At 41.5% G+C, this 60,948-nt stretch overlaps 1 protein-coding gene across 1 annotated transcript; it reads right to left on the bottom strand.

The window, feature by feature from the left end:
• Positions 1 to 3,168: 3,168 nt before the first annotated feature.
• LOC118775267 (LHFPL tetraspan subfamily member 6 protein-like) lies at positions 3,169 to 45,192 on the bottom strand. The gene is made up of 4 exons (XM_036525093.1): positions 44,822 to 45,192; positions 43,545 to 44,065; positions 6,180 to 6,278; positions 3,169 to 3,770 (listed from the first exon to the last, which is right to left on the bottom strand). Exons 2-4 carry the CDS (start codon positions 43,927 to 43,929, stop codon positions 3,652 to 3,654), a joined length of 603 nt encoding a protein of 200 aa, XP_036380986.1. The 5' UTR covers positions 43,930 to 44,065; positions 44,822 to 45,192; the 3' UTR covers positions 3,169 to 3,651.
• Between the last annotated feature and the right edge of the window lie 15,756 nt (positions 45,193 to 60,948).

Genomic DNA, 60,948 nt, shown 5'->3' with positions numbered 1-60,948 from the left:
ACCTCCAAACCTCCAACACTGTGCAATACAGAGGCCCTCAATTAGCTTTCACTGCAATAGAAAATGGAAAGGAGTGGAGTGTGTTGGAGAGCAACTGAGCATTGACAGTAATTGAACATCATGTAATGCCACATACAGTATTTAGAATGACCATAGAAAGATTATTTTTAAAGATTACATTTATCCTTACAATTAATAACACAGGCATTAAACCCACTTCCTGATGGAATTTTAGTGTCCCCCATTATCATTTGACAGCATTCTTGAAAACCAAAAAATAATTCAGAATGTAGTTGCAAGGCCTCCAGTCTCCAGTCATAGTGAAGAGAATTGTCAAAACATTCTCATGTTCACTAGGAACTAAAGTCAAACTCATCCCCACAGATCTGCACTCTGAGCCTTTTAGCTGTGATGGAGGCAAAATAGAGCTACCCCTTCCAAAGCCCAGTCAAAATGCAAGGGGGAAATTTATCCTTTTGCCTGTGAGAGGCTTCTCTGATCCTATATTCTTCTCAATCTAGTGATCCTCCAGATATAAACACAGTGACAATGATTCATGGACAAGAATCCCACAAGAAATCTGTCTAGCAAGTGCAGTTCCAGAATTGGGCATATTACCATTATTTTTTTCTCTTGTTCTCTCTGGGTGGTAAAGAAGAGGAGGAGTTAGCATAGTGTTTGCAGGATGCTATGGATGGTTCCATTGAAAAGTCATCAACAGGGGTTGTCAGTCACAGGTTCCTGGTGCTCTATGAAGAACATGACAACACACACGTTTGCACAGGTCCGGCTCACATGTAGTGGCCTGGGACAACCAGGCACACCTGCTCTTTTTTTATTTGACAGTTCATGACTAAATCACATTAGCAACAGGACATAAAACAATTACTGGCCATCTCAATTATATTTTACTGATTTAAAAGACTCATAAGAAATTATACACTTTATTTCAAAAACCTGAGGGAAACACTTTATAAAAATATTGTAAAATGCATTTTTCAACATATGTATAATATTGCATTTATAAAACCGATAATACTTTATTAATTTTGCAATACTTAAGTAATGGAAACAATGCTGCACGCTTCCTCACAAATTACCATATTGACATATTGTAGATTACATTCAAAATGACAGGAAAGTGTGGCAGTTAACCAGTACAGGTCAAATTCCCCCACAAAGGGAGCTTACCAGCATGTTTTCAAAATGACAGCATATGGAAGCACTGCAGCAGCGCTCATTGCTGCAGAATATTAGACCTTTATGGAAGCTGGTTGAGTGCCACGCCTGCCTGTCATTTTGATTATTTGCTGAGGCGTGGCATTTCCCCCTTCTTTACTGTATATTATTTGTCCTTTGGAGAACGATGGTCGTCTCACTTAAAAAAAAAATTCACAGGACAACTAGCATAACTGCCAGAGCCTGTTATCAGTGGGACTTCTCGGTGTGTGGTATTGATTTTCTGTTCACTTCAATCCAGTTTGAGCACAGCACTTGTTGTCAGCTGTCTTCCTTAATGAAAAGTTCTGCCTTCTCAGTCTCTAGGGCTAAATTAGAACTCTCTGCCTGTCTGGTCAGCACCTCAGAAGAGAAAGTAGGTTAGAAAATAAGAAGTTGTTTACTCACCCCATAATCATTGTGCCCCAAAATATCCCAACGAGTCTGAAACACTGCCATCATGGCTGACAAGCATTTCACAGACTGACATAAGGCACTTTGATTGATGAACAGTAGTTGTGCTTGAAATTGTCTCTGTATGATTAACCATTTACCCATACTCTCAACAACAACTCCACAGACGGTGCAAGGGCACTGATGATCCTGCACACTGCATCAACCCGCAATCTTAATGCCTTGCAAGGAGTTGATTTCACATGACCCGAATGTGTCAGACAGAATGAGATATCTGTTTGATGCTCTGTAACAATCACAAGTGCTATCAATCGTCAGAAAAGATCAGAGGGTGAGAGACTGACTTATTAAACTATGAGTGCGCAGAGAGGAGAGGGGAAGTGAGAGCCATCACCCGGGAAAAAGGAGAGAGTCAGATGGAAGCCGATTTTCACTGGTGAGCTCTGGATGTCTCCCGGGGCTCTTGTTCAAATACATTCCCGCATTTATTTTTTTACACTGTCATGCCGGCAGCCTGTGATCTTAAACACATTCACATATCCTGAAAAAAAATGTACTAACAGTACAGACTTTATTCTAGAAAATGCAAGCAATGTTTCTAACATACTGACAGTATGGATAAACCCTAACATTTTTTCTGTTTCTGGGGAAACTCCTGTTCTTCCACCTAATTTGTTCGCAGTTTCTTTTACCCCAGTGCACAGCAGATTTTCAGGTGCGTGACTGCATCCATTAAAGAAGCAGTGAATCGGACATGTCAGAATGCCCTCACAGAGAAATATATCAATACGCCCGTTCCAGCATCTTGTAATGACTTGCATCCCTGCTGTAAATCATTAGACTCAATGGGAGTTCGGATATGAAGCCTTCAGCATTGTAATTTACAGTATTGTGTCCAATTACAAGAACTGGAGTAGGGTTTAGCCTGTCAGTCATCAATAAAATGCACTGCACGATTAAGAGTAAAAATAAATCAACAATTAAGTAGATATGAAGATATGGTGTAGATGAGACTTTCTGTCCATTCTGTGATTTCATAGGAGACAAGGTGGTAAGTCTGAGGTAAGACATCAATTATTAAACAAACATAACCATGGCAACCAACCACAGAGGACCTACAGATATCCTTACAGATGACATGGTTCAAAATTGAAGGCTATGTGGTACTAGTACTTACCAGTGTGTCAATATTTCTTTGCATTTATAACAGACAGCTTGTTTTTCTACACAAATATTTAGGTTCTTACCTGTCACAATAGCACACATAATGTACAGTTTGAATAAACAGTATTTATTTACAAACATGATCAAATAAAACATTCATTATATTTTTTAATACAAAAAGTATATACTAATAATATACAATGCACTTTATAACACACAAAATGCGTACCTAAAACATACAATACAGTATACTGACAGACCTACATGATTAGAATTCTTAACTCTCAAAAGGCCTGATACATAACAATTACTGAGTCATGAAAATTATTAAGATTATTGCATTTTCAGAGTAAAAGATGATGTATTTAAGGCGGAAACAAGTCAAACAGAAGGAAAATATAAATAAAAACACGACAGCGAAGAATCACCATACTATTCCTTTATATTTTCTCACCTTAGCTGGGTGCGCTGCTACAAGAGTGCAAATGACCAGGACACTAGAAGAGCAGAACATGTTTGTAAAGGAAAGCTAGTGGAGTTGAAAGGAGAGGAAAGCTTGGTCCTTTGAAAAGCATTTTAAGAAGAGTAAGTCAAATGAAATGTCCGGTTCTTGTGATGCCAATGCAGTCTATCAGTGTCTCAGGATGGACAGCACACTGAAGTCAGTCTAAGTCTTGGGCCTGAGGACATGTCTCATAGGTTCACACTGAGGCATTTTGTGAAATACTGACACTCCGCCTACGCTGCCCACTCCCTTCTACTGGAGGCCAGTCCCTTGAAGGTCATTATGGCCATCCTCATGGTTCATCCCTGGTGGTCATCGTGGCCTTGCTGGTGGTGATTGTGACTCCTCGTTTAGTAGGGGTATTGCTTCTGCTTCTTCCCGGCAAAACAAGCGAGCCAGGTGCACACTAACATGGCTGCCAGGGCACCTGCTCCAGTGCAGTAATAGGCCCATCCTATCTCACAGGAGCCTGCAGAGAGACACACAGACGAAGGCATGTTTACACTGCAGGGCCACTTCAGCAACACCTGCAAGGTGGGCCTCTCATCCCAACACACAATTAACTGAAAATGTACTCATTTATATGCGCATGCGCATGTTAGCATATGTGCTTTATGGTTTTGTGTAGTCATGTGTTCATTACTAGTAACTTGCAAAAAGCCTCAAATTGTTTGGGAAAGTTTAAACTATTTGTAATTTTAGGTAAAGCTTCTCAATACCTCTTACAGAAACCTACAAAAAAGCTGTCAAGACTGATTTCCCACAAGCTATTAGTGTTCAAGGCAGTTTCCCCCTCATCTGCTTACTATAATTCTCCTTGGAAATGGGCTGTGCTGGTTCTCATGTCCTGACAAACCAGATCGCTCACTCAGAACCTTTACCATGCTTCCCACTTTTCTCACCACCGGAAAAAGACAAAAACACACCAATATTCCCAACAATATGTGCAGAACTAGCATAAGAATGAAAGTTTGCCATAATGGCCTGTCTAAAGAAGAGTAAGAGGAAGTTGTTCAAATCAATTCAGTTCAGAATTTATTTAAACATCTTCCAAATGAGGACACTGTCAACTTCAAGATAACTCCACGACAAAGAGACTCAATGAAGAATTTAATCATAGCTATCAGCTAAGTACAAGTGCGAAAATGTGTTTTTCATAAACAGAAGAAATAGACACTGACCAAAAGGAAACCCTTGTTAAGTATGTAATTTGCATTTGAGATTAGTCACAACATTGCTTTGGTGAAGACCTGAACTGAAGCCCATAGATTGGCTTCTGTGTGATCTGTCTTGGAAAAAGGATATTTTCCCAAAATGAATCTATTTTGCAAGACGTAAGTAAGTTTCTGCTGCAGCATAGATAAGAGGATCCTCACCATTGCTGCAGCCATTGCTTAAAATTTATGAGGGAACATCATGCCACTCTGAGGGGTCAACCGAACTTGCTTGTGACTAGCCTGGTTGGTTGATTTATGCATTAGAAAATTCCGGGAATTAACGGATTCACCGTGGCTATTGGAACCAACTGGCTTAATACAATATTTTAGTGTCTGACATATTTTACACAGCCATCCCAGGATTTACTGTCCCTGACACTGAAATTAACAAAGTCTTGTGGAGGCACTTTCTTTTTCAACAGGCACTTTGTCAAGCAAATGTTGTTTACTCCATGCCCAATTCCCTCTGGTCATAGTTTCTCCGTCCATGTATCAGGGGGAGAAATAATGTCAATGCACTGGCTTCAGACACAGTTGTGGCTCGACAACAGATTTGTTTTCAGCTATGCATCCCGAATGCGAATGAGAACAAACACAAACAGAGGAGGAAAACGTACAGCTAAAGATGGACCGTTTTTGTTCTCTGTCCAGAAATTCTGGTTGTTGCAGTAGCCAAAATGGTTTTGAGGCCATACCATTGCTGGCTTTACACTTTCTGTTTTAAATTTGATTTTCACTTACTGTGCTAGAAAGGGAACTGTAAGAAAGCAAGACATTAGAAGATAGACAAAGTGGATTTGACAGCACAAACTAAATCAGAGTAATGTCCACTGATCAGAGAAATATAAATTGCAATATCTCCTGCTTGTTACAACTCATATTCAGACTGAATAGCATATCAACATACAGCTATGCAAAGTAATTGAAAAAAACTGAAAAACAGATCTAGATTTTCCCCATGATTAGACTGTGGGTGGGAAGTGGAATTGAGTGAGTACATTATATTGAGTGCCTCAAAGGTTGGATTTATAAAAGTCACACAAAAGAAAACACATTAGTGTCAAGACATTCCAATGATGTCATTTGCCTAGTATCCTGTTCACTTGAACATATCTGCCATTCCTCTTACTTGTTTGACTCAATGATAGAGAACACAAATCTAACCAGTAACAAAGTAACGGTGACTCTCAGATTACTGTGCTTTGCACTGGAATCTCACAGTGCAGACTTAAACTGGGTTACTGTTTGCTTTCAATGTAAGCTCATATTTTCAGCTCCAACAGACATTGGTGTGGGACTTCAACCATGGCTCCTTGAGCTCTACTGGGCCAATGACTCAAGGAAAGGTTAAAGAACTTAATCTGCACTCTTTAAAAAGAGAGACAACTGCTCAGCACTCTTTAAGCCAGTTCGTTCCCAACTTCAGAATCCTTCTCAGTCAGAGGCCCTGAAAAATCACCCCTGGTGTGAAATATGCTTGGTGGTAGTGTCTGCTTTGTTCGTGTTGAGCACAGAGGTGCTTTTCTCGTGCTGAGGTGTACTTCTCTCAGTTGTGTTGACGTGTGAGATATCCTCAAGCCTGTTTTGTCCATGTATCTCCTGTAAAGGTGTTTCTCTCATGCAGATGTGACTGTGCTCAGGTGTGCGTCTTTGAACCTTACCCAGTTCAAACTGGTTGGAACTGTTGCTGCAGGTTTGTCGGACCTCCTCGCTGTCCCAGCCCAGTGGATACAGGGCACATCCCGAACCAATCAGCAAGGCTGCATGGAGCAAAAAAGAGGGAGAGGGACTTAATCAAACCATTACAGGGCTTTATGTTTAGACAGCACATTGATTACTTTAATCATTTATATGAATCAGCTTAATTAGACAGCGATAATGAGAGATCGGGTCAGAAAAGTGTGAGTACATTACGTGTTTAGAGCACGTAGCATACAGAAACTGCATACAGAAACAGATCAGCTTGACTGTTGCAGTGCTTTATATTTAGCAATCATTTAGGAGCCCCCCAAAGAGGAATGATGATAGTGGTATATTGTGCCATATAACTGTCAGCGCTTAATTCACAAGCGACTTGGACTGAATCAGGAAAACACTCAAAATTGCAACAGTGATTCAGCATCATAAGACTCCCTCTAAATATAGAAGGGTTGGATGTACAATTTTCCACCAAATAAGGCTGTCAGCATAGAAGTCTGTCTAATTTGCATACCCTACCATTTAGAAAAGACAGCAAGGAGCAGCGGCTCGGAGCACTAGACTCGAGTGTGGATAAAACCGTTGTGAGTTGAATCCTTGTTGACAGCTCCTTAACCAGTTATGGTGTGTTTGCGCTGGCATGGATTTAGCAGTCCATTTAGCTGCACCCAAACATGTCAGTGGTTTTAGTTGCATTTAAATCACCACCAGGTACACCTCAGCCCAAGCCTTACACTGTTCTCTGCTTCGTGACTATCAAAATACAACACTCAATATGGCCCAAGGCTAACCAAACAGAGATAGGCTTTTTGTGACCTTTTTGTGGAAGCATTTTGATATGCAATCGGCATCCATAAGTGTACAGTGCAGAAATGACAATGAAAGTACTTAATCATGTTTTTTATTCTATTACCACAAAAAATCAATAGACTTATGAAAAGTATGTAAGAGATGTGTATCCAAATAATATATTGATAGGTTAAATTTATTCTCCTTCATTTTTCATTTTATAGTCATCTTCAGGCCACATCTTTAATACAAAAATTGAACAATTAGATATATATATAATTGAAACAGTGGTAGAGTGAAGGGCACTTGAGCCTTGATGCTCATGGATGGGAACCAGGATCAGGTCTATTAGCTCCTGAGGACACCTAAAGGTTTCCAATGAGAACATAGTTTGGGGCAAAGAAATGTGTGCAGGTGACTAGAGATAGTTAACCTTCTGAAAGACCAGCCCTGTTTCAGGGTATTTCTGTCCAGTCAAGTTTCCTTATTAATTACTTAAAAGTGACATTTGTTGGATCCTTTTCAATCTGCCTCCCATCCTACTATCAGTTATTGCCCATAAGACAGGGAGACAGGGGTGGAGAGGGGCCGCAGCAAACAGGGGAAAATACTTAACAAATTAATCCATTCTAACGCACGGTATGGCTGACAGCATGCGCCTACAGTGGAAGACAGAGGGAGGAAGCAGCATGACCCCACCTCTACAGCCTATAGCACACTATCTCCAGCAAATTGCCAAAGCTCTTGGGAAATCTGCTCACATCATGAGATCATGCCTGGAGCCTGTGGGCTCCATTTGGAATTGAAATGGTACTCACCGAGAGAAAATCTTGGCCACTTTGGAATGTCCTACATACAACCTTTCTCAACACATGTGAAGTGTTGAAGTTATTCTCAGATTTGTTTAAGAGAATAACATATCTGAGCACTCTGCTCTTCTGCATGTAGGAATAGTTTGCAGCTTGGTGGATGTTTCTTTAGCATTCAGTCACCCGATGAGCCTCACCCTCCATATCTGAGCCTTGTCTCAAAATGTCCCTGGCAGTAAAAACGAGACAGGCCATTTACACAACAACTCAAAGGCTGCCTCATTTATAAGGAAGAGAGGGCGTAAGAGAGGTCACTGGCGCTGGCTTCAACACCTCAGCACCGCTCCACACTACATGTGCATTCCTGTGAAATAAGGCAGGGCTGAACCTAATGGAACCTGGCCCAGCAGAAGCTACCGGATCCATAAAACAAATGCATCTGATCAGATAGCTGCATGCGTGTTCACGACAGGTATGAGGAAGTGACTGTAAATTTTCTCACGCCTATCCCTAACTGTTTAGTTTACTCACCCCACCCATACCCACCTTCTCGTTCTGAGATATTCCAAGAGAACAGAGACTGGTGTCCCAGAGAAATTTCCTTCAGCATTCCGGCTCTGCTTTATTCAGGTCCCCACAACAGACAAATCCTTTCATTACTAAGCCTAATTAGTGCTGCCCAAATTACATTGTGGAGCAAAGCATTTAACCTGTGTTTTCCTGCAGATAAGGAGCCATTCACCCTCTGCCATTCAATGCCTTCTGTCAGTAGGGATTCCCCTCTCTTTGTGGGTCCTAATTCAGGTCGATCATGCAGTTCACACTGAGGCTAGCAGTGTGGCATCTTTTGGCACATGTTTTTTAACATTGTTGATTTTGTCAGTTCTTTCCAACATGTTCTTCTTTTGCCTGACCATTTTCCAATGCTAAGGCATTTTGATAAGTTACTGGGCTGTTCTTACTGTTCATATACGGCAAGAGCAGCAAAACAGGACGATGTACATGCAGTAGATCTGCTATCTTTATTCAGTCACTTGTTTTAGCTAAATTTTACTTTTTGTATGAAGGGCTGCACAATACGTCTAGCCAGTAAGCTCCCACTTCTCTCGGTGTATGAAGGATTAAAACAGGCAGGGTTACATAATCAGATTGCATGTGCCCCATCAAGAATTAGCAGCTAGCTGTTAGGAACTGCAGAGCTTGGGATGAGCCGGAATGTATCCACTGTGAATATTAAACACAACCTCAATTTCTTTTTCAAGTCCCCAAAAATGTTGGGTGATAAAGAGGTACGTAATTGGCTTTCATTTTTACATGGAGCACTGAGATAAAACACAGGCTGTTCCTCTCTGACATGGCTCCACACCCAGTACAACCACCCCCCCCCCCCCCCCACCCCCCCCACCCCCAAACCAACTTGTGTGTTCTCCAACACACAAGTGGGGTGATTTTAAAACCTATCTCCAAGAAAAAACACCTAAAACATGCCAAACTCCATATGATTCAACCCAAACTGGGGTAATTTATCTCCCATGTGTTCAAAAGAATGATGTAATTTTCACTGTAATGTGTGAGTGATACAACATCCAATTACCAGCTCAGACTAGCCAAGACGCACAGTACTTACGAACATATGAGAAATGAAACATGTTTTGCATAACATAACCATCTCAGAGGTGACCAAACTTGAAATCAACCACTCTTCCAAAATCCAGGAGAGGAAATATGACCCACACACTAAGGATACTGCAATGAAGTAAACAACAAAACCGGTTTTCAGAGATTTAGAGACTAAATTTATGGTTTTATACAGTTAATAATAAACCAGCACTTACAACAAACAACACTTACACCCACATTGCTGTTGCATTATTTTCATAAAATGTGAGTCTATACACATTTTCATTAAATACATCTGCATTTGAGGTTAAGTCAGTCAAATCCCATCCTCCTCAGTCTCCCCCTCCCCTTCCATCTGTTTGTGGCACCGTGAGAACGGGGATGGGGGTGGCAGGAAAGTGGGAGCAGATTACCAAGAATGGAGCATAACCTTGGTAGACTCCATGTGAAATGTTTACACTAGAGATGCCTGTGGGTTGTAATCTGTGCTCCATTACCACAAGTTCCGTTTCAGTTAAGGCCCAGCTATTTTAGCCCTATTTTGGCCCTCCTGGTTATTTATCTTCTGTGCCACTTACATCTGCGTGTTGTACACTATGTCAAAGCAGAACTAGCTCAACTCGCCAATTCAGTGTCATGTTGTAATCAAAGCTATTTGTGGGAATTTAAACTGAAATGAAATTGTTCCTGTCTTTGCTATATGATCTTACCATTGGGTTGTCTAATCTTGCCTTTTTCTGTGCTTCTCATTCTACTGCATTTATATTACAATTTCAGTATATATATATTTTTTTTAATTTTCCACTCTGCAGAGTGCTGCAGGACTGACTAGACTTTCATCTCTTTCAACAGTAAGAAACCCACAGGAAGATGGTAGAATTTTTATGGACATTGCACCATACAGTCCCCTCTTGCACTGTTAAAATGAAAAATAGGCATAATCTCCAAAAAAAAATCTCCATTTCAGAGATTCATAAATAAAGATGTTTCACATCTGCAGCATTGCAGAAACCATCATTTCGGTTTCAACTGTCAGGGTCACAGTAAAATATTTTAAATGTGGCTGTCAGATAATTAGCTGTAATCTACACTGTGCACTCAAGGCTGTCCTCTAGTACAGCTCCTCTATGTCTTCATCAGTGCAATATTGTGCACCATAAAGATAATGTCCGTAAATACTAAAGTTAACTAAAAGTTATCTTACGCAAGCATTAACCAAGCCATTTCCAGTTTAAACAACTCAAATTCATTATGATGTATTTGTATTCATGGCTTGTACAATGCTGCTGAAATTCAAGGGTGATTGGGTAAATTATTATAGCACCAGAGAAATCTCACTCCACTGCAAAGGTAAGAAGTAGAAGAAAATGAAATTCCTGCTGTCTTCCTCTAACCTACACACATGCGCACCTTCGCACACACAAGGCTGTGCGCACATCTTTGCATAGAAACCACAAAAGAACTTTGGTTGTGAAGAAGGTTGTGTAAGGTTGTGAGCGCAAATCAAAATGTACTCCTGACATAATGGAGTGACTCCATTCCGCATGGTGCTTTGGGACAGCAGCAGCAGCAGCAGGCCTGGCCTGGCAGATTTGCAGCTTATAAATGCTAGGGACAGACTGTGTGAGAGGAATGATAAGAGAAAGAGGGTTCTCATGTTTATTTATTTTTCCTTTTTTTTTTTTGCTCTGTCAAAGGGCCCGATCTTTCGAAATCACGGATGTCCTCTTGTCCCACACTGGAGACAGTTGCTATAACAACCAGCTGAAAGAAACAGTTGACATCTGCCTGCCTGGATGGATGTGGGTGAGACGATGCCAGCGGAGAGCAATCACATACTGGCACAGGTCTGAAACTATGGCCCATGTCAGATGCAGTGGTCAGGGGTGGGCGGGTGAGCAGTTGAGGTTTTCCTCTTGGTTCCAAATATAGACTTGTGGAACATAACGACACTGGTTATGATGCTGGACACAAGACTTGTCTGACAACCGCCCTGCTTCATTCGGAAAGATGTCAGTTTTTAGAATACTAAAGTTACAATTACACAAATGGTGTCAGTGCCAAATTGTGTTTGTCTGGGGATGTGCATAGCTTATTATTGCTACTCTGTTAAACTGAATATTGCACTGAGCAAGCCAGATGAAACCTAAGGTGCAAAACACACAAAAACATCAACTATACAGATCATTAAGACTTTAGCGTGAGCTGCTGGATGCTGTGGGAATTCTCGGGATTGCATTCGTAATGGAATATGCACTCTTACCAAATTAGATCAATCCTGTTGGCCTTTTTTTTGTAAAGTCCTCTGTAGCTGAGTTTGCACCTGCTGTTCTGTGCAGTTACAAGGACCTCATGTCCTCAATCACTTGATTTAATATTTTAATATATCTGCTTGCACAGTGTAATAACAAACAAGCTGGTCAATCCAAAGGCTGCAAGTACAGTGCAGGAATTCCATTTAATAAGTACTGGTTGCCTGTCACTTTGAGTTCAAATTGAATGTAAAATTGCAATTCCAGATTGGTATGGTCACACAAACAATGATTTTTACCACCGAATAGAAAGATGTCTATCATGTAGTCAGAGACTGAAATGAAGCATAGATTCAGAGAGCACAAGGCCACTCCCTCTCTCTTTGGCCCACTTGGACATCTTACCCCATCACTACCCTCTCCATCTGCACGCTGAAATTCTTTTTCCTATCTCTGCCATTCCCAGGGTGCCTGTGTCTTTTCACCCCCTCTTTTTATGTGAACGGGAGCCACACAATCCCCTACATAGCGTTCCATGCCCTTTACAATGACATTCAGGTCTATTATTCAAAAGGGAGAAAGGGGAGAGGAAGAGAGGGAGAATAAGCTGGCCAAGTCTTTGTGATCAGAGAAAAGGCAACGTGAATGGGTCATCCGTGCATGGGTCAGTTCGGTGTGGGCCCTTTTGTGGAGTGGCATTCCACAGCAGAGTGCAGAGCTGTCCAAACGGGGATAGCAGAGCTGCAAAGGGAATGGCAGAGACCGCTGTCTGGGCCGGACTGACCCTCCAGATGTGGACTGTGCAGCTCACACCCATGTTCCCACAACTCAGGCTTGACGGTACAAGGGAGGAACTGAGTGGCAAAAGCTGACCGAAAAAAAATTGACAGGGAAATTTTTTCTGAGTAAAATCTGTCTCCTGCAAAAAGCAGTCAAACTGGGTCAAGTAAAGCACAGTGCAAACGAAAAGAAGGAGACTTTAGATCTTGCTCCCACCACAAAGGGTGTTTGCGTTTGTCTTGTGTGTGCTGTGTGAGGAAACTAATAGGTTTAACAAGCAAAGAAATTCTGATTCCAGTTTGCTTTGGCAAATACTTATCAACACCTCCTTCTAATCAGTTTTGGGAATGACGTTTAAATTAGGCCTCAAAAATAAATATGGACTTTGGCCACAGTGCTGCAGGAGACAGGCAAGGACATTTCAGCCACTTCCAGGAAATGTAAATGTTGGTCACAGGAACGGACAAAACCTTCATCCAAAACCGCAAGCCTTGTTAAAACTCATCTGAATGTATACTTGGCCTCAAGCACTTCAGCTTATAGGTTTTTTTTTTCTTTTAGCAGTGCAACAGCTTTCCTAAGCTCACCAGACTCACTCAAGTTTATCACCAGTTTTCATTCACTTGTGTTAGTCAGATTATATGGGTCAGTCTTCCTCCTATCACTATGCTGGCTGGGAGGACAAAACCTTCAGCTTTATAATCATAGATTTTCAGCACTGTACCCTACAGATTTGTCTGGCTCAATTTAATTAACAGTTCAATTCATATCTATGGATTATGTCTATGTCTATGTCTGTGTTCTCTCAGCCCACTACACACAGTTCCATCTGACCTGCATCCCTAGTAGCACGGTATATTACATTGGTTATATAATATTCAATCTCATTTTCAATTTGTTAACGAAACAGGAACTTCTTTGAGGAGATTAATATTCAACAGACAGTGCACTGACTGTGAATTCCCTAAGACTTTGCAGGGGATTTCAGACACCAAGCAAGAGGACAGGGTTCAGGCTGGAAGAAGTAATTGGGGGGGGGGGGGGGGTGGCAGAGGGGACTAGATTAGGAGGGACTGCCGTTGTGAAACAAACACCACAGAGTCAGAGTAGTGTAATCACCTCTCCTAAACCCCTTCCTTCTGGCACACAGTTCCACAAACCAGATTTCAGGCAAACTTAATAATGTTTATATTCCAAATACAGCCGTCTGTAGCAGTCTGGAGAATGTGGTGTCAGCTGCCAGGGAAGGGGGAGAGACTTAACCAGGGTTACACGGTAGCAGACTACAACTGGGCCATTATTTCTGCTAATAACACTGCTGTTCATATTAATATTCCCACCATTATCAGCCTCTGTATTAATAGCATTACATAATAATCCCTGGACTTTGAACACCACAGTCTACAATTCACTCAAGGACTTGGCAAGAGAAAACTAAAATCAGACCAGAATGTGAAAGTGGATTGATCCAAATAAACTCACCCTAATCATTATAAAATCCTCAGCATTATTTTACATGTTATGCACAAACATGTCCAGATGACAGGAAGAATATTTTATTGGATAAACAGTGCTACAACAGCTGACCCTGAGCAGAAAGGGTTAATATAAGGTTAATATAGGTTTGAGAAGCAACCAGATATCTCTCCTGGGATATTTACTAGCAGTCTCTTCAGAAATGAAACTACACACTGTTAGGGAACGGTCATCTCCGCAATAAAAAAATCTAAATTCGTTGACAGTAGTTGGTTGCACTGCACAGGTGGCCCACAGTGGATTCCTCTCTCCTTTCATCCCATTTCCCACCCCTGACCGAGCGACACGGTTAGAGCTCAGTGCCCCATAGCAGCTGTGCCACCGTGGATCCACATCACCTGCCGCCCTCAAACGAACGAGCAGCCACAACCTGTTCCCAAGGGAGAGGTAATAACAAACCAACGGCAGCCCTTTGATGTTTCAGGAGTCAAAACAGAGGTCTCCGGAGGAGACGGGAGACTTCTCTGATGTCTCGATTCCCTTTCGGTTTCCTCCTACTTCTTACCCAAAAAGTAAACTCCTTGTCTTGACAGCTCTGGATTGGCCAGTATTCACCATCTGAGATACCCCATCTCATGTCCCTCCTCCACTGAGAGAAGTTTGAGGGACTTGAGGAAATTTGATAGACTGCCAGTTGGGACCAATAAGCCTTTAACTACTATTCAGGACAGACACATTACATCTACCTGACAGTTCCATCGTACTTACTCAACACACTGGGAACTGTGGGATTTATTTGCAAAATTAGTTCAAGGTAGCTTCCTTTCAGTCTCTTCAATCCCCTTACCACCTATTCAAAGCTTGTATTTTTTCACAAAGGAACAGTGAAATGAATTCCTTTTGACTGTGCTGTTGTCTGTTCTGCTCCTATTATGCCCTGTAAAAGTTCGAATGTTACTCCCCACCCCTCATATGCATATCACTGACACCCTATGTGAACTTTGAACTGTGCAGAACCAACTGGTTCAGGGATTTTAAAATCGTATAAGACTACATAGGATCTACTCAGTAACATTGTCAGATTCCTGTATGTAAAACCACTAAGTGGCCCATGGGGAAGACTGAGACTGAAAAGAAATTGGTAAAAGACAGCAGGACTGTCGATGCACCTGAGCAGCAGGGAGGCCCACATCTTGTCCGCCATTCTCTGCAGTCAGGGCTGAAATGGTTCTGTTCAGGAGCAGTACCAGATGAGCTGTTCCTTACTTGATGTAGGTTGAGTTATGTTTTGCTTGTGCTGTGTGAGGGCGAATAACACCAATTAAATGACCCAGATAAACAAACCCATGAGATGCCACTGGGAACGTGATTAACAATGAAGGACTTAATGAGAGACTCCAAGATTGACTGATACTCCCTCAACTGCCACGAGCCATGTTTCAGTCACACAAAATGAACCACGTTTAAAAAAAGTGGGGCCATCCTCTCCACAAAAGAAATTCTTGCAGATAACCATTCCCCTGTTCTCTCAGGGTTAAACGCAAATGCAGGCAACATACAAAAAAAATCTTCAAAGGAATATCTGCATGTTTTGTAGATGGATTTAAGTACATGGAGAACTGTGCAGTTCCCATGACCTTGCATTCTCAATGGGAGCTGAGAGAAATTATTTTTAAGAAGGCACTTGTAGGGTAGGGGCACGCTACATGTATCTAAAAAAAAGAGAAAGGAATGCTTCTAATGTGAAATTCCCACTATAGATTGCAGCTCTGGGTCTGTCTCCGTGTCCATGAATACTGTTTCTGTTACACTTATCTGGGGTTATTGACATCTTAATACTGAGTCTCATTACTTCTGCCACCTCTGTGTTAGGCAATCAGCTTTCACCAGATGAAACTGTAAACAGACCACATAATCAGGCATCAACACTAGACCATAAAAACAAAGCAAAATGGTCACAAATCACTTTTAAGTCTCAGCAGAGATATCCTTCTGTAATAAAGAACATATATCTATTCATTTCCAGTTATTTTCAGAAGTAAATGCTTCTACTGGGGGTGTTTACATCTGTTTTTCATTCTGTCATAACAGACCACAACTCCCAGTGTTATAGTCTGGATTTGATCTGTGACATCATCATATATTACAAAGGGAGAAATAAATACAGCTCCAGCTGTTATTAAATGGCTCTGGAGTCATCCGTCAAACGCTGATCCCTTTCATGACTAACTTTGTCCAAATGCCTGTCTGTTCTCTCTCTAGTCAGGATCCGAGGGAGCTCACGTTGTGAGCGCAACCACAAAGAGGTGAATGAGGAAACAGGCTGCAGCCGACACATGGTGCCCCAGCAGGGGCACAGCAGCAAGGAATACTCTCAAATCCAGCTGCTGGGTGAAAAAAATATATATTACGCAATACCCACACACACATGTCCTTTGCCTATATACCTCTTTAATGATAACAATGAAGGTTTTGCCTCACTTGAGCACTGATAATGAGTTTCCATAAAGAAACACTGAAAAGAACGGTGCATGTACTGTACAACCATGACAGTTTATTCATCAGAGAAAACAATTCAAAACAAATACATCACTTTATTGTTTTTTAAAGACCGTGGGGAGGGACAACACAGAGCTCCAGACATGTCTTTAAGTAAAAATCTCTCTTTGCATTAAACCAATTACCACCTGCAACATAACCTGTCCACACCCAGCCAATACTCAACGAAGGAGCCTAAAATTGAGAAACAATTTCCAGTCGTTAAGCTCAGAAACTGCAGACAAACAAAGCATCTAGGTGCTGTTAAAGCAAAGGGGTCATCCTTTTCACCGTGAGCTGTAGCTTGACATTTCATTTTTCACTTGTGGCTTTTGTGATTGAACGAGCAGTACAACCTGACTGCCGGGTATAGAGTTGCACCAACACTTGTACACTCTTACCCGAGTAGAGATGTCAGTATGCATTCGGCTAACAGAAGGCATGCGCAAATGCAATCCACCCTACGATAATCGGAGGCTCCAGCCCTGTTACCTGACCTTTTGTGGAACAATTACAAGAGATCCCATTCCTTCTTCTGATTGTATGAAAACAAAGTGACAGTATCCATGCTGATTCAGATAGAAGGATATAAGATCTGTGCCCCGCTAGAATATCCTGGCATTAATCATGACATTTCGAGCACGTCTTCTCTGTCATCTTTCTCCAAACACCACTTTCCCAACCTAGCTACAATTACACCCCCACACCTGCTCTAAAAGTTCTCCACAGGGCAGCTCAATGTGTCCTTTCTAATTTCCTGTCTATACTGTCTCCCCATGAGAATTTTACTTTCATTCTACTATTTTGCTTGTTTTTATGGCTTGTTCCATCTAGTGACAGCAGACACCATAATTACTTCTTTTGTCCAGAGTCTACTGAGAATCCAGTGTTATATGATCTTTGTACCCCTATTTTTTCCAATAATTTACTCTTACAGATACATTGGGGCATAAGTACAACTTAACGGACAGTTAACTTTCCTGTGGGAAACAGGGAATCTCTGGCTACCCCACCAGTTCTACTTCTCATACCTCGAAATCTTTATTTGCTCGCTACACCCCTGCTCACGCTCTGTTCTAATGTTTGTCTGTCTGTCCACCTATTGCTTAAACAATCAGCAACAGCACACTTATTCTCATCTCTGGACCCATAGGAGTAGAATGCAACCCACAACCATTAAGACAGCAAAGTCATTCCCCACCTTCTATTGCACTCTAAATACTTTATTTTTAGACAGCACATTAGATTTTGGACTTGTAGGTCTGTACCCAGATTGTGCACCCGAATCAATGCTTTCCTGTAAACTAGCCTGTGTTTGGGTTGGGCTGCACCATTTATCTTTAAGGAATTACAGTTATTAAAACTGTTTTCTTGATTGTAAATCACAAAGTAACCTGCTACACTTGCACTGTGTTAAAACTTGGATTGTGATTCTTACTCTGTTATTAAGCCAGCCTCGACAAGGGCATCTGCCAATTAAATGCAGGAAAAACTACAGAGAAAGACCTAAGACAGCACATGATTTGGAGCCTGCTCTGCCCCCTGTCTGTTTGGGGGAATATTAACTCAGATCTCCTGTAAAGGCCTGATGGATCTGAAGCATGTAAAGTAGGTTTATAGTAATAAAGGGCTTTCTGAGTCAGGAGATAGACATCAGCAGCTGCAAAAACAGGGAAATACACTTCAGTCATTGGATGGAGAGAAAGGGGTCATGTGGGCAAGCCAAAGATCAGGAGCCAAAGTATGTACACCCTCTCTCTATTTGCAGGCATCATTCTTATGATTTAGCATCTTCTGAAATAGCAAACAGTTAACCTACAATGGCTCACTCACTTAACCTCATCAGGTTCAACAGTGATCATTAATCACCACACAAAAGAATGAATTTACTTGACTATATGAAAAAGGGTCAGTTCTCAGAAAACTGGCAATGTTGTCAGTTTCCCTTGCCATTTCATTTGACTGCTATTTCTCCCTTTCCCTTTTAAATAAAGTGTAGATGCTTTTGAAAACCACTCAACCGTTGCAAAACAGGTTTAGTTAGTTCTCAGTAAGAGGCTGTCCTTGCTTGAGTTGAATTCCATTGTGAACTCTTTTATGCTCCTGGCGGTGTGTAGAAGTGAGAAATGTAAAATCCATTTCACAAACCTACATCAATTGCCTCTTCTCTAAGACCTGGATAAAAGTTGTCAGGCAGTGGCCCGTGGAATTATATTGGCCAAGTTTCCTAAGTGTTTTTTTTTTTTTTTCATTTTTCATTAACTAGAGCTTGTCAAATCCGATGCCAAAAATTGTTCTCACAGTGTCATTTAAGTCTGTGTAACTGCTATTCAATGAAATTCTTGTTTCCAGTCCTCTAAAGGCCCTGAAACATCCACATCAGCCCCCCAAAGCAGTGCTGTTATACATTTGATTGACCACAATTTGTGGCAGTGTTTTATATTGTCACTTGAACATGCATCCTCATATTACCAGAATATTTGTGACAAAAGAAGAAAAATACTTGTGATTATTTTCCAAAATGACTCACATCAGTACTTTATTTTCCTTTCATGCTCTATAAAACATATTAAAAATCCAGCAGATTATAGTTTTCTAGTTTCTAGTTTTACAACTAATAGCTTAATTTCAATTGTTCTACACTTCTGTTTTATAATTAGCTAGTCAGTCGGTTTGCTTTATCACCTCAGCAGTATGAGCAGCAGGGTGTATTCTGCTTGCTACGCACAGAATATGCAGCAGCTGTTAATATTGTTGAAAAATATATTTGAGTCTACTGCAACACAAAATGACATCATACAGCTTGGTTGCAAAACTATTAAATGTGACAGGATGTCAATTTTTTGAATCCAGAACAATTTCAGTAGTGTATTGACAACTGAATGTGATGAATCTCTCTCCTCTAGCTGTCCTTAAAGCTGCCATTAACAATATTTCTGAGGAATATGACATAGCTGCATGCACTACACATTTAACTCCCTGATGCCCCCTGATGCACAAATTATGACAAATGGGCAAAAAGCACAATTATAAACTAAATATTAAACCAGCCCCAGCTAAAGACACAGCACAGAAGCTGGTCTCAGTTCTGATGTCTGAGAATGTAAATCCACCTGTGCCAAGTCTGCGTCTTTATTTTGTGTTTAGCTGGAAGGTACTCCTCCAATGAACAAGTTCAGATGGACATTAATGTGAGGTATTATATATGAGAAAGACTTATATGATAAAACTGCTCCAAGCCTGGTAGTTTTTCTCACTAATGTCATCTTAGGAAGGCAGTGAAAGTAGTGAAGGTGATAAATATATGTCAGATCTGCTTACCTCTCAGTGGCATGTGCTGCACTTTGGTCTGTACTTCATTCACAAGCACATTGTCGGACTATTATTCATATGGAAATTTGCGTTGTAGTAATACAAGCAATGAACACAAAATAAAACAATATTCAGTTCCTTACAGTATAATTAAAGGCTCAGAGCACGTATCTTGAGTGAGTATGTTATATAAAAATATACTCCTATACCTACACTTTGGGTTGAATATTTCATCACGCATTCATTTCTGCTTATATTCTTAAAACCATATTTCTGCCCAGGTTTAAAGTCCATTTCACACAAATAATTGAAATGGATCTGACTCTTTCCATTGTGTTTAACCACATGTACACTGTATTGTATGATTGCGTTCCAGATGGGAAAGAATGGGATTATGACGGCTACAAAGCAATTTTATACCAAATCAGGCTTTTATACAATCCTTCCCAGAAACCCATTGGAACAAAGTGTAAGCACCTTATGCTTGTGTATGAGTGTGAGTGTTTGTGTGTGTATGTCTGTGTGAAAAAACGCTGTGGCTAGCTTTGCCCACAATGACAACGTTTTCAAGATTGACAAAAATTGACTCGATCTTATCAAAAGGATTCAGTGCTGATTTTCTGTCAAACTGAAACCCTAACACCAGGTCAATATTCTATTTAAAATACAGTGAAAAACCCAAAAATTTATGGCTCGGATTGGTTCACCCTCTTTTAAGAAAAATTAACAAACTGTCCATGTACATTTTGTGTATGCTTAGAAAAATGTGAATATTTCAGAAAGAGAATTTTGTGTACATTTTGCCATTTCTCCCTCTCTACCAGTCTTTCACCATAACCCTTGAATTTAGTTTCAGCTGAGAAGCTTTCAGGGTTCCTGAATGCCTGAATGCTAGGTTTCAGACGGCGCCCACAGGGCACACAGAAAGTTGCGAAACAGGAAGGAGCCCCTAGCTTGAGTTTCTCTTTATTGGAAGGAAGACAATGGTTTTATTGAGAACTGTTTCAGAAATCTACATTAGAAACATCTGGATGCACTTGAGTTCTGTGCACCACACCTAGGAGCAAAGGAGGAGAGGGAAAGAAAATAAAAGAACTCCTACAATAAGTCACCAGACTGCATATTGGAGACTTCAGCAAAAACAGATGCTGAACGCAAGAACTGTTTGTATAGCTAGCTCTCTACCATGCACTTTGTGTTCCATCGGTAGCTTCAGCTTGATAAATAATCATAATAACTGTAACAATTACATTGATGGTGTTATCTACACAAATTATTGTGGTAATAATGTATTACATTTGTGAACACAATTTGCTAATTAATTGTTCATGGTTTTTCATGTTTCATGACAAAAATACGAAACAAGAAGCATGCCAAAAAGACATAGTGCCTCTCAGATGTGGTGTGAAGGTATCCTAGGTACTGAACAGTGCTTCCAGGATTATACTGTTCCTCTGTAGAGAAGACAGTGCAGGAAAAGTTCTCTTCTGGACTTACTTTTCTGAGTGCTTCCTCTGTGGAATTCCACTGTCTTTCTCAATCCTTTTGATCCATGAACAGGACTAATGAAAAATAAAAACGAACTTTGTGTTCTGTTACTTCTCCCATTCTTTAGGTAAAGGGAACAGCACATCCACAGCCATGCTGGTAGAAAGAATGTAAAAGCTTTGTTGTCAGACTGGAAATGGGTAACACCCAAAGCTGCTGGATGCATGTATGTGTGTGTGTGTGTGTGTGTGTGTGTGTGTGTGTGTGCACGCGTGTGTGTGTATAGAAAGATGATAAATACAAAAGCTTCATCAATGGTGAGCCACTTACTCTTATTACAACAATAATATTATTAGCAAATTCCATTATCCAGGGTGACTTAAAAAGCTTACATTTTACATGTTTACACCTGGCTTGATTGTATAAAGTTCAGAGCAACAGAAATACCATGCCTGAGATTTGAACCAGAAACCACTATGTTTAATCCTGTGTTCCCAAACTGCCACACAGTTAAGGAGCCACTGATAAGGAAGGGAAAAGTGAGCAGAAAAATTGATGAGCGTCTTTTACACAAGCCATTCTCCAATTTAAATTTCTTCTCCCTGAGAACTCTAGCATGTATAACACCTGCAGAATTTATCACCCATTAAAAGCCATAAAATCTAAGACATACTGTACAGTAAGAGCTTCGCGTTTGAGCTCCATCCTTCTGCTCCACCTGTTTTGCCATCAAATTTAAAGGATGCACCTGAGGCCACATAGACACCTCCCTTGAACACTCTTGACAGCCAGCATAATACTTAAAATTGTTAATAGTTACACTGAAAAACCATGACAATATTTATTATTCCTACAGATACACACTTCTGTCTTATTTAAGAGGCACAGGTGCTATGAAGCAGTGGAGAGCACTACAGTGTCACTGAGGGAGTGTACCACGTCTCTGAGTGTCTGCTTCATTACGTCTTCAGCAATAGCAATCACAGAAGCCACCTTCATTTCACTTTCATGGCTTAATGCTTTTATTCTTTTAAAATTTGATAAAAATGCTGTCTAAAAATGTTCCCAGAGAGGATTCAGTTCCTGTTGTTATTCTCCACTGCTTGTAGAAAAAGGAGCTTCAAATCACTGATTGCAAACAGCGGAGAGAAAAGTTTACACAGCAGATGAGGTCAATGAAAGTAAAACAAGAGGTGAACAGTGACTAGAAGTAGAGGAAAGAAGTAGAGGAAAACTTGCAAACTCATTATTGCGTGATTTATTTGCTGCATGGTCCAGCACCCTAATTCTTTATATTACAGTGACCTTCTGCCTGCAATTACATATATGAGTACATATTTTTAAAGTACAACTTTTTCCACAGTACTTACTGTGTGGAACATAATCAACACTTACATAATGCATACCTAGTAGCACATAAGTGCAGTAAGCAAACCGACCATCAATCTGATGTTACCAAATGGAAAAGTGCAGAAGCACCGCGTGTTCCTTCCAAGGTTACCACACTCAGGAAATCCACTGTGAGTAAAGCTATCAATTTAGACCTAGGGAGAGATTCCAGCGACTTTTCACAGGAAATGCACCGCAAGCAACAGTATCAATTTAGACTCAAGGACTGATATCATTTACAGTCACTTTCTGAGTAAATCCAAGCACTCAAAGCCAAAATGAGAACAGGTCTGCTGTGGAAGAGCATTCTTTCTGTTGGCTCTTGTATGCAATACCACAGGGCTTACAGCAGAACAGCATCAGGAATAAACAAACAAACAAGCCCAGGCAGCTTTCAGTAGGCAACACACTTTCATCTGAGTGGTGACAGGCAGTCAGGGAGTCTACTTCAAAGGCGTGCCAAAGGGTTAAAAAAGAAAATGAGAGAAAACAATGAATATTTATGAGAAACTGCAAGGGTTGTAGAAATGCAAACAATTAACAACTCTCACGGGGGTATCCTGATTAAAATGGGGAGTTTCAGGAATGAGAAGGCTGGAAAAATTACGGGACATTTGGCATAAAGGTGTAGGGAGGTGCCATCTAATGGGACCATGTCAAACAGATTTCATGCAAGTAGTAACGTGATATCATAAACTAACACATGCAGTTGCTGAAGCAGAGTGCAAGAACACACCAAAGGCAACACAGCAGAGAAAGAGATGTGTGGTGAGTGTAGAGACAAATAAAGTGAGAGTGACAGAGAGAGACAGACAGACAGACAGAAAGAGAGAGAGAGCTAACAAGACAGAAAGTGGGAGAGTAGGAGAGAGAGAGAGGCTTCCTGCCACTGGGATTACTGGGATTACCGGTCTCCACAGGCTGTGCTGTGACTTCGGCAGGGTGCCTATCTGAAAGGTCACACAGCATACCCGGAGAGACGTTTCCACCTCTGGGGGGGTCATTCCATTTCCATTCCTGATTTGGGGGTTGCTTCATTCCTGATCTCAGTGGGACTGTTTCAACGTTATCATACTTGCCCGAACATAAGGCGTTCCTCATTATAAAGTGATTCCATTTTCAATTTGCTTTTTAATTGTCATATTTGTAACTGTGTACTTGTATTTGTTCTATATTGACAAGATTTAAATTCCAAAAATGGAAACAAGACTATTTAAATGTCCTGCAAAAAGAAAAAAAAAACAAATTTATAAGTTTTGTCTTCTTCAGATACCTATGGGAAGACTTCAGTGAGAAATGTAACAAATTCTCCAAACAGCATTGTTTCTCCTGCACAGCACTTAGCAGTATGCAAAGTAGCTTCTGCCTTCAGACTAGTGCGCTGGAGAATTGCAAGTACCTCACTTCAGCACTTCCTACGCAAGTGCAGCAAAAACACTTGTGTTGGCTGAATGTACATTCTGTCCACAAGAGCTGCTTTGGTCAGTGGTGCCAACTTTTGCCACTTATCATTAGCGTTAGCCAATATGCTAGTTTGTAAATACAGAGTGAGATGGATTGTCAAAACATATAAAAACCCAGCTTTCAGCCAATATGGTATATTTTAAAAACTTTAACATTGCAACTTTTCATGAATATTTCATAATTACTTGACTTACCTCAGTTAGGATATTGAACTGAGGTAAGTAACAGAACAATTATGAATTTGAAGAGGTTTAACGGGACATTAGGATTAATGGATCTTGTCAAATGCAGCCAAACTCATTTTTACTGTCAATTGTTGCTGGTGACAGTGTAGTTGAGGAGGATATCTCTGCAGCGCAGCGAAGAAGGGAAACAGATCCTACAGACTGGGCTTTGCATTGCTGTTTCCTGAATGGACTAAAAGCACTGCACACTCCAGAAGGGATGGGTTGTTACCTAGCATACAGGCCCATTCAAATGATGCAGTACTGACAACGCTGTGCTAAAGCTGAGCCTTGACCCAGTTTCTCTCTCATGCATATATCTAGCTCCATCTTAGACCATGATAGACTCTTAAGAAATGGGGGTAATTCCTCTTCTTCGCCCTGCTTGGTCCCCAGGCTGCAGTTGAGGCTGCTGTTGTCTGACGTTTGGCTGCGAACGACTGTTTCCTGTGACCATATGGCAGGACACCCCCTCAGGGGCAGGCTCCTTCGCTGTCACCATATGGCAGGCTGTAAGAGTGCCGCTTCTCGCGGAGCGGGGAGAGAGGTTTTCCTCTGCTTGCTCCTTTAGCCCCTCGGCTCCCCCCCCCCCCTCCTCCCCAGTCATGGATGTCATGGCTGTCATGGCTGGATGGGGGAGGCTCTCTCTGTACCTCATCTACCATGCAGTGTCTATAGCAATGGCAATAATGAATTGTATTGGCAGCATTTACCAGCAATTCCAAGGACATTTTTTTACAGAATGCTGGGAAAGACAATCAACACTGGCAGGTGCATTGTGGGAGCAGAGCAGTCTAGTGTCACTAAAATACAAGAGTGGAGGCACACTATAAGAAGAGAATACAACGTATTATCAGACATAGCACATTATCTCTATCTAAAGATGATGCCTCTCTGACCACTGACTTTAGAGACTGTGAAATAAAAGTGAAAATGTAACAAGGTATTACAGGACATTACAAGGTAATACACTGCAGTTTCCCTCAGAGAGATGATAAACTGCACAAGTATTCCTAAACTACAAGTTAACATTTGAATTGGTAAGGACAAACCAAGAAGGGTTTTTTCACATTTTCACTGTATTCTAAGAGTATAGTTCTGAGCATAGTAGTTCTGCTCTTTTCTGATGGTTCTGCTCATTCATGACTCAACACAGACCAGACTGACTCAATTACTGTAGACCAATAGAGGGCCCTAGACCAGCTAATAATCTTCACCACAGCTGGTGAAGTGATGAGGAGATACCATCATCCTGGGCTTGTGACTGATTACCGCTCTTAATGTGCCAGTGATCAATGTCTTTGGGTTGGCAGGTGATGAATTCAACACATCACAGCCAGGTAGCCGGTGATTCCATTATACATCGTATTACTGCTCCGTTTGCTTAATTAATCTTCATGGTGGAGCATAACTCTGAACACTTAATAGTGCAATTAAACATAGACATCTCCAGCATGAAGAATGAGCATTTAATGACAGATGTGCCACCCGAATGAATATCTGAGCTCTTAATTTTGTACTTGCCTTCGTTTTTTTTTTTTTGTTATTTATAGTCTGGATGTTATGTTTGGCCACTCCAGTTTCTCTGTGCCTAATATTGTCCCCGTGTGTAATATGTGTTCTCTTTCTCTGTTCTCTCACACCTCCTCAGAACTGTGTGAGGGAGAGGAGTGGTGTCATATCCATCGAGACCAGATGCTCCAGCAGGTTTATCACAAGTGTGGTGGAGAGGGAGGCCTGGAGGTGCTAAACCCTTTCCTCACTCCTGACTGCAAGAACTTGCAGCCCCCCAACACCCCTTTCCCAACCCCCAAACCCGCCATCATCGCTTTCCTTGGCGGGTGGAATGGCACGAGGGGCTGAGATAAGCACATGGGGGGGGGGGGTGCGAGGTGGGGAGGATTGGGGCCGGGTGTGTGGGGGGGTGTGATTAAACTCACTGTTCCCTTCAGGCACTGCACGCCTTTGCTTCATGTCTTATTTGGCGTTAACCAGCGAGGCTGCATATCTACGTGGTTATTCTCGGCTCAGAGAAATGAGAGCAGAAATTAATGAGAGCCTCATCTGTTCTCTAAGAAAAAAAAAGCATTCCCAGCTGAAGCCTCCTCATCCAAGGTAAGTCACCAGCAGAGAGTGCTGGCCCAGTATGAATAACTTATAGTCACTGATGTGTATGAATCAGAGAACAACACGATTCCTAATGTGTGCTGAAAAAAAAGAGATCGCACATCATCGATACAATCATCGCATGTGTCCACCCTGCTCTCCAAACCGCTAAAATATATTAAATTGATGTGAAATTGACCCTAATTTCCTGAGGGTCATTAACCAATTATCTTCAAATGATTGACTGAGAGGGTGGTCTCAAATGTAGCACTCTGTATGAGACCCCCATAAGGTGATAGACATTTCATGTGAATACTAATAAACCTGTCTTCACTTTTTCTTAACGCAAAGAAGCATCAATTTAAAAAAAAAAAAAAAATTAGGGTGACCTTTCAAGGTTGTAATTCTAAATATTAAAATCAGACAAATTTTTGTGACCCAAGCTGCAGACTTGTTTTGTTTTGATTTTTGACTTTCAGCTGTTTCTGGCATGAAAACAACAACACACGGGAGTGAAGGCAGAGAGAGGATATTGCGATTCTTAGTTACAGATTTCTCAGTGCAAAAGTCTTTATATCAAAGAGTACCAATGGTTTTTAATATCCCATTCTACCATTTCAAACCCAGTTTAATACGGCTTTTGTTCTGCTTTAACTCGTTCTTTGCTCCTACTCAGCAGGAGGTGTCTGCATGAGTTTCTGGAGATCGGAATGAGAGGCTGGGCCAGCACAGAATGCTGTCTGGATCACTTCACCAACAGATAAAGTTAACTTCTGTTCAGGGGAGTCCAGCCAAGCTCCTATAGCTATCACTTCCCCATTGACTAGGTGGAGTGTTACAGACAGGTGTCCAACCACTCAATTTCAAAGACAATCTCTGAGGATGACATCACTGGAAGATCAAGCATCACTAACTCTCCAGGCAGATATGACTGGCACTCATTTCTTCTGTCACATTTACTTTGTCTTCCCATGCCTCTGTCCTCGGCCCACCCTGCGTATGAGCAGTCCATCTTATTCTCAAAGAAAAATGACAATCTCACTGCAGCTTGTCATCCGTCTTTTACACAAGACCAAACAATGCAGCCAACACTGGCCCACCAGGAGGAACATGCCATTTACTTGTCACACACACAAGAATTTCCAAGCGTACTTGCCATGGCAACCTTCCTACCATATGTTTTGCAATGGCTTCCTCTCACTCTTGAACTCTTTTTCTCTTCTTCCCCCATTCCCTTTTTATGTGCACACCTCCACTACCAAAAGGGCCACACTCAAAAAAACGAAAATAGAATGGATTGCATCCACCATTGTGCCTGCAGGTTTTATAATCACTGCATAAGGCTAAGAAAAACCAAACAACTTCTCAATTACAACTCAAAATCTGTGAAGTGGCAAACCGAGGAAGGGATTCCAACATCAACCGAGTCTGCAATGCCATTGCTACAGACCAGTTTCCATGTGAACAGGCTGAGAATAGATTTAAAAACCTGTCATCTAGTCCACTGAGTATGTGCTAAGTCTATTTCAGTGGTGATTACGATTGTTTGATTTTGCTTTTTTCTAAATTAACATCATATTGGTACATATGAGACCAGCTGCAAAACAAATTGCCAAAGCCAATGCCCAGTAGTGAGGAGAGAGCTCCAGACACAAGCTCCTGATCCTGACTCCATGGTGAACAGCACGACCCTTCAAAAGCTGGTCCAGATGGAGTAATCTGCGGACGTCCCATTCTTGTCTGGGTTCCAGGCTGTGAGTGTGTCTTTGCTCGCAGGTTCCTTCCCTGCTGTGTCCAGTCACAAGACACGTGGAAAACAGGCAGGAGATCAAACAAACAAACAGCCCAATGATTCCCAAACAGCTGGAGTGTGTTTGCCCAGCTGAACGCGTTGTATGTTCTGGAGGGCCGTGAATTCGGCAAAAAAGGACAGCTGCCATGAGGATGGCTACTGTGTGTGCACATGCTCACATAAGAGTACATTTTGGGGGGGGTCACCGCACACCTCCCTCCATCACCTGAGTGTACTCTCTCCATCAGTTTGCGACAGAGCCCAGCTTCTGCTCCAGCCTGCCAGCCTCTATCTGCCGGACAGACCCAGTCTGGAGCTTCCTGCCTGCTGCTGCTGCTGCTGTGCGTGTCTACCACTCTCACCGCACAGACAGGAATGTGTCACTTCTCCCCCCGTCTGCCTGCAGGCTGGGGTGGTGGATTAGGTTTGGATCACAGCTGACACCACAGAAGGGGGCGGGGTTCATGGATATTTGTGCCAAAAAACACGGAAAAATTACCCAGTGCAATCAAACACTTTGGCTGTGACTTGGAAATGTATATATTCAATCTGGAAAATGTGGGAACGAGTTTCCTCGCTGCAGGAGGGCACATCTTCATCACTGAAGCTCAAACATGCACAAACACAGGCAGAGAGTCTCTCACACACACACACACACACACACGCACACACACACGCACACACACACACACACACACACAGAGGTACACACAGACACACATAATTTAGAGATCTAACACCTTGATTTTTCATGGAAGACTACATTTTTCATGTATTGCACATCCATGGTCACATGGCATGGTCACTGCCACCCATTGATCTAAACTTAATTTCAGTTTCTTTGAAGTTCTAGTCAAGATGCTAATCTGGATGTAAAATTGCCTGTCATATCCAGATGAACAGCATTGTTTCCTCATGTACACTGCAGATGACAAGCAGCCTCCAGCTGCTAGTAACCCCAGCCCCCATCCTAAGAATAGATCAATCAGACCAAGGCCTGGCAATGTTCTAACTGTCCTTTGTCACCCATATAATCAGACACACATTCACAGGCCCTGAAACAAGATCCTGCCTGCAATGAGGAGTAAGCACAAGTTCAATGGGGAAGCACTGTGGTGTCGTGGGGTGCTGAAGGGACAGTCAAAAACTCCATCGACTGGAGTGTATCCAGTGGAAGAGCACAACAACCTATCCGCTCACAAAAATCCAGTAAAGTAATTCAGAACCTGTGCCTGGCATACAGACCTAGTTTCTGGGATTACTTTCAAATGTCAGTACCTCTGTGAATGCCTTTGGGGCTGCCAGACGTAGTTTACTGTTGTGTCTGCTGTGGATCCACTCCAATGCCCGTAACAGCACTGGCACCAGAGGATAGCCCTTCCAAGGAGAACAGGGTTTTTTAACTATTACTGTCCTCAGTAGGAGGCACAAACCACACCTTTCTGTACAAGCAAAACTGAACATTATTAACATTTCATTATCACCATTTATCTGTTAGCAGAGAAAGTTAATCTAAACCATGGTTAGCTGTTATTTGCATGCATTTAACCCTTTTTGAAACCCGCAGAAAACTGACTACTGCTCCACTACTGACAGAGTTATCAAAAACATGGAAAAACATCAAATTCAAATATCAAATATCAAAATACATATATTAAGGATTTAAGGAGCAGAGCTTCAAAGGACCTCTACATATCACCAATAAATCAGACAGAGAACATAAATATGACTTCTACCTACATTTGCCTAAGATGGCAATATTTCAACTGTAGACCTCTTAAAGCAGCATTGGCAGATGACCAGAATTTTCTTCACATTGTGCATCATATGTCCATTGTCTGTGTCTGCATTTTGGGTACTGATGAGAAGCTTTCTGTGGCATTGCACATTATGATATATTAAACAAATACCTCCTTTTAGCTAAAGGTTGCTCCTTTAGGAAACAAAACTGTATTAGAAGAATAGAAACCACATTATTGCTAGCAGGTGGCAGTCTCTCAATTCTACAGTCTTTTTGTATCTCTTCTTTTGTTTCTACAATCATTTTGTATCTCTCCTGCAGTTCTCCATAGAGAATGGAACAAAACCATCTTGATCATCCTTTGTGTCATTACTGACATAGTCATCAGCAGTGAAGGCTTTTGGCCTCACATGCTTGCCAGACAAGCAGCGCAGCAGTGATAAAGCTGGTCCAGACCAGCCCTGGCAATACCTCAGCATGTCTCCTGTAGGTCCTTTCATTCTGCACTGTTACTGACCTCAGAACTTTTACTATATGTTGACAAAACCTTTACATCACACGATAAATGTTCAGTGGCTGACACAGACAAACCCGTTCAATCCACAATACCAGCCAGAGTAAGAATCTGTCCTCTGTTGTAATCACATTGCACACACAGACAGAGACAGCACATCACTATTGAAAAATAAAGTTCAGAAAAAACTCTTGGAGGTGTGCAATGAAGGTGACTTATCCATGATAACATGCTGTAGTGAATTAATGACAGCACCAGAGAGCCTGAGAATGTTCTGCACCACTTGCTCCAGTTCCCAGCACACCATACCTCGCAATGCCGACGTCAGCAGGTTACTGAAGACTACCAACTGCTTTGTGTTTGCCTTTTCGGCATTACAGGGGCATCCCTGGCCTTCATCCAACCCCTGCTTATCTCTAGGTGTCAGCTGATGAAGAGCCCTGCTGTCATGAGACCCTGAAGCCTCCCGCCTGATGATGACAATGGGCACGGCTCTCCCCACAGTCACGTGGCTGTGCTGTGGGTTGAGAGTGTGAGAACTGACCCAGAGGCTGCATTCCTTTCACTCACAGTGTTATGAAGAGCCTGGTAGATACAGTGAAGCTTTCGGTGTCACTGTCACTGCCAGCATGGCTAGTTTCCACTGAATTCACTGTTTGCATGTTCAGGCAGGGATAGATGTAAGATATGACTCTGGCGTATATGTTTGTGAATACTTCTCAAAGCCAACAGTGAATTACAATGACTGGTGTCATAATCACCACAACAGAGCTTTCAATGGAATCATTTCATAGTGCTTTCTGTCTACACAATCTGTAATTTGGGAGTCGCTGAATTATTAAAATAATGAATGTTCCCCTTGCTGTCCATGACTATAAATTCTGAACTACTGTATATTAGGAATTCATGCAACAAAATGGAAACTACACAGGAACATCCAACCTTATGATTACACTTAGAAACATTTTCAGCTGGGAATTTGATACGGTCTGCCACCCAAGAAAATTGTATCCTCAACTTGCTTCTCTCACTGGCTCAATGAAAGGTCATGGGTCTCCCTAAAGAATATCATTGAATGGTTCTGAGGTGTACAATAACATATCCCAATTAACTTCTGGCTTTGTCACCAGTTAAGACACTGGTTAAAATAAGTACTGCAATTTCATTTGTAAAAAAGTTTTAATTTGAAAAGAAAAACAATTCATATGTATTTCAACGAGAGCTGTCTTAAATTCAGTCTGATCCAGGCAATGCGTGCAATTCCTATTCCGATTTCCATTTCATACCTTTATGTTGACGATGTGATCAGCAAGAGAATGGACGAGTGCTTTTGAATAGAGTCAAGTAGAAGCAGACCAGAGATGAGAAGCACAGAGAGAAGTGCAGAGAAGCAATACTAACGGGATTCCTCATAATCCCATCACTGCAACAACATCAGTACGGATCAGGTCTTTACTTGTGCGAGAGGAAATGAGTGACATCACTGAGGAAGCACAGCCACTGAGTCTGTCTGATAAGATCCTGTCTCCATCTCTAATCACACAACAGTTACAAATCACCCATCTCAGCATTTTGGGCTGTTTTTTTGTCATTTGCTTTTTTTTTTACACAGATTATGCTGGTTTCTTGAAAGTTGATCACAAAAAGCTTTTACTAAAAATACATTAAAATGCCTAGTCTACAATAAAGAGATCTTGGAGGTACACAGACAATGAGCCTGATTGTAGATGTCTGGTTCATTGCACTAAGCATTTTATCTGACAGGTTCATCAGCACGTCTGTCAGCTTTCTGTCGAGTGGCAGGTTCACAAAGACTACTCTGGTCCCTGTTGACTTTAATTGAGACAACCCAGAATATTTTATGGCACAAAATAGAATTATTAAAAATAATTAAAAGAGCTGTAAAGAATGAGTAGTTCTAGTGGTGCACAAAGATTTCCCTCACACTCACTGCAGAATTATCAAACACAGCTGGAGCGATTATCATGATTATTACTTGAACTGCTCCGTTATGCTGAGTGATTTAGACAAAGAAGTGCAGCTGGGGGTCCAACCCCTTCCCATAATCCTCTGAGGACTTATTTGCCAGCAGCATGTGGCAGAAAGACAGCTTTCAAAAAGGTCCACCCCTTGGTGAATAGTTTGTGAGCACAGTTTACAATTCTTCCATAATCTTTCAAAATTAATAACTAGACAACAAAGTGGAGAGGTTCTTAAGGCTCAGGACCTGTTTGGAGGTAGTGAAAAAAGATCAAATTCAGACATTCTGGAACATGTTTTTATGATGTGAATCCAATTGGTTGCCCTGTGCAGGCCTTAAATGGCTACAACCCTTCCTAGGTTTCTTCCTGTGAGTATTTGGGACCAAAAGTATTTGGACCAAGCCAAGTCAAGCCAGAACGGAGCACCTGAAAGCCCCTTTGCTCTGTTGTAACAAAGAGCCTTTGTTTCCTTGAACCTGGCTGAAAAGAGCTGGTCCTCACAGCAAGTGATGTCTGATAGATAACTGAGTACAGAGGGGGGACTGCACTCTGCAATGCTCTTTGAATCTCAGAATGAGTCCTCAAGACCAGCGTTTCCCAAACCTCTCCTGGAGGACCCCTTGTCCTGCATGTTTTAGATCTCTCCCTGCTCCAACACAGCTGATTTAAATGATCAGTTTGTTATTAAGCAGCTTCATGAGTTCATAGCAAGCTGATCATTTGAATCAGCTGTGTTGGAGCAGGGAGAGATCTAAAACATGCAGGACAAGGCGTCCTCCAGGAGTGGTTTGGGAAACGCTGCCCAAGACCAATTTCAAGTATATATTATATATGTGTGTGTGTATGTATTCTTGTATTAAGCGGCCTTCCCTCAGACAACAAATTATCAGTAGCACCGTGCTGGTCTTGCTAGGTGGTCAGGGCAGGGTTAAGCTGTGGAGACAGGCTGAAGACACCAAGCAACACAAACAGGATAGCTTCCTTGCACCCCCCCCCCCCCAGCAGTCAGGCTTAACAACAAATACAATACCCAGATTCAGATATGCCTCTCTGAGGTTGTCTCTCCAAATCTCAAAATGTTTTTCTTTAATCCCTGCCTGTCTCTGCCTCTTCCCTTATTGTCTTCCTTTCTCTTTCTTTCATAGCTCACAACCCTGACCTCTGCTTCCCTGGACCCCTGGGTCCCTGGGTCTGGATCTATGCGTTTTCCAGCTGTTACAAACATGCTGATTTGAGTCCACTGCTTCTGGATGCTGAAGCACTGGACTGAATTCTTCCATGCTGCTCACAGTTTATAATTAATTTGTGAGAACAGAGCAGAAATATTATCATTCCACACAATACTTCATCCATTTCATGCATTTCACATTACAGCTGCTTTCTGCTATTTTACTGGACCTTTTGTAAATATGTCATGCTGTTTTTTATTCAAAAGACTGTAGATGATTTTTAAGATCCCAACATTTCATACAAAGCTGTGGCTATTGTTTGTCATAGCATTGCAGCATCACTACCCCATGAAAATGCTTTCAATGACTCCACAGTCATCCTAGAAAAAACTCAATAACATCACCAGCTGTGAATATTTGTGTATAACATTACATTACTGTCAATTATCAGACACTCTTATCCAGAGGCACTTACAATATTACCCATTCATTCAGCTGGATATTTACGGAGGCAATTTTGGGTTAGGTATCTTGACCAAGGGTACAACAGCAGTGCCCCTGTGGAGAATTGAACCTGCTTCCTTTTAGTTTTGAGCTGTTTATATCACATCTGTAATAATTTCATTATTTGCATGCCACCTCAATACCAACCCTGGCAGTCAGATTGCCTCCTGCGAAGTGAGTGGGGGTTCCTGGAGGATAACAGAAGAGAAACAGATAGCTATGCTAAGTAGGGCCCCGCTTCCTCTTCCCCAGGTAAGAGACTAAAGGCTCATTTCCATCAGCCATGTTAAACTAAAGTTGACCAAAGTTGACACCTTACTTAATCGTATCTACCTAAATCACCTGACCTTGCCACAAGAAAATACTGGCATTTGTATTAAGAGAGAATTGGTTTGCTCATAGTTTGTTATAATCTGACCAAACTGAACTTTGTTAATCAAGATTGAGGTTTTCCCTAGTCAACTACCAGAGGTATGCTCCTGTGGGACATAGAAGCTAAACTGGATATCAATGATTTTAAGTAATGAAGTGGGCAGTAAGTACACTGTACGCCAAATGGAGACCATTGCTTCAATGACACAAAAGTCTAGGGAAGTGGGGTCTCTGAAGGCAGTGCTGAGGATGTGTAACCAGTGACCCCCCCCCCCCCCCCCCCCCACCTCCCCCAAACCAGTCAGGGACAGGGCTAAAGGCAGGCCCTGCCCACAGCCACCCAATGCTTCCATTTGGGCCCATCTTCTTCCAAAGTAATGCCAGGGACACATTCTCATCTGACACCTGCTTCCTCTTTTTGGACACCTACTGTATGTAAATTTAGCAAGTTATGCTTACAATAAATGACCAATTAATACATGTTAGATGTAGCCTTTTTAATTGTGACTTGATCTCTATAGAGCCTGACTTTCAGCTGTAGTAGATCATGATGTGAAAACAGAACAGACTTCAAGGCAGATACCATCACAAGATCCGGTTTTATTTTTCAGATGTGGCCTTATAATCTTCATCAATGGCAACATGAAGCCCAACTTCATTTTGTTCATTATCAAGGAATGACCTGATAGCATTTCACATTGGATAAAGGAAACTAGCCATGTTTGAAAGCACTGCACAGCGCAGCAGTACAGTAAAAAGACGGCATAATTTCGCACTGTACAGTGGCTGTGGTCTACACTCTGGGAAGAAAGAGATGGGGAAGGATGGGGGTGGGGTTGGGGCATTCTGTCTGACAATCGCCTTGAATTCCAGCATTCCCAGCATTCCACAGGCAATGGAAGCCCTGACACGTTCACACAAACCATGCATACATCCAATGCACACAACCACACAGCCACTGTCAAACATACTCATATACAGTGTGCACTGACATGCCATAAAAAAACATGCTATGAAAGAAAAGAAATCTTTCTTGATTAAAAAGGTTTTGAAAATGTTATACTTTAATACCCTTGCAGAGAGCAATTCAGATTGTAAACAAATAATGATTTTTAATACAGAACACATGAGGGTTACATTTACTCTTACTTTTAAGTCTATAAATAAAAAAAAAACTGATATAACAAATCTACACCAATATTCTGCTTATTGGAAGTTAAATGGAAGCTTCTGGACAACAAAAGGTGCAACTTCACCCAAATTCACAACAAATTCACCAAACTACATCATGATATTCACACTGCATCTGAATTTCATGTCTCATGATCAAACGAAAAGAAAATTGAGGTTTCTGGACTTGTTCAAGAATCCATGCCCATTGCCCACTCTGAAATATAGGGGGGGGGGCTGTTATTATGCTTTGGAGCTGTTTCGTTTCTGCAGGTCCTGGAACCCTTGTTAAAACTGAAGGAATTATGAACATACCAGAACATTTTGGCCCAAAACCCAGTTCCCTCAACTCAGACTTGGCTCAAAATGGACATTCCAGTATAACAATGATCCAAATCTACAAAGAAATGGTGAAGTGAGAAAGACATAGTTGTTCTCATTTCAATTCAACTGCTCAATTCAGGACCTAGAGCAATTCTGCCAAAGGTAATGGTCAAAAATGCTCCCTAAGGGGAGTCAGAATCTCATAGAAAACACAGGATGTGTCAGTGTAATTCATGCCAGAAGGGGATTTACAAAATACTTATTACAGGGATATGAATAAATGTGACTCCTGTGTTTTCCACATTAAGTCATTATTTGCGAATAATCTAAATTTAAATAATCTAAATCTACTTTGTGCAATGCCATTAAGATTTAAGTTTAATACAGTTTTACATTTACATTTTGTGTGTGTGTGTGTATATATATATATATATATATATATATATATATATATATATATATATATATATATGTATATATATATGAACACACATTATACATTGACATATAAAGGTATAAAGATCTTACGGGAACATTCACACAGTCATATTAAACTGCCTGCATTTCATTTTGGAGCCACAGTGTCTCCCCCTCCCTGTTGCAGCTGTCTCTATCACCCAGGCGCTGCTGAGGCCCTCATCACTCGTCCCATTCCCCATCCTCCCACCTCCCGTCCCAGCACGTCTCGGTCAGCACAGGTCAGCTAAAACGGGCCTCTCTCCAGAGCCTTCTCACGGCAGACTCCACTCTATAGCAGGGCTCCCATCGCTCTCACTCACAAAGAGCCTGCGTCTTCCCACAGTAACATCAGTAATCACCAGCAGGTCTCTCTGTCTAATTCAATCTCATACAACTTTATTAATGCCAGAGAAGCATGGCGAAGCCGTATTTTTCTGATTACTTCTTTACATACCTACATGCCTTCGTGACTAATGTCATTTAATACATCTTTATATGCTGAGCTACAGAGGAACAAAGTGGCATGACTGGGAACAGGCACAGTAATTGAACGCATTTTACAGTTCATCTTATGAGTTGCAGAGACCATATGTCAACACTCAAAATAACCTAACCCTTCATGCGTCTAGTTTGCGCTACTGAGCACTGAAAATAAACCCCTCTTTGTGGTAAGAGACTTCAGGAGTGTTTCATACACAGGGTGACATAATCCAGTGCACAGTTACTCAGATCCATCACAGCCCAGCTCATTTGTTTGGCAAGGGTAGGTAAGGGCTGAGTGACTATACAAATTCTCTTGTACATGTAGATGTGTCACTGCGGGATCCCCCTGGCCCTCTGACCTCCCAGCAGGCATTTTACTGCAACTGCTCTCCTGGTGCCAGAAACCAAGATGAAGTGGGGTGCCCCTGGTGCTATAAAACAGGAGAGGTTGGAGCTGGAAATAGGGGACCCATATGATCACTACAGCTGATTAAAGCCACCCTCCTGGTTCCCTGGGGTGGAATCCCAATTCACACCCATTAGTTCATTAATCTGACTGACGTGTACTTTAATTTAAGGCGGCCTACTGCTGCTGAGACCCATTCTCACAGCTGGGTTTATCCAAGGATAGATAGCTTAGGTGGCGCATAGCTCATGGGTACAACAGCAGTTTCTCACTCAGGATATATTTCCCCCATAGTTCTGAATGCTCACCGGCACTTCACACTGCTGCCCAGGTAGTCTGCTGCCAGGAATGCCTGGACTGTCCTGATAAGAGGTGTGACTCACTACAACTCTGTTTCCATCTCCCCTCTCTCTCTCTCTCTCACACACACACACACACACACTCTTTCTCTCTCTTGCTCACCTGACACTGGGCTTTCCCCACTTCCAGCACAAAACAAATCAGCACAACACACTGATCTAGTTTTTCTTTTCTGTTAGTGATTAAAAGAAAAGACTTCCTGTTAGGCCCCTGGCCATTTCAAAACTAGTGAAAAGACAACACACCAGAGAGTGACTTCCCCTCATGGCCAGGAATCTGACCTGAAAGAAATGGTTCCGAGTGCACCAGTCAAACCTTAGCCAGACCTTATTTCACAGTCTAAACACACAATGAGCTGATCATGCCTTCTACATACTTGTCTATGCTTCAGGGTGGAGTGACCTGGGAGATAGGCCTGTGGCCTGGGCCCCCCACCACCAGATGCCAGTCCTTTGAAGGTGGGAATAATCCAGTTTTAGTCATGAAGGAATCCGTAGTGCTTAATCATTAACCCAATACAGGTGCTGTTCCCCTGGAACTCTAAAGAGGCAGGGACAGGCTTGTTGTACAGGCAGTAAGGCTGGGATTAAACAACAATGACGGCTTGCATTGATGCTGCTGCATTTAAATCCCATCAAAGAGGTAAAAAAACTAATTTATCTTTAAATATCTGGAGCCAGACAAGTAATTTAGAAACATTCCCTGCTTTCATGTTGTTTTCTTTGCTTTGGAACGCCTGGTCCCTCCAGACACGCTTTGCTGACAAAGTCTTCATTGGAAACAAGGGAGATATCCTGACTTACAGTCCATCTGATACTGAAAACAAGACCCAACTACAAAACAGGCTGTAACTATAACTGTCGCCAGTTTTCCTGTCTGGTCAACATAAATCCACGGTGAGGCTGGACTTTCTACCTCACACTACTTGTCTGTCTGTAAACCCAGAAACTGATCTGGTCCACTCTATGCATCACTGAGCACTGCTGGAACCTATCTAACTCTTACACACTGACAGACAGACAGATGGGGGAGGTGTTGTGTGGGGTAAAGAAGAGAAACCCAAGTGCAGAAGAGTAGGCATCAGATCAAGAAAAAAAAAAAACAGATATGACTACAAGCAAAAACACATTCCACTGGATTTGCGACAGTATCAGAGATGCCCTACAGAGACAGCATGAGGGAAAAAGCAGAGAAATAGATCGCATGGTGTCACATTCAAAATGAGTTACTGCTGTTTATATTCTTAATGTTTAAAAAATACATTTAAAGGACAGAAATAGCTACAGTTCATCTGAGGTTGTCGTAAAGTACGGAAGTTTTCCTGTAAAACAACAACCAAAAAAAAACTGAAAATCTTTTCTTTAAAGGAATTGAAAATCCTTTGAAAGTCCTTCTTTTCTTTTTCTTTCTTCCAAAATTAGGACTGGAATATAACTAGCACACACGTTTGTGTTTCCTTCAATCAAGTGGAACGCAATATATTTAAAAGGAAATACTAGTCTTGCTTTCAATCAGTCTAATTAAAGTATATTTTCCAGTGCCTCATGTGGATGGAGTTAATTGGACAACTGTAACTTTGCCGGCAGCCAAACAATACTCATAAATAACTACATGAAATGTGAAACACACCTGGCTTTTCACTTTTAATAGAGCAGACCATAGATAAGGGTGGTACAAAAGAACACACCCACCAGACGTGACCCCTCTGCAGAAAACACCCTGATGACGGAATGAAATTGGAACCAGCAGAAGAAGAAGTGGTAAAATATCAGATGTGAGGTGCGAAATGATTTGAAGATGTTCCTCTCCTCATGAGAAACATGAGCCAATGGAGCCAAGGGCCAACAACAGGGAAGAGTGCTATGGAACATCAATGAGAATTTGGCATAATTCCACTTCCCATAAACCCAGAGAACAGCATGAGACAGACACATACGGAAAACAGGGACATTTCCACACAGTGCACATATAAATGCATGGGCACCCAAACACACACACACACACACACACTCACTCTCTCTCACACACAGACACACACACACACACACACACAGACACACACACACACACACACACACACACACACACACACACACACACACACAGACACACACACACACACACACACAGACACACACACACACACAGACACAGCTTGAATAATGCTGGACTTCAAAATTCTGCTTGAATAGCCCTAATCAGAAAACAAAGTCAAGGCTGAAATGTTTTAAATTCAGACAACTTGAACACAGGCTGAAAGTAGCACCTGGTTAAAGCCCCAGGTTTACCTTAAATTTACAACTGTACATGCTTTGAATCTATTCAACCTTCAGAAAACTTCCACGACAGCTGATGGGTACAGGCTGCTCCCTTTCCTTTCAAAAACAGCTCAAAAAGAAGACATTTCTGTTTGTATGAGATGAGTCACACATAAACACATCAGTCACCTTGAGATCTGACTTCCTCTCTAAGTTGCCAGTGATACCAATGATGACCTGTGTCTCTTACACAGGAAGACCTTAAAATGTTATGTGGTCTTACATATACTGTTCAATGGTTTAAAGTTTATGTGTGGTGTCAAGGAGTTTAAACTAAAAAAGGACACTTAGAGAGAAGCCCTGAATACTGAACTAGATCAGTTTTGACTGTTTAATCTTCAGTACGATTCGGAACAAAGAGGCTGATCTGGAGCCAGTGTTTATGGCCTCACTCTATATTCACCATGCATCTCAAAAGAGAAGCTGTCAAACTAAAAACCTTATGTGGCAGGTAAATGATGCCTTGGTTTTCTGGCATATGAGCTTGTTAACATACATTCTTAGTCTTTTGTATGTCATTCTGTTTCAAGCTGGCTAAATGTTTCAAGAGAGAGCTTGGAAGCACAAACATCAGGATTTCAAATAAAGGAAAAAAACACTGACAGTTCTACAGGCAGGAAGGTACAGATTACTGAGTAGTATTGCTGATTTGTACTTCCCTCTTTCAATGCCTACACACACATATATATATATATATTTCTTTTCTTTTGTATCTATATATATATTCATATTTTTATAATTTATCTATTGTGTGTTTGTGTGTGTGTACATGTGTAGAATGTTAATGTACCGTCTCAGGGGCTGCACAGCTAATTTCGTTGTACAACAATGTGCAATGACAATAAAGGCATTCTATTCTATTCTATTCTATTCTATAAAAACATACACATTTTCTTCAGAAAAATTCCTGTCCACATCTGTTCTTCATTCCTGAAAAACATACTTCACACATGATCTGAAAATGCTGGAAAAAAAAAAACAGGCTGTGGATGTTGAGCTCTCCCACTAGGCATTTTCTTTGCCTCTGTCCATGTGCACCTGTGTCATGATAACAGACCTCTTCAGAATGCAGTCCTGTTTACATGACCTTACGTTACATTCATTTAACAGACGGTCTCATCCTTCTAGCACCATAACAGGAGTGTATCCATTTAACTTGAATGACCAACAGTGTCAGACCAGGCAAACAACACTCCCAGACCAGTGAATGGGAGCATAACACTGTTTAAGCCCTACCACAAGATAACTTGTACAACCTGACCAGACAAGGGAAGCCAAGTATACTACCAAACATCACAGTCACTAGATCACAGAATTCAAAACACATCATGACACTACACATAGAATAAACAGCAAGTAATACAAATAGCAGGTGTTAGGAGGTGGGAATTGATATTTATGTGATAAGGTGGGCAGCGCTTCTCCTTGTGGGCCTATTACTTCTCTTCCAGGGATCCTTTGATGACATTATTTAGATTCAACCCCGTATTCTTTTTCTGGTCTCCATCAGTTAAATCCACTGGCATGTGAGGGCTGGCAATGCCCTTCTTCTGGTCGGGTTCCAGCTGGAATCAGAACTGAGAGATGGCACATCGACTGAGCTTCAACTCAATCCCAGCAGGAGTCTCCAGCTGGACAACAGGCACTTCCTCTCAGACTAGCCAGTGCCAGATAACCTTTGACCTCATTACTGAAGGCCACATCAGTGGGGCTATGGATGAAGCCTGCTGTAATTTATAGATTGGCACTGCATTTCCTTACTGACAAAACACAGCAGACCTTGCTGCAGTGGCAAACAGTGCCGCACTGATTCATTCATAAATGAGCAGGTAGGCATTGTGTCATCCTGAAAGAAGTTATGACTAAACTGGTCTGCACTACAAAGGACCCATAAAATCCTAAAGGCACCTTGGCAGGACCATATGAGAACTTTAACAAGGAGACTGTGTGGTGTAGTGGTTATGGAGGAGAGCCTGTTACCCAAAAGGCTGTAACTGTGGAGCACTGCTGCTGTGCTGTGGGCACCAAGCAAAGTACTAAACATAAATCACTTATATAAAACAGCTGTATCTATGGATATGTTAAAAGCCTAGACAACAGCACATGAAGGAGAAGAACTGAATGAATAGAAACTTTCATTCTAGCCAACTGCCTCCTCACCACTTTTGCCAGACACTTATTACTGTGGAACAATGGATGGGGCAAGGGCAGACCAGCAGGCGAAAATTAGGATTAAACACCCAATATGTGCTGCACAAGGCACCCTCCCCTTCATCTCCCGCCACCTCACTCTCTCCCCAGCCTCCAGCTGGCTTCATCGCACAATTGTAGATCAGCAGTTGTCTGCCTTTCCCCTTTCTCTCTGCCTCCCTCTGTCTCCAGCCTGCCTCTTGCTCCAGTACTCACTCTCTCTCCTGCAATGACTGCTTTTCAATGGACCTTTTTTGGTTTTTGCTGTCTTTCTGTCCCCCCCTTTCTTTGTCTCGCACTGCTTTCCACTCTAATGCTCCAAGAAAAAAAGAAAGAAAGGGAAACTCCACAGAGCATCGACAGCTCTGCTGTGTCACCGCCAATTACCCAATCCGGCACTGTGTGCATGTGCATGTGTGTGTACGTTTGTATCTAGTGCTGTACGTGTGGGTGTTCATCTTGTTGTTTGTGTGGAAGGGGGTGTAACTTTTTAATCCATTCCTTCAGTCCTCTCTTTCTTTGTTCTCTTTCACTGCACTCCTTTTGCCATTGATTTTCTGGGAGACTGTTGTACTGTTGTGATTTTTATTATCGTTATCAATATAATGGGCATGGTGAAGAAAGACAAGGCACTTCATTCATTTATTAACACCCTTAAGTAATTCTTTAACAAGGGCACCAAGAGATGACAGCAACATTGTGAACTGTTTGGAAGATGGCTTGCTTAATATAATCGTGATTCGACAAGCACGTAAATCTTCAAAGACAACCTCATGACAACATACTGCCACCGCACCGCTGAAGAGAAGCTGCAAAGTGTATGTTGTATGCTGCAGTCAGCTTTTGTTCCAAACAGCTAATATGTGACAGGCTAATAGCATGGCGGAGAACTCTAGTATATGTGAGTCCCTCAAGCTAATGAGAGGGCAGGAGCAGCATGGCCTCTCCTTCCATGGTCCTTCTCAACGCAAGGACTCAGCAACACCATGTCCCCTGCACTTCTCCCCCCACCGATATACATGCGGTTTGAGCGGAGAGATCCTCTCCCAGCAGGCAGCTGGGAGAGATCTCTTGGCACTCCAGGGGGAAGGAATGTGGAATCTGGAATTTCAGAATTCAGAATACTCAATGCTCGTGTTGTGTACTGTGGGGTCCCTTTGTCCCTAAAAATCGGACTGAATTCCGGGAACAGAGAAGGGATGATGGGCTAGTGAAGAGATTGGGGGGGGGGGGGGGTACTTGGGAGAGGTGGAGAGCCACTCAGGTTCAGAACTCTTACAAAGGATGATGGACTTACCCCCAACGAACTGGATCCCCCCAGCTACGCGTCCAATGGTTCGGGAGATGAGGTCGGAGATGCAGCAGCCCATGAGGGCGGTGAGGGCCACCAGCAGCAGCAGGCCGCAGCCCACGCCCGTCACCACCGTGCAGATGCGCCACTCCAGGCTGGGGATGCCCTGGAAGGAGGCGTAGCGGCCGCACTGCTCCAGCATCACGGTCGTCTGCCGCACCTCGTCCCGCACCGGGTACGAGCAGCGCCGGAAAGTCCCGAAGGACACCGGCTTGTCCATCTGCGAGCCCAGCAGCCAGTAGGGCATAAAGAAGCCCACGCAAGAGGCCACGGCACACAGGAAGGACAGCAGAGCCCACACCACACCTGCACAGGTCAAGCTGGATGCCATTGCTGGGATTTACGCACTTTTTTTCAGAATTCCCCGTACTTCACACCCTGATTTTGTTTTCCCTTTAACTGCTCCACACGTTTATCCGCACAGCTAACACCACGGCTCTCCCCATCTCCTCACTGTCTGGTGACCCCTGCGGGGACAGAATGAGAGGTAACCGTAAACCACAGACTGCGAAAAAGATTCATGGTAGGGGTAAGTACATAGTGGACTACAGGCAAATTGTGTAAAACAGCAATATGGACATTGCCAGGAACAACACAAAATAGACAAAAATAGAATCGATAAACGGCAAGCATGTCACCTTTGTATGAAAAATATACGGCGTGACATTAGCACATACTTACCTATGGAAAACGTTCCTTTGGAATATAACAACATTAACAGTGGAAATGTAGGAATAATAATATATACGAATTCGTTTGGAAATACTGACCCGCGTAATGCACGTGAAGACAACACCACCTTAAAGTTCGTTTATGAAAACAAAATGACAGAGGTCACGGAAACTGAGCACTTACTGGCATGCAAGCATGTCAAAAGCTCTTGCGTAAGAAAAATGGATTTGCGTGAAATAAGAAAGCCCACTACATACATTCATTTGATAAATGTAAAATTGTTAATATCGTTCAAGCATATTTTTATACATATATATTTGTCAGGCAAACCTGGGACTGCAACAATTTACAGTAGCTTTGGTTCGCTCATTATTGGGTGAGTTTTACAAATCATTATCACCCGTTTTTATGACTTAATTGGTAGGAAATCACAATGCAAGAAGCTGACGCGAGACACGAGAAAATAACTTTACCCTGGTATATGTGCGATAAGACATAAACCTTTAAAAAAAAGCATGTAAGCGGCAATGTGACAGAGCGGCTAAACTTACATTGTTTTAATGCCGACGTTCTGTTAATCCGTGGATTTAAAGGTCCGCTTTAATTCAACTGCTCTGATTTCACGATAACGATAACAAACTTTAAAAAGGCGAGGGTTTATCCATGAGTGATGACACAGCGTGCGCTATCCAAAACCAGCTCACAGTAGGAAGGAATTCCTTTTGTCACTTTTGTCCGCTCTCACTTTGATTATATAGGTTCCGTTCCACCGCCCCGTGTCTCGTGAGCCAATGTAGCAAATTTGATTTTCCGGGAGCTGTGGGCAGTTAACGCAGAGAAATGCCTCCGCTTCAGCCCTCAAGAAGAAACGGCGTCTAAACATTCCTCTGGCTAGAACGGGGAGGTCTGTGCGCCACATTTACGAAGGGACCATCAATCAAAAAGATATCTCCACCCAGGGGCTGAACTGTTTGTTCGTGGTCTTGTCTCTGACAGACAGTGCACACACACCGCCTGGCTGCTGAGGACCTACAGTACTATCTCAAAATAATAATTAATGCGTATTCTATGGATTGTCTGCACGCCGCACTTTTGAAGTCACTACTGCACAATTCACGCTGTCTTTCAACAAAATACAGGTGGCAAAGTAACGTGTAATGACAGTACAATAATGACGTTTTTCATGCATTTAATTCAAACGAACCGGTTTATATAAACCTCTGTGATTGATCTTGAACACACAAATGACTGGTTAGTAATTCAAAGTATAAATCAGTAAAAGTCAAATTAAATTCAACTGAATTGCAGTTAAACATACTGTCCTTCTCAATACATTCAGGAAGCTATGGATACGCACTCTCTGGTTGTGATTGAATAATATGAAGTGTATCTGTCGTGAAGCATGTATGGGGTTTCACAATTTTTTTTTTCCTTTCTTTTGTGATTTCCCAAAGATCGTTCAAACACAAACCCACCGACATCAAGATAATCCCCCATAATGTCATACACTCGGGCAGACTTAACGCTGGAGTCAGAGAAGCTACACAAAAACAAACATCAGAGACAAAAAGGCAATATCTGGTAACAGCAATGAGAAATTAACATGGCTGTAGTTCTAACACTTGGATATTTTGGAGGAGAGATCCTACTTAGATAAAGAAGAGAGTGATCGGTGAGTTACTGGGGAGTTAATGTGGGGAAATACCTCAGAAATTAGCTAACTTGGTTCCGTTAGATAAACAGGCAGAATTTAGACTCAATGTACATGTCACCGTGACATACCCTCAATTTGTTTTTATAACATTGGTAATGTAGTAAATGCTAATGTGCTTGGTTACATATTTTGGAGCTCAACCACTAGCATATCTTAATTGTTGTTCCATGTAATGAATCACCCCACCCCTACCACTTCAACTAACCTCACATTAAACTTTCACCACAACCACCCTAAAAGGGAGAATGCTTCCAGATGAGTTGGGTACAGAAATTCATATTTATTTCCATGTGATGGAATTATTATAGATCAACAACAAGATCTACTGTGCATGTTTTAAAAATAGGGGAAGAACAAGTCATTTGGAAAAGAAAGAACCAAGCAGAAGAATATAATCAAATTTAGTTTTCTTGCCATTGACGCAGTGCTTCTTGTCCACATACCAAGAAAGATTTTCACTTCCTTCGCATTAGAGGAGTCACTGCTCTGGTATTTCCTGGCGAATCACACTACTACAGATACACACACAGTTCCAGGATGTTTACTCTTGTGTTGTTGTGATTGAATATCCACAGAAGAATACAGCAGATGTACCCTCAAGCAAAATACTTTACCTCAATTCCTCCAACAGAAAATGCCTAAATATCCATCTGACCAGTTACAGAACATGGTACCTGTAAATACTATAATTAATTTGTCAGCTTGGACTGACATATCTGTGAATTAAACAAATAATATAATGGAGGTTCAAGTGCAAACTGAATCTACCATTTGAATGGTGCACCTTATTTGTGATTCAGACTGGTATGAAGGTCTTCATTTAGGTTATATCCCGGTCTAAGAAGGGAATTTTAGTTCATGTTCAATTAAGACAAACAACCACGTTAAAAAGAGTATATTGGAGTACACCCTTCAGTTTATGTCTGAAAGAAGAACTGTAGTATTCAAATCAATTTTGCCTTATCAATTCCTTTCACTGCCCTTTTTTAAAAGATAAAATACCATTGCAGTATGGTGGCTATTGTTGTGTTGGATTGTGCCTGTTTACAGAGGGACAAACAGAAAAATTTACACCTTAAAATGGAAGTCTGTTACTCATTATGAAACAACTTCAAAGTATTTCAATAAATTATTTTGTTAATACTTGACTACTACTACTAATACTACTACTTGACTAATACTAGATTGCAGTAACCTTTTGGAACAATGTTAAGTTATATTGCTGTTATATTACAGTCTGTGTGCCACAGAGGAGAAGGCACATGGTTGGTTTTTGAGTTAGCAGATCAAATATTTAGTTTTCAAACAGTTTTCAAGTCATAATAGGCTGGTCATAGCCTGCAGGTGTGTATTAAACACATTTTGTTGCCCGAGGTCCAAAGGCATGGACAAAATGGTCCCCAAATGCATATTTAGGCATCAATGACTTTTCACAGCACACACTCATTTATGTCTTATTTTGCATATACCTCAGACATTGACTACACATATGCAAAAACTGCTTGTCATGATTCTTGGTCCATGGCCATCGTGAGCCACACCCATTGTTGTTACAAAACACAATTTTTGCATAACTTCTAACAGCATTGTTTGTTTGGGCTTAATATTGGTGTATGAACTGTCCATTATGTCTAGGTATGGGTGAAATATGGCTAGTCCACCAAACACAATTTTCATATAGATGTTTGTACAAGCGCTGACCATGCCCCAAGGTTCCTTGCCACAGCCAGTCATACCACATACGTTATCAATACTGTTGTCTCTAAATGTACATAATCCAATAAATATTTTTCTGGGATACATTTTATCTGCGTGGACACATTCAGCAAAATATTTTTGAAACTTTGTCTAAATGGAGGTGCCAGATGTAACTTAATTGCCTGCCATTCAGTTTGGAGACTTTGTTGTTGCCTTCAGCCCTTCACACATTTGTAATTCAGAGGTTTAACGGTTTACATGCTTCATGATGAAACAAGAATGTAGACTAAGTCTTAAAGTGTCACTAAAAGACAGAATCATAAATAAATCATTGTGTTGAAGTCAGCATGAAAAAGTTAGAATGAAAGTGACTACCACATTACAGTGTTTCTAAAACGATTTGGCACATTTCTGCAAACTGAAGTCCATGCTCTCAAAACAGTTAACACAAGCATATAAACAGAACTGCAAAACGCCTAATTCCACTGCAAAATGACTTATTAATCACATTTCTAATAATACCTTTAAAAAAAGATGGAATACATCATCACTATAAAAAGGATGTCAGCTACTGACGAGATCATACATCCATCTATATCCACACAGGAATACTAATGATAAAATATGTTTATCAGAATGTTAAGCAAGGTTATCAAATATTTAGATCCAAATTTATTCATAATATTTGATCACAATTCTGGAAATGGTGAAATATGAAATGTATATTTCATATGTATATTTTACATGTTGCTTCTCCCATGTTTGTTGATTTCAGGAAGCCAGCATGACATGATATTTTTATGTTTGTTGACCATACAGCAAGAGAGCAAATAAAGATGACTCACAAATGAAATCACAATTTACTTCAAAAAGACAACAGCAAAACACAATTTCTGTTGTGAACACTTACTGTATTCTTATTTGTGATAAGAATATCTGATTAGTGAGCAATTTAGCAATTGGCACTTTCTGAACTGGAACTGACCACTTTTTGCTAAATTAAGTTTTAAACTTAAATGTAGAATTTTTTAGGTGCCAGGTAAAATTGTGTTTAGCTTTGTAGTTTGTGTGAAAGCAGTGAAAATGTACTGTTAGTTTTGCAGAAATTATAAAGGGTTTAAACAGCTGTGTTTTTAATTATGGACTCCATTTTGCAGAAATGTACCAAATCTGTTGAGAAAATCTGTAACTCACCTAATAAAAAAAGACATAGTAAGCAAAAATCAACATTAAACAAAAAAATTTGAGTTGTGTGGTGGTAATGATGAAACTTAGAGGAAACAATTATACAAAGTGAATATAAATATTCTCCAGATGTAATAAAATACATTTTGGGGAAAAAAATTAAGGTAGTTACAGTATATGAAAAAAGTGCAGATAATTAAAGGGAAACTTGGAATCCTTTAGGGCCAGAACTTAATACTTACCTTAATGTTTCCAGCCGGACTGAGACCACAAACGGTCGTGAGGCTAATGAGATATTTCATGGTAAGTAAGTGAATGAAATACCCAAATAATGCATCTGAATTTGTTGGGCACAACAGGATTTATCTAGGTGGAAAAACTGGTTGGATAGCCTGTCCAACATCTACTTCATCTAGGTTGTGAGCTGAGTAGGTAGCGAGCTAGGTACTGCAAACTAGCTGAACTGAGCTAGTTTGCAAACGAGTTAGCTACTGCAAATTAGCAGTCTTGAGGTAGCTGCAATATTTTTCGGATCGTTATATTAATTTGCACACAAGAGAGGGTGCTAAACAGGTAAATGTAGTTACCTAGTGAATGTTTTAATGCCATTCGCTGGAGTTTGCCAACAGTTTACCTAGACTAGACGAACTCTTGTCTTATATCTTGATGCAGCTAGTCTAGCTACTGTAGTAACGCACTGTATTTCACCCGTGCACAGTTGTATAGCTGCAACTGCAGTTAGCGATGTGTATGTTATCATGTTATCATTGCCCACTGTGCAAAACATCGCAAAGTTATATATCGATTTGTTTTGGAAGTATGGAATGGCAAATGGTAAATCCTTGGTAAATGCGTTTATTTATAAATCAGTGAGGTTTGTAGTCTATAAATCTAGTTTTCATGCACTAATCATTAAGTAGCCAGCTAGCTACCTAGCTGCACAGCCAGTAGCGCTACTGTAACATTGCCTCAGGTGCTTTGATCCCAAGCACATCTAGCAGCGATGTTTTCAAAACCGCTCACCCGTGCCAGCTTTAATCTCGAGGGCCCCGCACGTCATCTGCCCTCAATTTCTCAGAGAATTCTACGTCTCAGCAAGGTGACTTTCACCATCTCTCCTGATTCTGCTTACTGATGATAATCTCGTCGCTGACGGCCAAGAATCAGACATTGGACATGACTGCATAGTTGTTTCCCCCATGTCGTTAAAAGTGTCATAGCCGAAGCAAAGCTTAGACTTAAACATGCGCAGAAGCAGTGTTTTAGAAATGTGACATTTGCCCATTAAATCATTTTGTTTCCCCAAAACCACTGGGCACTCAGAAAACAAGTGTCCTACCCTCTCACTTACAAAGACCTCCAATGCTTATCAGAAAAGGCTGCCTTTTAAGCTTAAACACCGGAAAGTAGAGAAAAGCAAGTTAAAACTATATACCCTGAGATGTATGTTCATTTGAACATGATGTCTGTTTTCCTCATTCTCACCATGATACAGTATACAATGTATGTACTTCTACAGTATAAAATATATGTTTTTACTTTAAATTCCAAGTTGTAAATTGTGTTGTACATTGGAAAAGTGCACCTCATGGTATAAGAAATTAAATTGGTGTATCAGCTGATAATGTCTTGAAATAGCTTATTTTACACTATTTGCTTTGAAGAACAAATTAGCCCTCCCAATTTAATGCAATCCAGAGACCAGATGTAAACAGCAGATGTTGTGATAAAGAGCCCCTGCGCTGAACATTAGTTTGTGACAATGTTTTGCCCAGCGTCCTCTGCATTGTCCTCTAGTGGCTTAAATGTTATACTGTACTTTGATGTGAGATCCCACAGGAGACCTGAGTTAATGAATGCAGTGCATCATAGTCAATAGTCTGATTTTAATAAGCCAAAATTTACTTTTCTTTTTCGTTATTTGATATATTTACATGGTTAATATATGTATTTATTCAGAAGCATGATCTCACTGTGAGATCATTAACTAGACAAATCAACTATGACTGCCTAAGAATATTGCTTTATGTTGAGGAATTGCATTGCTCTGTAAGTATTTGCTTAATCTTTCTTAAAGACGTCTTTTTTAAAGACGAACCTCATAGTGTAGCCAAATGTAATTGTATGCAGGGAAATAATTGCTCCCCCTCTCTCCCTGTGGTGATGTGTATCTGTCAACAAGAAGAGTGTAGGACATGATACTTTATGGTAGTTTACTTACCTCTCAGAATTTAGTTGTATTTAAAGTAATGCCAGTTCTGTTCTCTGGATCCACCCCACACCTTGTCACACTGTCATGTCAAGGTGAGTAATAGCTTCTCTGTTGAGCCCTTTCTTTAAGACCTAAGATTATACCATAATCTATTTTTTAATGGAATTCAACAAGCATGAGCTTGTTTGTGTCTGAATAAAACGTCTGCACCAAGAGAGTGCTGTATAAGTATGAACAATAAACTGCAGAATCTGTTTCTGTTTCTGAAGGTAATTAAGGACTTTCACTGATAATATCAGAAAATTCCTGCCTAATGACAGTAATATCAAAGAGATTACGCATATTTTGTACTAATTATTATGCAAGGGAGTTCCAAAGTATTTTGTTCATATACTCCTTTTGGAAATAACATTTTCCATAGTTCTGCAATCCCATACTGCAGCCATCTGTTTTTGGAATAAACTGCATAAAATGCATTGAAATGCTGAAAAGTCAAGAGAACAGTTAATGAATAGCAATCAAATGGTTCCAGGCAACAAGAATGGGGAAGAGTATATAAGTAAGGTTCAATAATTAAAAACTCTATGCACATCTTTCACCCCCATGTCAACTGGATGTTTGTATGACAGTCAAGGGTCTGCAGCTGTTATATAGAGGAATGGTAATGGAAAACGTAAAGACGTACCCACAGTTTGTCTCTGGGTGAATGAGCAGAGAGCATAGAGGGGTCGAAGCGGGTAGCAGTCTGTAAATTGTTCTTGTGAGGCAGGAGAGATGGACGTGGTAATAATGCGAGTGTCTTGTGGATTGGACACTGATGACAACATACTGCAGTAATAACGCTGCACAGCAGGATATCAAATCGCAGGCAGGAGTGCAGAGAGGGGTGCCAGGGCCTGAGCAGTGGCTCAGCTGATCCCACCAGGTAGCTGTCAAATCCATTCATCACTAACAAAGGGGTTGAAGTACATGAAGCCGTTCAGTACACATCATTGCCAAGAGTGCATTTGTACAGGTTGGAAAAAAGCACTGGCCGATTTCTTTTATGTTTCTGCCTCTCGTAATGTTTAAAATGATTCACCACATTGATTTTTGAAAATTAAAGCTTTCATTAATATCCCTAAACAATGGCCAAAATGTAATCACCAAATTTAAGTGTAGCCGTAATTATTCATTCATTCTAATGCTAGCAAAGAAATGCTGTTGCATCCCAGACCATCATTTAACCTCACATTCTTTGAGAGCTTTTAATTCCACAGAATAAAAACTGTATAATATGAGTGTCTTAACCTGCACATTTCTGATTCCTCACATTATCATTCTGGGTTATTGCCCTCAAAAACCTGCAGGTAACGTTCATTTGAATGGAACAGATTGGGGATTAAGAGATTGTGTTGACAGGGATGTGGCTTTGTGGATGCTGTTTGTGTGCTCTGGCATCTTGGAGGGAAAGGCCTGGTTTTGCTGTTACTGCAGTAGGTGCCCAGTGGCCATGTGAGCAGGAGGAAGAAGGAGGAATGGATTCTTGGCAAAGGCAAGGCTGACAGCTGTGATGTACAGTTGCTAATTCCATGGTCCGCTAGCACTGCGGAGACCTTCCCACCAAGAAGGTGACAGGGAGGCAGAGGGAGATAACTGTGTTTGTGTGTGTGTGTATGTGTGTGTGTAGGGGGGTTGAGGGCGAGGAGAGATATGCTGGAAGAGAGGGGCACAGAAAGACAGGAGATGAGATTGAGAAAGAAAACTATCTTTGTGAGTCAATATTTGCCGCTGCTGGAGGGAAGCAGCCTGTCTGGCCTTGACAGCAGCTAACAATTCAAACTCGGGGTTTCAGCCCTCACGTCTCTATTGCTCCTCTTGTAAGTACTTCACCTTTTTAGGGCAAATTCACTATCTTGCAAGATTTCAGTGGCATGAAAAAGACCTCTGTATTTAACATTGCCTGTGTACTCCATGATGGAGGCAACAATAAGTACTTTAAAAGAAGGACCACTGTTAACATTCTGTATATGCTGATAGAACTGGTGGCATAACACCTAAATACCACAGGGACCGGTACTGTGCTTGCTAAGGGAACATGGTCTTTTGGTGTTGAAGGTCTGTGGCAGCTACCCTGTGTTGGATGTTCAGTATTTTTGGGACTTTTAACCTGGGCCCTGAGTGTACAGGTTAAGCTGAGTGCATTGTCTCCCTTCAGCTTTAAGAGAGACAGGCCTTTACTTCCTTGGGAAGCAGTGTAAGTATGGCAGGTGTAGCACACTGTCAAAGTCCTGTTGACTCTCCCCCCAGCCTGTAGAAAAGTGATTGTTTTCATTTGACAGGAAACGGGCTCTCTTGACCTGTTTGTTTGTACAGGTGCCTTATCAGTCAATGTCATCGCATTGCTTTTTTCCCTTTGATCCTAATCTTAGAGGAGTAATGCTGGGGTTAAGGTATGGCCTAAGGAGGGAATACCAGGACACGCGCGCGCACACACACACACACACACACACACACACACACACACACACACATGCATAGCTGCTCAGATGGCCAGCTTCATTTGTCTTCTGTTACACTCTCCCTTGTCCTTTGTGTGGTGGCATGCGGGGGTGCGTGCCTTTGAAAAACACTGTGAGGAAAACAGGAACAGAGAATGAGTTTCTCCCCTTACAGTGTTTGTTCAGCCTACGTAAAGCATCAATATGTGTTCTACTTTTGGAGTGCAGCAGTGACACAAGACACCTGCCTGTCACAAAGCCTCCCTGCACTCTGTGTTGTCTGTTCCACCTTGCAGTTCATTCAGTGTTACTTTTGTAAAACTTGATAAGAAGTAGATATCAGCAAGGGGTTATTTCATGTGCTGGAAGGCAGCTGTACTTCTCTTTTGTAAATTACTTTACAAAAATTACTGCTGTTTATTAGTTATGGACAGGGATAAGACTTCTTGAAGTACAGACGTGGAATTGAGCTGTTTTCTTATGAAAGTCTGGCTGATTATAACAGATAAAATCGCCCCTTGACAACCTTTGCTCTCAGTAGCGTAACACTTTGGTTGACAACAGTGACTCATTGGTAGCACAAGATTGGTTCCTCAAGTTAAGTGACTTTTGAAGCCTCAGATGTACTTCACCGCTATGTAGTCTATGTAGACTATGTAATTACAATTCATTTGAGGACTGGGTCAAAGTAACACCACACACATACAACATTCTTTCTTATGGAAATTCCTGTTATGAATTCAGTCTCTCTCCCTTGACTGAGCAGCCGAAGAGCTGCTCAGTGAGGTAGAACCAAAGCCCACAAACTAACACTTAAAATCCTGCCCTCATTGACCTGCCCCGCTACTCTTCCCTTACAGGGACATTAGAGGCCTGCATTAATCCTTAGGGTAGATTTACTTTTATCCTTGACATAATCATTATAGTTGTGTGGATTTCTAATTCTATTTGTACTAAAGTTCAGGTGCTGAGGAGAGGCACTTGTTCTGTTGGTTGTGTGAATTTTGTTATTTTACAGCACTACAGCTGTTAATCATCTTCTCTCTCAGCTGTCTCATTGTGTTGAGGTCATTGCAGTGAAATGTGTATTCTGCATCATCTCTGGCCTGATTTCAGCTCTAGCCTTTCCTGTGGGCTGGAGCCTTGTACAGAACACCTGGTTTGAAGCCAAACCATAGCCTGAGGGGGGACCAGTGTAATCATCGTTGAAAAGTGTGTCACAGTAAACATGCCATTTTGTTACTCAAGACAGAGAACCCCTGAGAAGAGCTATATCCTGAGAGTGAGGCTTGTCGTGCTCCTGAAAGTTTTCAGGTCTCAGAAAATACTGGCCCCAAACTGTCAGTATGGGGCACTCTGCAGTGGCATACCTAACGGATAGACCTTTTGTAGAACCATTCACCAGCAAGCTCTGCCTTGCTGCATGAGTCTGTGTAAAGACAGGGGCTTGATGTTGCATGGGAGGGTGACAGAAGATCATTGAAAAATGCACACCCCCAGGGTTAGTCAAATGAACTGACATAAGTAGCTGACGTGCAGCTGAAGGGGAGAGCCAGGGGGGAGGAGAGGAGAGTAGTAATCGGCGATGGATAATCTGCTGCTTTTTATAAACACTCAGATCTGCATGTCACTTCTTCTCATTTAAGTGTTCCCGTCTTTACCAAAGTAAATGTTTCATGGTCCCTGGAGAAAGTCTTTCACAGTGAAAGATCATCCGGAAATAGACAAGGACGAATCTGAGTGACATACTTGAAGAATAGCCTCTGTCTTAAAAGCACATCCTATGTTTTTCCCCCATCTCCCTTCAGGTCTTGAGTTCTAATTATGCCAGAACATAGTTCAGTGTTGCGCTCCGAATTTTGTTCTCGAGTTCATCTTTTTGCCTATCCATCTCATTTACCTCTTCACACACCCTTTTTTTGACATTTGGATGACTGCTGGGAGATTAATTCCTTACTTTTTTCTGTCGTCAGAAGGAGCTTTCAGAACCAGGCTGCCAGAGAGATGACAAGCAGAATAGAACAGCGCTGCTCGGAACAATCAATTATAAACAAACACCCTGATCTGCAGAGAGCAGTGGGCCAAAATCCGTGTGCTGTACACGTCTGCATCTGCCTGTGTGGTGACTCACTCTCTGCACTCCGTGATCAGCAGAGCACAACTAACAAATCATTATATGAATGCCAAATATCACTGCAAGTTTAAAAGGGCCATAATGAGTAATTGGGCTGTTGGGCTTACGTTATTAAAAGGCAGTGCTTCTGTTTTCATGAAATTGGCTGTGATTGTTTGTTTCATTTGTCCATTGTGAGTGGATAGGTTATGTGGGGGTATATGTATTGGTTCACCCGAGAATTAGTTTAATGTTTGGGTCTGGGCAGAACTAAATCACTTTTTTTATTAGAATAACAGTATTATTAATGTGACCTCTTGCTAGAGCAAGGAGTATGAAATGATCGGCTTGTCAGAATAGTGATAGGTCATTAGAGTCCATCCCAATCCTGCCCACTATCGTCTGTTATGCTTGTGTCTGTTGTGGGGAACATGGGTTAGTTCATATGTTAGTCCGTGACAATGTTCAGACTCACTAAAATTCAACACCTGATGTAATTGTTGCTTTAAATTACTAAAAAACCAGCCTTATAAAAATACTTTTTAATGAATTCAACAATGAATCACCAGTTGAAAAGTCACAGCAATAGGTAAAAATTTGCATTAGCAATATGCAGAACTGGTTATGACAGACTGGGAAGAGACAAATATCTGGAGCAAATATCCAGAAAGTGAAAGACCATACACACACATTAATTAGTGGGAGGAGCTGAGCTTAACAGATATCACAAGGCTCAGATGACAGCAGTGAAGTTGCACATATCCTCCTATGAGCACTCACTCTGCTGTAAAGTGGATCTCTGCAAGTGTATCAGAGGATTACATTTGTCTGGCCTGAGTGCCCATGTTTCATAGTGGCAGAAACAGAGAAATTGTGGCTGCACTACACAAAGAGTAAAAAGTGAAAAAACAAGGGGTGTGCTGTAGAGGAGGGTTTTTACAGCACCAGCAGCAGCACTCTGAAATTCTGCAGGAAGGAAGAGTGAAAGAGCCTAAATGTCACACACTCAGAAACAAGAAGTTAAAACGATCCAGTTTACCAGCAGAACAATCATTTAATTGTTGAGTCTGCTAGAGAGCAGTGACTGTGCTGATATCACAAAGAGCACAGATTGCATTAACTGCCAGCCTTTGTGTATCATATCACGGGGCCAGCCTCAGATGCACAGCGTTTGAGTCATAGCCTCTTTGTGGCTCACAAGCCCTGTTTTTGTATGGCTGTGATTTATTCAGAGGGTGTGAATTCCTCAGAGCTTTTTGATGGTCTGTTACAGTAAAGATAGTGCCATGACCTTACCAACACAGATATTTTAGACATTCAAATTGCCAGTTTTCTGGTCAAATGTCCTTCAGTCTGAAGAGAATGAACTGTAACTCAGTAGGTACTGCAAATAACACAATAAGCAATCCCCAGATTCTCTTATGAGGACTAAACTCTTTATTTCAGTTTGCTGTTCTGGTGGAAAAACTGTCAGAAAAACCTGCAGTGAAGTCAAGCTACATCTTTATTCCAGCACTTATTTTTTTCTCAGAAGTGAAAATGTATACCATCACAGTAAAATTTACTCAGACCAAATGGCTTTGTTTAAATTATATGCCATGCTTATTGGTGTTTTGACCATGTCATGAACATCTGATTTCTCATATTCGACATCAGTAATGTCTGATGAACATGTACATATAGAGTATGTTTTTAAATGTCTGCCATAGAAATACATTTTTCTGCCCAAACATATATCCTGGGGTAGGGCTGGGCGGTATAGCTGTCGTGGTATATCGAATAGCTATTTTTAGCGCAATAACAGCTATCCCCAGTATGCCGCATTAGGTTTCTTCCCGTATTGTTTTCGCTTTAGTCATACATGATGCGGGAGCACACCTCCAATTTTCCGAGGCTATGTGAAATGCTTCCGGCGGAAAAAACGCCACTCGGATTCTGTGACGGCGGGTGAGCTGGAAACAGGGGAAGCCCGAACACTACCTTTAAATCTATCATTATGTTCAACCTGTTCCCCTTTATCCTCCTTGATTAACAATAAAACAAATAATGGTAGCGTTCGGGCTTCCCCTGTTTCCACCTCACCCACCGCCACTGCTCGTATCTATTCAATGTTGATATCACAGCAACAGCACTATGCTGCTTCCATGTGGTAGATAGAAACCCATGGCTACAAAGATAAAGAGTGAAAACATATGCTATGTGTTTTTCAAAGCTAATAGGTAAGTTAACCAACATATAGATACAAGTGATATTCTTCTGCCTCGGAAGCATTTGACTGAACTTTGGGGTGTGCTCCCACATCAGGTACTGTGTGTACTAACTATACGTAAACAAAACGTAATATGTTTGCGTGGGTTTCCGCCGGGAGTTCCAGTTTCCTCCCACCATCAAAAAGACATGCATGTTAGGGTTAATACTCCTTTCAGTGCCCTTGACCAAGGCACTGACAAAAGAACTGCTTTGGATGGGTCAGCTGCAGAAGACGAATTTCCCCACAGGGATCAATAAAGTGTACCATTTACCATTTAGCTGTTATTGCGTTAAAAATAGCTATTCGATATCACGATGGGCAGCTATACCGCTTAGCCCTATCCTGGGGAAATTTCATTGGTCATGAGCCCATGAACACTCAACTCCCACTCCTGCCCCTGCAGTTCTGTACCTGTCCAGCTGTACCAGCCTCATAACCTTCCAACATATGTAATTTAAAGAAAAGACTTGAACGTCATAGAGACTGGATGTACTCTGAGTCTTTAAATAAACACATACATACAAAGGCCTACGAATATATATGTTTCTCACAGCTAAACCCACACAAAGAACCACATATCATGTCTGAGATTTCTGTCAGAACAAAATGAAAGAGTATCAGATGAATGGTTGTAGATGGCACACACACACACACACACAGTATGGGATGTGTGCTGTTTTAGGGCAAAAGAAAAAAAAATAGATCAAGGGTGCTGGAAAAAACCAAGGCGCTGGGTGAGTGCTAATGTTACACAGACACATATAAAGAGTCCAATGGGACCAGGGAGAACAAAGCCTTACACCTTGTTAAAGCTCAGGGTAGACAGAGCTGGGTCCATGCTGCACACACTTCAGTGCTTGTGGCAGCAGCTACTAATGAAACACAAACTGGATCCTACCCCCCATCTGCCACCCCCCATCGCTCTCTCTCGCTCTCGTTTTTGCACTACAAAGAAGACAGCTCCTTTAAGGGCACAGCATATCCACTTTGTGCGGTGAAAGCACTGTTTTATGATTGGAGAGTGTTAAAAGCAGGATTCCTGTGTCTCTGAGCATTTCCACTTTGATATATTTTGATGAAAGATGGGATCATAAATGATGTGAAAACTATGTAACAGAAACATGCAGTGAATTCACAATGGGCCGCTCAATTCCAAATTAGAATGCCGGTCCTCTTCATCTATAGTAGAGTTTTCCTCTGCGATACATTATTAATAGCACAAATCTGACCTCTTTGCTCTTGTTAGTCAGTAGGAATTACATTATATTACATTACTGTATTTGCTTACAGTGTGCAAATAAATGTTTTAAAAAATTGCTCACATACTCTTCTTTCATTTGTACAGCTGGGTATTTTCTAAAGTATTTCAGTTCATGTAAATATCTTGCTTTTGTGTACAACAGTCCTGATGTCTGTGACTTACATGAGTAACATGAGGTTCATCCCCTGAAAGCCCGGACATTGTTGAGTCAGTGCTTCAATTCTTGATCACAATCTTTGAGGCAGTAGGTACAGGTATTAAACTCATTGGCACAACTCAGATGAAGGTCACACTAGTTATTTCCTGGAATCAGGGGAGCACTCTCAAGGCTATTGGATTGGTCAGACAGAGTCAGAAAAGTCTTTGAGTTGTAAGAGCTCTTATTGTGACTTGAACTCTTAATCCATTGAGTGTGAAGACCTCCATCACACAAGAGAATCATTGTGATGCCGACATTGTGGTCCCGCAAGATAGAGGCTAGTGTTTAGATCTTTCTTATGAACTCTACCCTGAAGCTGACTGGTTCACATTATACAAATGCTCTTATCAAATAAACCCAAAACCCAAGCCATCATTGCAGTTTCACATATAAAGGGCTATAAATGGACCACCTATAATAACTCCTTTTTGATGGGATTTATATTCTGTCTTTGTGCTGTTCCAGTGGGTAGAAGATGGCTTCCATTTCTGTGGCTGCTGCCTATTTCCGCAAGGTTATCAACAGCCACACACCACATGACATAGTATTTAGCAAATGGTACATTTGTACACATAAAACAGGAACATTTGATTGAGTCAGTAACCTGCCAAGATTTCTGACTTTAAAAAAATTGATTTAACAGAGGTGACAGACTCTAATGCAATGGCCCAGAATGAGTCTGCTCTCATCACCACACGCTGTTCCGAGAGAGAAAACCTAGATGATTTCCGTCATAAAATCACATGCCATGAGGATTACTAATGAATACTGTCTTGAGTTTGGTATAGTTTTTTTAAGTGACAGGTGGCTCCATGCCATCCCAGAAAATAACCCCTAATTCTGGTGCTGAACATGAGCCAGGGGTGACGACACTGCGAGAGCCTGCCCGAGGGCAAATTCTCATGTTCCAACAAGCCTCCTCTCCAAATCTTCCACCATGGAGCACAGATGTATGTTCAACTTTGTTGTGTCTTCACTTTGATTAACAAGCGGCAGGGTGCTGTCCCTGCTGTCGTCACTGTGAAGCAGGTAAAATGAGGGATGTGACAGCTGACTGCCTAGCAAAGTGCCCCTGCTGTGAATCCCAGCACCAGGAGACAGTTCTTATTTCCCTGGACCCCTCTCCTATGCTCAGCCTCAGCGTAGAACTGAAGCACATCTCCACTTGACAGAAATCTTTTGCGTTTTGAATGAATTTCCTTCAGAGGAGCCAAAAGGGGTTCAGTGTGGTAATAAGCCACCACTCAATGTTCCTCTGCTCAAAAGTATTAAGACACATCATGCCAAGGGTCCAGCACCCAAACCTAACACATTCTGCAGTGCGATGTGCCGCTTAAACCGCTGCAGGAATGACAAGAACAAAAATTCATTGACTTGTATTCTTCTCTCATGAATGAAATGTGGACCCCAAGTGTGACTCTTCACCAGCGCAGAGAATTTCCATGGTGTGAATGCATGCTGCAGGAAGTGGCTTTGTGTTCATGGTTGATAACAGGATGTCGGTTTGGTGTGTGGATTTAAGCGTACATACACACGTGAGCGAGCAGACACCCCTCAAAGGCTCA

This window comes from Megalops cyprinoides, chromosome 3, assembly GCF_013368585.1.
Source record: "Megalops cyprinoides isolate fMegCyp1 chromosome 3, fMegCyp1.pri, whole genome shotgun sequence".
Taxonomy (NCBI): Eukaryota; Metazoa; Chordata; class Actinopteri; order Elopiformes; family Megalopidae; genus Megalops; species Megalops cyprinoides.
Note: the sequence above shows the minus strand (reverse complement) of the source record. Positions and strands in the feature narration are given on the sequence as shown.

Coding starts and splice junctions, on each gene's coding strand:
- LOC118775267 (XM_036525093.1), bottom strand. CDS start 43,929: ATGGCATCCAGCTTGACCTGTGCAGGTGTGGTGTGGGCTCTGCTGTCC. Junction 6,279..43,544: donor GGGGATCCAGTTCGTTGGGG/GTAAGTCCATCA, acceptor TGCTCCATGCAG/CCTTGCTGATTGGTTCGGGA. Junction 3,771..6,179: donor TTCCAACCAGTTTGAACTGG/GTAAGGTTCAAA, acceptor GTCTCTCTGCAG/GCTCCTGTGAGATAGGATGG.